Below are 72,089 nucleotides of genomic sequence, written 5' to 3'. Positions count from 1 at the left end.
TATTCCATTCAAAATTATTTTGTTGTCTAAGGATGTTGTAAAATGGTCGTAGATATAATTGCATTTTATAAACATATTTACTTAAAAAGTTTAACATTCCAAGGAATTCTTGGATTTTCTTTTTATTTGTTGGTGGTTGAAGTTTTTGAATAGCGTCAATGCGTGACTTCAATGGAGTGATTGTTTTTCTTTCTATATTATGTCCTAAGAATTTAACTCTTGTTAAAAAGAAGTGTGATTTATCAGGGGCGGCCTTCAGATTTTCATTCTGAAGTATTTGGTGATATTTTTCTAAAACATTGAACATTTCGTCTTTTGTTTGTGATTGCATAAAAACATCGTCTAGATAGGTGATTGCGTTTTTCTTGAGTATTAGTGGTCTGAAAATTTTGCTCATAAAAGCTGAAAATGCTGCTGGTCCTATGGATATTCATATTGTTGGTTTCCGATAACAAATTGTGTTAAACGTCGTGATTGTTCATCTAGTGGCATTTGATTGTATGCACTATTCATATCGGCGGTTGTAAAGTATTTGCCGTTTATTTTTGTTAAAATTACTTGTATTGGTTCGATGGGCCAATTACATTTTGATTCATCTATGAGTGAATTGAGGTATCTAGCATCGAGAACGATTTTTAATGATTCTCCTTTAGCTAGAATAATAACGGGGTTGATAAATGTGTTGCCTTTTGGTTGTTCTTCTTTATTAACTGGTGATATAATGTTGTATTGTTCTAAAATATCGAGTAATCTGTTTACTTTATCATGTAAGTGAATTGGTACTTTACTTGCTCTCTGTTTTTTGAAAAGTGCATCTGGTTTTAATGGGAGATGTAGTGATGAACTGATTTTGCCAACATCGAATTTTGATGTTGCATAGACTGATGAATATTTAATTAGCTGTTTGGCTAACTTTTCGAATTCGTCTTGTGTTATTTGTGAATGTTGGAAATTAAACATTGTTAAAAATTTCTGTTTGTCTTCTGTGTAGTTACTGATGTTGAATGTAGGTTTGAAATATGGAGTTTTTGTGAAATAATCCGTATTTCTGTTTTCGTGACTTATTATATTATTTATCGATAATTCTTCATTAAGAATTGTAGATTGGCAAATATCTAATAATTGGAGTATATTATTTACGCGATAGGCTTTTTCGTGTATTGGTGATATTGTAGCGTTGGTTTCACAATATCCTAAAAGTCCTAAAGGTAATGTTACTTGGTAAGGTGTGTTGTTATAGACATGTAAGGAGATAATATCTGAATTCGAATTTTTCAAATATTTTATTGAAGAGATTGTGATTTTGAAAAATTTATGAATAGGTTTGAATTCAAAATCTGACATATAAAATTTTTGTTTGTTTTGTTCCTTATCATATTGGTGAACTTGTTTAATTGAAAAATTATAGATGTTTCCTGATAGTGGTTTCAAGTGTTTTCTTTGTTGGTTAAATATCGGGTAGAATTTTAAAAGAATGGTGGTTGTTTATTCAATCTTTGAAAAAATGTTAAGGATGTTTCTTTTATTTTTGTATACTTATCTTTGATTAATATTTTACTATTTAGGATGTTAATTGTTGGTATATACTTTGAAATAAATGGTATTCCAATGATATTATATTTAATATCAGTGATATGGAATATTTGTTTAAATGGCTTATTTAGAATTTTGCTTTGCTCCATTGTTCTGGTGGGGAGGAGAAATAATTGGATTTTTCCGTAGTTTATCAATGTTGATCCTTGTGCTGTTGCTAGTTTACTGGAGGTTTCAAGAGGCGTTAGCTTTGGGTGTAAAGTTTTTATTTCATTCCATGTGGGAATGTTTATTATGTTTGATTCTGCTCCTGAATCAATTAAAAAATCAATTTCAAGGTCTGGTGGTTGAAATTCTTTGTTTCTTGGGCTTTCTAAAAGGAATGGTATTGTCCAAATTTTTTCTTTGGGTTGTTCTTTTTGTATATTTTGATAGATGTGGTTTGTATTCAAGCATTTTGTTTTGACATTTTTATTGGGTTGATTTGTAGTGTTAATTGCATTCGTTTCTTGCGTCGTTGGTGTGGAATTTATGGGTGTAGTGTAATAATTTTGAAGAAATTCTGATTGATTTTCATATATGTGTGATGAGAAAGGTTGTTCATATACGACAGTTTCATAGTCATTTTCGACTTTTATCATATTGATAGAAAGGGTGTTTTCTGTGTCGCTTTCTGAATCTGATGATGTACAGTTTATTTGATTGAGTTGTAACGTATCAGTTACTGTGTCATCAATACCTGGAGGGTCTGATGTTGTTTCTGGGTTAGACTGTACTTGATTGATTTGTCTTTGATGTTTAGGTGTACTGCTTCTGTGACGATTATTAGAGTTATTATAGTGATTATTATTCCGGTGTGGTGATTGGGAATAATTTCTATAACGATTATTATAACTTGAATGTCGGTTTTGTGAATTATTTCGCGATCTATTTTGATAATTGTTGTTTGGTCTGTTATATGAGTTATTTCTTGATCGGTTATTTGGATAATATTGACTTCGATTGTTTGAATAACTTCTATTTCGATTATTGGAATAGTTTCTATTTCTATTGTATGATGAGTTTCGTGATTGATTGTTTTGATAGTATCTATTTCGTGATTGGGAATTAGATCTAGAAGCAAATTGTGTTGTGTTTGAATTAGATCTGGAGTAGTTATTTCTACTATTTGATCTATTGTAGTGATTTTGTGGTGAATTTTGTGTGTTTCTTCGTTCTGGCGATCTTCCTCTATAACTTGAGTTATATGGGATTGATTTCTTGTATAGCTTGTATTGTTCGGAAGTGGTTTTCCGGAACTATTGTTGCTATATACATTTTTATTTGGTAGATTTTGATTTTTCTTCATATATTGATAAAATGACTTATTTGGTTCTTTGTATTTTTGAGGTTTATTTTGACTATCTTGCTGTTTTTGTCTACATTCGGAAATACTATGTCCGTATCGTCGGCAATAATTACACCATTTTTTGAAAGATGGTTTGCCTTTAAAGTTTGGGTTCTTTTCATAAATATTGAGTATTTCAGTGATTTTTTCAACGAGATCTGTGTCTGATTCTTGTATATTATTAATATTAGTGGAAGTTGTTTCAATTCTGTTAACGTATTGTAATTTCAGATTTTCCGTTTCTTCTAGTTTCATTGTGATTTCTGCTTGTTCTAATTTGTCTACTAGTTTTCGAAAATCTAAATCGGGTTCTCGAATTGAGTAAGGATGGGATGCTCTCTTTTTTATTGCTATTTTCCTTAATTGTGGTGTTAAGGTCATCATTAAGATTTCTGTCATCTTTGTATTTTTATAGTCGTGTGTATTTAGTGAATATGCTTTTCGAACTAGTGTTTCGATTCTTACTGCTAATTGCTTGATAGTTTCGTTTGGTAATCTGCGAATTTCATTACATAAAACTCTTTGTTGTTGTTTGTTTCTTTCGGAGTCAAACATTTTTGAAAATTCTTGTGTAAACCTTTTCCAGTTTGATTTTATTTCTAGAGGTAGTACTGAAAACCATTTTTGGGCTGCGCCATCTAAGGTTGTTTGTATCAACGCTGTGCGTCGATGTATCCAGTTTTGATGTAGTGGCGTATTAATTGGTTCAGGTCCAATGTTTAAAATCAAGTTTGCTGTTACTGCATTTAAATAATCTTCTACAGAGTATTCAGGGTCTGTTCCTGTGAAAACCATTAAAGGTTTGTTTGATGTTATTGATGATCCTCCCATAAGGTATGGATTCATTGTCATTTGTAATGATTCTGCTGCGTTTGGTATTTGAGAAAAATTTGAAAGTTGGTTTCTTGTTATTTCATGTTGTTGGAGATAATATGGGAGTGGTATTTCATTTTGCATTTGTGTTGGTTGATACGAGTGTGTCATCATTGGATTTTGTTGTTGAATTGGTTGAAAAGATTGTGTATTATTAGGATTTTGTTGTTGAATTGGTTGTTGATGTTGTGCATCTATTGGTTGTGGAGAAAAATTCCTATGATTTGTACGTGTTTTCTGTATTCCTTGTCCACGATATTCTTGAGTATATGGTGCAAATATGTCTGGTTGTAAAAAATCATCATCTGAGGATAAGTAATCCATTTGATAAGATGTTTGTTTTTTATTTTTATTTTGTTGAAAAAATGGGTAATCTTCACAGTGATCCTGTGGAGGATTTGTTTGGAAATTTATTGAATTATATTGGGCCGTTGGGTTATCCCAGTTTCGAGATCTTGTATATTGGTTAAAATTTCTTCGTGGTTGGTAATTTGTTTTTGATGGATGTGTATAATTATAATTGTGGTCTGCAAAGTTATTTTTATTGAATGTTTTGCGTGATTTTGATGGTATTGTCATGGGTCTATATGTTTGGTAATCCATATGTGAATATTTTGGAGCAACCGAAGGTTTAACGGTTGATTGCAAGGTTACTTGTGTTTGTGATGGATTTGTATTTCTTGGTGTTGTCAAATTTGGGCGTATTGGTGAAATACTTTGTTGTGTAGTTGTTGTGTGTACAATTTCTTCATTTATGAAGTGTGATGGTGTCTGGATATCTTGTTGAGTAAGATTCCTAGTTCCATTGAGGTTTTCGTTGTGTATGACTGTAGAGTTTAAACTATTATTTTGTGTATCGGGTAAAAATGTATTATAGTTTAATGGTGTTGCATCAATGGTTAAGGGTATTACTCTTACATAATCTCTTATGTAAGATATTGTACTTATTGCTTGACTTGAGACTGATTGTGGAAAGCTTATAAATGCGGGATGAGACCATTCGGGGGTCCCAAACATAATCTGATTGTTCTGTGATAGCGGTATCATCATTCGAATTTTGGGGTCTAAAATTTTTTCTTGCTTGTGCAATTAAATCAATATTGTGTGTGAAATAATCTATTATGAACCATGCCAAAATTTTTTGTAGATCGTGTTTGGTATGTTGTGAAACGTCGTCTTTCGTGAAATTTTCTTTAATAATGTTTAAATAACTAGAGAGTAGTGTGATTTCATGTCGTACTCTTAAATGTTTAGATGTTTCTGTCGGTGAAACATTTGTTAATGGGATTTCGTTTTCTAATATCGAAATATAACTATATATTATTGCGAAAACTTCATTAGTGAAAATGGAGTTTGCTCTTTGTGAGTTATGGTATTGGATGCTTTTTATATATTCTGAAAAAACTTTTGAAAATTCTAAATCAAGATCGTCTGTTTGAATTGTATATTTCCTGTGATTATGGTTTGGTGAGGTGAATTCTATGGAGTAGATTCCATACTGTTGTGTTATGTTGCATATATCTTTTAGGTAGTGGTCTATGGTTTGTCTTTTGATCTTTATATCTGGGAATTCTGTTTTACATGGACTGATTCCGGGTTCAAATAAATTTAAGAGTAAATTTTTACAAAATATATGTTGTCCTCTATCAGTAGTTGCGTCTACTATAAAAGGAAAGATTTCATCATCATCTGGAGTTTCGTCACCTGGGGTGTGCGTTGAACTCATTTTTTTGTTCGATGACTGTTAATATGTAATTATTAATGTGTCGAATTGGTTGATTCCAATTGTATAAATGTACTGGTTTGTGTTTATACTGCTTTTTTATTCTTCTTTTTCCTCTTTGTGATGAATTTGAAGTTGTTTCTGAGTCAGAGAAATATAATTGATCGTGAATTGGGCAATTTTTATCTATTGATTCTTTTAGTTTATAAAGTTCGTCTAAACTGTTGGTTTCTGATTCTGAAAATGCGTTTCGATTTTTTGAAAATCTTTTTCTTGTTATTTGTCTTTGTTTCGTTATTATTTTTCTCTTTAGTGTTTGTCGTTTTGTGCGAATATATCCAACTGTTTGTGTATGAGGTGTGATTACAAGGTCGTATTTTTTGTTATCTATTTCACAATTGTGTAAAACGATTGTTTGTTTATTTCCTAGGTTTTTAAATGACATAAGGTTTAGGATGACGGATGCAAAAGGGTATTAGGTGAATTCTAATTGCTTAAACTGTTAGTCCTTACGATTTTTTGGTTAGCTTAACCTGGGTCTATTTGTTCAGGGTTGGAGAGAAAAGTATATCTATTCCGAAGAATGATTTTTACTTTCTCGTGACTAGTATAAGTTAAGGTGTTAACTTACTTAATCTTACTTAGGGGTAGTGATTGTGTTCAAAGGTTGGAGAATAGTAAATCGATCCACAAGGTTCAGGTATAATTAGAACGCGAGTAGTTCGTTAGATACTATTTTAAACTTACTAAGTCTAAAATTTATCCTGGGTCTGGTAAGAGGGGGGGTCAAGTGAAGGATGAATAACCGAAGTTCTTCACTGTTTATCCTAATTTGAATGATTAGTTTTGTTTAAAAATTTCTATTAGTCTTAGGTCTTTAGAAAGGGTTGGACAGTGAATCGACGTTTGAGGTCGTTAGACACTAATTAAGTGGGTGGGGGAGAACAAGGTTGTTCTATTTGATCCAAGGATAGGCCTTGATGATCAAGTTTGAAATTTAATTAAATAGAAAATGATTTAAGATCCAAGGATAAGCCTTGATGATCTGATTTTAAAATTAAGTGAATTTAAGTTTTAATAAAATTTTAGATTTGTGTAAAGGAAAGATTTAGTGTTTTATGATATTAGTGGGTTTATGATTGCTGTTATGTTTTAGGTGATGAAGCTGGAACAACAGGATGATTTATGATTACTAACCATTTATTGTCATGCTACTAATTTTTATTTTTATTTTCCAATAAATATTTTTCAAACATGTTTTATATATTACTGCAGAGTTTTAGGGAAACAATCTGAGATCTTTTTATCAATCGTTATTGTATATTATTAATTTTGTTTAGCGCCGGAAATGATTTTGAAGATTAACTTCAAGGTTTTATGTTTGCAAATGGAAATCTAAATTCATTGCGAGTAGTATTCGAAATATAAATGTTTGTTCTGGCTTTTGCCGAACTATCATATAACTATATGGCAAGTTTCTACTTTGTCGTATGTCGTCTCTGGTTCGAGGTCTTCTTCCAATTCCGGGTAGTTCTGTTATGGTTCGGAATATTGGCTCTGATCTATTGAGTCGTAGAGACATTTCGATTAAATTATTGTCGTATAACATTTTGGAAATGTTTTTGTCTAATTTCTAATCTATTTTGGTTAATTCTAATCTATTAAGGTCTTGTTCGAGACTTATGGTCGCACCAGATGAGTTATGACTGGAGTGTATAACTCATAGAGTAATTTCGGATAGGGTACACCGTCTGCTCGTCACGCTATCTTATTTTCGGCCGGATAGATTCGTGCAACTTCTTAGTCTAATACCGATCCTAATCTTACTCTTATACTATCTAGTCTCAGGTTGTTTAACTAGTCTCTGCTAGGCTCAATAGATCTAGGGTATACTGGTTTATTGCGGCTGCTGAAGTACTCGGGAGAGTGCAACTAATTTCTAAGTTAAATTCAAATCTCTCTGGTGCTGAAATTACAAGTAATTTCAGCACTTACAAATAAGTGGGTTGTTAGTTAGATGGATCATGATTGGTTAATATTAAATACTTTACATTGGTAAAATATCTAATTTATCCAATCATAAAATGTAGTTTAGATCAGGTTCCACCATGGAACTCCGGTGCGGGTAGCGTATTTGTTGCGGAATCCGCTTACACTTCAAAAAAACTCAATTTGGCCTCTGAATAATAAGGCGCTGATTTAAAATAAACAGAGCTGATAAAAACATAACGGTTACCTTAAAAACTTACGTCAACTAAAAAAATGCATTAAGTGTTAGAAGCGAAAAGTTATTCAGATGGAAAAATTGGAGTTGGATTCATTTTAGATCAATTGAAATTGATCACATTGTCATTGATTGAAATCGCTAAACAGTTGATTTCCAAGTTGAAGTTAAAAATTGAACAAATAAGAATGTTTCCAATTAGGAATCAAAGCAAGCTGTATTGTCTGCTTTCTTTTTACTTTTTCTGAAAGATTTGTAATAACCAAATCATATGATAGAAAAAAGCAAAGGTACCTTTGGGGGACTTCCTCATAATAGTTTTTAGAACAGATACAGCCATTATAAAAATTGACTTTACTTTGAAAATAAAACATAAAGTCCTTCAAATATTTTGCTGTGCTTTGAAACCGTAAATTTGAGTCTGAAAATTGATCACACCATCCGCTTATGATGTCATTATTTCATTTTTCCTTTAAAAATAAAAAAGTTCTTTGTTTTTATAGGACAAATAGAAGTACTAGAAATTGACTGTGTTGCTGATTGCTATCACATACAGTGATCTTTATAAAATGATTGAGGACGACTAAGCTATTTTAAGTAACACACTCATTGGAGTAATACCTCCAACAATTACACGCACTGCTTTTCTGAATAGAGAATTGAACCCACTTTTCTGTTATAAATTTTGCAAAATATACAAAAAAAATTTTCAGCCATTTTTTGCATAGCAAGTCTGCTCACATATCAGGGCAAACGCGTGAATGTTCCGAGTGTCTTTTAACTGGTCTCAAATTAAAAAAATGTTAAAAAAATTTTGATAAAATTTTGACAAAAGTTTGATAAATTTGTATTGTCGATATCAAACATTAAGTAATGTTAAATTTTGGGCAGTATAGTCAAATAAAATACCAATAAGATGACTTTATTTGAGTTTTTGTGTGGAATTTGTCACGGAGTGAACGAAACTAAAATAATTACGGCACATGAACTTTTTGCCACAATTTAGCCGCCTAAAAAACTCGATGTGATATGAGCTAAAAAGCTTTTCTGGTGATTATTAAGATCTGCAGAAAAAATTGAAAAATTGTCGGATTGTTCTGCAGTTTCCAGACTAAGATACACAACAAATTTTAACGGATTTTGAAGGATCAAAAACTGCGGGATACCATGATATTCTCAACCCCAGAATATCCACACCCTCCATTAAAAACATCTTTTTTTTTTGGAAAAAATGGATTTTGTGCTTATGCCAATTATAGAGGAAAATTGTGACAAACATCAACAAAAACGAAAATACGCTCCAAATGAAAATCAAAATTTTGAGTTAAGTGGGAAAAAAGCGAACAGAAGCATCGCAGAACAAAAAAATGTAAAAAAAATTAAATTTTCATTGAGCTCCTCTAAATTCAAATAAGTTCTATTGTTTGCCAGAAGTTTCAATTAGAAACCAAATAAAAAAGAAACAGATGATATCTTTTCCATCAATACAAAAACTAATTTTTTTCTAAGATTTTTTTCTAAGTCCAGTTTAAGGTAGACTTTGAGAAAGCTTTGAAAAACATTTTTCAGAGGGTCTTCAATTTAGTCAGTGTAGAAAAAAGTTTCTTCCATTTTGCTCAAACCATTAGGCGTTAAACTCAAGAGATTGAATCGGCACCAGTTTAACGAGATTGGCACTAATGATGCTCCTAAAATAATTTATGTGCACTAATACCTGAGTTCGATTACAAAATTAGTGCAGCGGCTTTATGCAGTGAAATTTTCAATAGAAGCGATGAGTCATCTCTATCGGATTTTACAAATCAGTGTCGGTTATTACAAATCAGTTTGAGCTGGAACCAACATTCGAGGACGCAGGCGTCTTGGTCATTTCCCCATTTCAATGTGGAATGAGAACAAAAAAGCAAAAATAAAAAAAGAAGTCCAACAGTTCGATTAAAAGACGACACAAGGCGTTCAAGGTGGCAATGGGTGCGCTCACGCGATCCTTCATAATTTCCTTTAAATGCTTAGAAAAAGCAAAGCATGTCGGAGAACAAACTAATCGGAGAACAAACCACAAAAATTGGTGAAAAAATGCTACCAAAACAGCAATGTGAGAAAACCTTTTATCTTTATAAATTGAATTCCTAAAACATTAAGCAACAAGTAGCATCTGAAGCAACCTGAAGATGTATCGCTCAATTTCAGTTCTGTTCTTTAACTAAACCCTTTCATCTATTTTTTTTTGAAATCTGATCAAATGTTTTAGATTTACTAATTGTTGCCTTCTACAAGTTGTCTTGTGTTTTGATTAGTGGCTTTTTACAAATGCTACGAAATGTCGCTCGCGATGAATTGCCGGCTGAGTTGGACCAGACCGGTTCTTAGTTCTTAAGCCGGCGAAAACAACTCAAAGAATACTAGTTTGTAAAAAGTTCTGCTTGGTTTAATCAGAGAATTCACCTTCATGGGTTGTGTCTTGAGCATAGTTATGAGAGAAAAGCAGTGGAAAAAGTGTTTTTTGTCTCGTTTGAATTTTTTTGTTTCGAAAACTCTCAAAAGTTACAAAATCTTATCTCAAAAACCTGGGTTGAGGTGTTCGATTTCTGCTTCGATCGAATTTGGTCGAACACCCAGATGTTGTTGGACCCTTAATCGGTTGTTGAAAACAGCCCTTTATCTGTCGGACACAATTTCTAAACATAGTCGAAAAATGTTCAAGCACTATTGCAATTCAGGGTTGAACACAAATTCTAAATCAAAGTGTGGCCGAACAATAGTCGAGAACAAAGTGGAACACAAGGTGTGGTTGTATCATACATAGTCGAACAAAAAGTCGAACACAAAGTGCGGTCGAAACTTGGTCGAATACAGTCTCGAAAATTAGTCGAAATCAAAAAATGTGCTGCCCATGATTGATATTTGTCATCCGAGAGGCAATGTTTTGCCAAAAAAGCAACTAAAATGTTTGAAAGTTTGAAATTGAACTAAAAAGATGAACTAAATTTTTTTCTGATTTTTGACACATTCAAAATAAAAAACGTGATAAAATAGTCAAAAAATAAGTTAAGGCCAGGTCAGAAAATTTTTCACCTTCTTATTATAATACTATTTGGTGGTGAAAAACATCATCATATCACATTTTGAAATTATTCCGAATCTGAAAAATATATAGCCGAAACATAGCCAGTTTAAGTCGAGTCCGTCGAAACATAACTCTTTCTGGTCGAATCGGTCAAAACAAGTGGAACATCTCAACCCCATTACGTCGCCAATCCGTGTTATTTGGTTTTTGCGGAATCGGTGCCAAAAGGCTAGAAATTGTGTGTCCCGGATTCCGGAACACACGCATTTTCTTTGATAATTTTTGATTCCGTGGATTCCTAATTCAAACCAGTTTGTATGTGACCAGCTTTTGTCATGGATTCCGGGACAGCTAAAACCACCGATTTTGTGGCCAATCCCGGAATCCATGACAAAAACCATGGAATCCGATACCATATTAAAACGCATTGAAATAACACGGATTGGCGACGTAATGCCGGGAAATCAAGGAAGTTCTCATCTCAGTAGACAATTCTTGCAACTTGATGTCCTTTTTGTTCAGTCTCATTTTGCGTTTCGCATCGCAGAAGTATTTTGCAGTTGTTATAGATAAAATTGTGGGAAACCAAAAAAAAACATGAAGAAGACAGAAAATTAAAAACGGGGTGGGGGCAATTGTCAGGTAGATTAAATGTCGAAATTTCTACCAATCAAATTGTTGCCAAAAAGCAAATTTTTAATGCAACGCTCTAGTACTAATTCAATTATAGCAGCGGCAATTAGAAAGGAAGGGAGATTAGTAAGAGAAGATACGAAAGGGAGGGCGAAAAATTTTAGGCTCGGCCGAAGATGAATAGTACCAAAGGGGAAACCCTTTGGGTGGCCAGGTACATCAAAATACCCCCTTCCACCCTTCCTTCGCCCCTCGCTCCCAAATCCGCCACTGAGCCTTCGCCTAAATAGACTTTGAGGTCTTCCGCATTAAACATTAATTGGGATTAAAATTGGTTCAAATGTACTCTCAAAACCTGCTTTCAATTTCGAACTTGTTTTGGTTCGGGTTCAATCGATCAAACTGAAGTCTTTCCGCTCATTCCTTCCTTTTGCTTAAGCGATTCTGTCAATATAGTTACAATAGTCATTTGCAGCTGTTATTGACAAAATTTGACTGATTGATTTCATTCGCTTAAAACATAATGATCTGGATGCACAAGTTCAAATTAGAACTATTTTTTTTTGCAAATTATGGTCATTATGAGCTAGGACACTAGCAAAACATTCGATCTGCGCTTTCCGTTTGGGGGAAACCAAGTGGTTGGGGCAAAATTTTTGAGTTCAAAACTAAAGGAGCCCGTGCGCAAATTCTGTCTCCAGTGTGTCGTCTCAGTTCAAACCAACTTGGATTCTGAGTTATCAATGCTTACATATATCATTAGACTGTGAGTCTTTCGCAAATGCGGAAGTTTAAAATTATCATCTACTTACAGAAAATTTTAAAATAACTTTCGCAAGATAAGTTGAAAGTTAAATCAGTTTTTGTGTTATCAAAAGTTATAAGTTATAATTATCAGTCACTGCTAATGGACTTTTAAAAGTATGTATGACTCCAAAAAACACAAAATGGAGACAAATTTCCACATTTCGAGTTCTATCTACTTGTTAAAAATTTAAATGTTCAACCTCTCGCCAAAAAAGAGATGGTTTCTTTTGAACTTCATTGTGTGATGAAGATAGGACGAAACTACTGCTTGCTGCCGATAGTGGGAAAGATTAGTTCACCCAACCGAACTCAACAATTGACAGTCAGAAACTCATTTTTAAGCGGAATTTTTTTTCAATTATAAACAAAGTAGCCGATAAATTCAGGCAATTTGTAAAAAGGTTGGGCTAATAGTAAAATTTTGCGCAATCTATAAAATTATAATTTAGTTTTTCTTAACTCGTTTTTTTCTTTTTATACATTTTGTTCGGATACAAGGTAAAGGTAAGCAAAGCTCAAATTCTTTTCCGAAAAATTAAATTCTTATTTTATTTTTTCAAAGATATTACTTAACTGCTAATGTAAAAAAATTGATATGTATTTGGAAATGATGAGTTAAAAGGCGGTCTTAACCAGAGGACGATGTAGGATTTTTTCGAGGGTGGGAGGGGAATGATTTTCAAAAAAATTTAAAGTTTTGTCGAGTTTTTCCCTAGGTCGATCAAAATTTTTTTCCAATTTCTCCCAGAGCACTAAGAAGAACATGCGTTAGCCAAAACGTTTGCGCCGCAGGTAAAATTTTGAAAAAAGGCCAAACAATCTGTTTTTTCCAGAAAAAAGGCCAAAAATTGCGTTTCTTCGGCGCACTCTACCCCTTAAAATTAGTAAAAATTGGCGCCAACGACGCCTTTAGAAAATTTGTTTTTGGGTCCGTCGTCAGTCAAAAATGGATATCACAAAATAGTACAAAAGGAGCCTTTGTGTTGGCAGGGGATCAAAACAAAAATCTGAAATCTGTTGATATTGAAACCTGGTGGTTTCTATTGCCCTTTAAAGTTCAGTAATAAGATAATTCTTAAGAATTTTTTAATTTAACAAAAATCGGAAAAAACAAAAAAAAATTCAAACTAAATTTTTTGTCCGAAAAACCGCTATGAAAACTAAAAACTGATGTATAAAACGTCAAGCAACGTAATAATAGTTCCAATTAGCTTTCCTCAAATCAGCTGGAAAAATTTTTGCGCCAAACTAAATCGCCGCTCACGCGTGAATAAAACGAAATCGCACATTAGTTGTCTCAATTAATTGAAGTGGCAATAATTAAACAGCCATTTTATTAAGAACAAGAACAAAAGAATGGTGGTGAGAAATTAAATTAGGCATATTAGACAGTCATAGGAAAAAGGCAAATTGAACAAAAAGTTTTTTTTTGAAGAAAAATTACCAAAAAAACAAACAAATATATATTTTTTACAAAATTTTTGCAGTTGCTTTTGGTTAGAAAAATGAAGCTAACAAACTCCAAAAATTAGTTTAATTGCTCAAAATTAAGTTTTAAGGTCTTAAATTAGGCGTATTTCAGCTTTTGTAAGCCTGCTCGCTGGCTTTATTTGCTCGAATTAAGACAAGAAATCAAAAATTTCCAACCGGTTTTTCTTGAAACTGGGGAAAAATTTTGAAAATTTTAAAAAATGGTTCAAATCACGAATGAAAGGGCTTCAATTTGATATATTACTCAATCCTATCCAGCAATTATTTGTGGTACTTGAATTTAAGCGAAAAAAAACTAAAACACACCTTCAGATATTCCGACGACTGCTTTTCTTTTTCTTTGGAGTAATTTGAAGTAAAAAAAAGTCGATGAAATTTTAAAAAAAAACGGAAAACTTTCAAAATTTATTTTTGGTGTTTTTCTGGAACTTATCCCCCCACAAGCTATGTTAAACTAAATATATATATATATATATATATATATATATATATATATATATATATATATATATATATGTATTTCGCAAATAGTAAAGTATTAAATAGATCAAAGAGCATGCCTCAATCTAATTTGGAACGGCTTCTAAGACGGATTAAATCTCCGCTACAGCGTTAATAGCAAGAAATATGGCACGCATTAATTGTCCCAAGTTGGGCAAATTGGCAATCTCTGAATGCCCATAATTTTACAAAAAAAGTCACAAGTGAAAAGTTTTTTTTTTTAAAAACTTAAACTCACGCCAACAATACCTTTTGAATGATACAAAAACTCCGTAAAAATTGGCTGATTAAAAAATTGTTTTTCGTCAGAAGAAAAACAGCCTGCCCGAGCTATGTTTTAGTGCATTAGATCAAGCAGTTTTTCGTGATTTTAAAAAAAAACTTATGTGGACATCGAAAACTTTTTTTTTTCGTCAAGGAGCTTGTTAAGAAGTTGAGGGAGTTTTGTGAAAGAGTAAAATGTATGAGAATTATACAATCTCTGACAAAACTGAAATGCCCAGAGAAATTCACTTGTTTTTGAAAAGCCTCCTAATTCTCTAAGGAACAATTGTAAAATCACATCGAAATCTTTTCATACAAGCTTAAGATTCAAAAGATAAAAACATAAATGAGTCCCAGGAAAAAGTGATATAACCATTTTCAACTGCTTTCAGCCGCTTTCACAACATGCCATCGTATGATTTCAGCTGTGAATTTACTTCGACCGATTAATCCATCTCTTCAAGATTTTCATCATCTTTTGACTTTATTCATTCCATTTATTGCCATAATCGAGAAAATATTTCGAATATTAAAAGGCTAAATTATGCACTGAGTACGCGCATTTTTTGCTGTTTGTAGGTACGAAAGTTGGAACAATAACAAAATAGTTTACGCAAAAAAAATTGTTGTTTGCAGACTTCAAACGTCACTCCAAATTATTGATCCATTGTTACATGGATTGAAACTCTTTAAAAATGGCTACTTAAAATGCCAAAACTTGTCTGGAGAAACAAAAAACACTCCGAGCACAAATATTTCGTATTGTTTTCTTCACAAATCGGAATGAGACCAATCAGCTTGCCTCAATTCTTTTTGGAACGATTCTGTAGTGCAGAACAGTTTGCTACGGGTAAATAATAAAGCAAACTCAAGCCGAGCAATTTACCGGCACTGGAGTTTTTTTGGATAATAATTGATTTTATTGTATTTTTTGTCAGTCTTAATAACTTTCAACTATATGATTATAATCTATTAAAAAGTTGTTATAATCCCAAAATAATTTGTTTTAACATAATCAAATCTAAATGATTTGAGCCAGTTATAATGGATTTTTTTTCAGAGGTTGTCCAGTGAAATTGCTTAAACTCCTAAAGTTATTCATTTCCTGCTAAGTGCAGTTGTTGCCACGTACTTTTCTTAAACTTTTTTTTTCATATCAAATTAAAAATAATGGCAGTTTTTTCGGCAGTTTAACAATATTTATATTAATTGTTTTATACCATCGCTACCATCGCTATGGTAAGAAATCACCCTTCCACCATTTTTACCATCGCCATTCGCCCACTACCCCCTACCTTATTGAAGTAAGAGGAGTTCAATGAATGAACTGGCGGCTATTCTATAGTTGAAGGATAGGGAATGGTTGAACGATGGGGGGTGAAGCAATCTAAACTCTGCCACTTCTTCTAAACCCCCATCCTCAGTTTAGCCCCCCTTCCACCCAGTTCCATCTCACCAGTCCCCCCCCCCCTCATGCTAGTATCCCCGAACATGAACATAAGTTCGTCATTATTTGCAGAACAAGTGCAACAAGCTGAGTAAACAAACTTTTGTGAAAAACAATTGATTATAATGAGTTAAGTCCGATTGCTTAGCTCATTGAGTAATTTCGGATAGGGTACACCGTCTGCTCGTCACGCTATCTTATTTTCGGCCGGATAGATTCGTGCAACTTCTTAGTCTAATACCGATCCTAATCTTACTCTTATATCTACTAGTCTCAGGGTGTTTATTTAGTCTCTGCTAGGCTCAATAGATCTAAAGTATACTGGCTTATTGCGATTGCTAAAGTTCTCTTGGAGAGGTAACTAATTTCTAAGTTAAATTCAAATCTCTCTGGTGCTGAAACTACAAGTAATTTCAGCACTTACAAATAAGTGGTTTGTTAGTTAGATGGATCATGATTGGTTAATATTAAATATTTTATAGTGATAAAATATCCAATTTATAACCAATAATAAAATATAGTTTAGATCAGGTTCCACCCATACGGGGTTTACAGAACTTTTTAGTTTTATCTTTCTTTCTGTAATTGAAGAATGGATGATGATCGTTGGTATTTGGCGAACATCATTTTCTTATTCTTGTTCATTGGAGAAGAGAGCTCCAGGAAGCTGGAGTCGTCGACATAGTTCCTCTTGGAGAAGAACGGCCCATGATGCTGGATTCATGGATATGAAGTTGTTATCTTGTCATTCGACAACGACTGTGATCCCCAATGAAATCAATCCGATTTCCAAAAGGTTTGCTATGTCAGGTTGTTCTGTCTTAGTAGAGAACTGTCTGTGTTTACTCTCGTCTGGGAATGGCGGAAAGATCGTATTTGGAGGGAATGCCTTGTACTTTGGATCCGTACGTATCCAGTTTTAAGCTGGTGTAATCCGGTTTGGGTACCGTAGGTTTTCTTTTCTTAGTCATGGTGTTAGTTTATGGTGCGTTGGTCAGTTTAGGTTAATATATAATTCCTTTCCAACCGGGTTAAAGAAAAGTTGGAAACTTGTTATCGCTTGTGTGAGTTATTGTTAGTGAAAACTCAAAAATTAAAAACATTATTTTAAACAATTCTTCTTGGGCGAGCAGTGAGCGATTGTGCATAGAATTCCTTGTGCGAGTAAATGAAAAGATAGAAAAGGTTAGTACTGCTTACTTATTTTATAATTTTTACTGCTTAGAATTTGTATTTTACTACTTTGGAGTATTAATTTATAGAGTAATTTACTGCTTTTGTATGAATTTTACTGCTTCTTTCAGTGCATAAGTTTTAATGATTATTATAAATACAACAGTTTGTGTTTTTATTTGTTTTGTTTTCTTTCATCTTGCAGGTGATTATGGTGTGAAGACTAAAAGAATAAACTAAACATCTACATAAAATGTCTTGAATAAGATCTGATGTTGTTAGCAATTTAGCTAGTATGCGTATGACATTTTTAGTTTGCAGCAGTGGCCAAAGCAATTGAATTGCTTTTATGGTGTTTAGATCTTTGGTGCCAACTGCAAATTCATGAGGTGTGTTTTGTATTAGATTGTATAGTTTATGATTGTATTTAGTATTATGATTTAGTAATATCTAATATGGGAATTTCGATAGGTTGGATGAATTCATGAGGGATGGTGAAGGGTCGGGATTCTTCGTCATTGAAGGTTTTGGTGAGGGGAGAGAATGTATACACCTGGGTAACTGGGTCATAGTTGCAGAGGATGCCTTGAAGGTTAGTTTTTTTTATGCAATATGTGAAGTTAAGAAAAAATGGTGAGGTGTATTTAGAATTAAAAACTGAAATCGGTGGTGAGGTTGTCGTGATGGTGTATGTAAATCAAAATGATTTTGAATCAAAAGAAAATATGTGTAAGTATGCGTTTGTTTATTTCGCAACATATTATCGTGGGAACAGTGAAAATCACGTTCTTTTGTTGAAAGAAAATGAAAGGTTAGTGAAAAGAGTTGAAGTTTATCTTAAAATGTTTCATATGCCTGGATATCTGCTAGTGCTTCAGAATTATTATGATCATGCTTTTCATCAAAAATATTGAGAGTGAATATATAAGATGTTTTGATGAAAATTTTTTCTGTTAGTTGTGGGTTAGCAAAACGGTCTTCATCTAGAAATTGGTCTTGATTTGGTCTAATGATATTTTGATCGTAGTATTCTATTGAGTAATCGTTAGCTCGGGGTGCTGTGAATGTTTTTAGTAGCTTCTTATATCCTACATATGTAAGTTTTCGAGGTGTGAGTGACGTGGTTAGTCTATATAAATCGTTTTTGGTTCTTTCAATATCGTGTGTGGTGTTATGAAGTGGTAAAGAAAGAGGATTAGTGAAATTATAATAAGCGGTCCAATGAAGTGTAGGTATTAAAACTTTTCATCTACAAAATTATGTGGTTCTGTGTTAGTGTCAGAATGATTGAGGGTGTATTGTGGAAATAAAGGTAGAGTTACGTGGAGATAATTTGCGGTGTTGGTGTGGTCTGGATGATTGATATATTCTCTGGCGGTTCCGGGTTTTGATGGGAAATGGATGATTAGGTTTTAAAGGTTTAAAGGTTTAAAGGTTCTTTTAAAGGTTCTATGAGCTCGGTTAGTGCAAGTGGATGTTTCTGTTGACGTGGATGATTGAGCTAGTGATGGTGTATAATCTGATAGTGGTGTAGGTGTTGGTGGATTTGATGGTGTTATTGTTGATGATAATCGGTGAACAGTGAGAGTGTGGGGGTTTTGTAAATGTTGTTGTAGGGTTATAAAATTATCAAGTTCTTCAGAAAGTTCAATGTTATCTGGGTAGTTATTGTTGGAACGTTCGGAATTAAATGGGGATTAGGTTGTGATATTTGAGAAGAAGTGGAGGGGGGGATGGAAATTGGTTATGGGATTGAATGGGTTGAAAGAGGGGTTTCGAAAAATTTGAAGATGTGGTTTGGGCATAGGTGGAAGGGGATCGTTTGGAGTCGGCGAATTCGTCGGGAGTTTCTACATCTGAATTATTGAATTTTGATACTGTGTGAAAAACTGAGATGTCTGAGTTAGTATCAGAATTCATGCCGGATGATGTATTAATTTGTTGTGAATCGGGTGGCGGAAAAGCGAAAAGAGGGATAATGGGGATTTGAGTTTGGAGGTTGGCTGGATGGGAATTTGAGCGATGGAGGGATCCAATTTGTCTGCTCATCGTGGGCTAAAAAAATGATTGTTTTGAGATTGAAAACTGGTGGTATGGGGTTGTTCAATAATTTGTTCATATGTATTATCATTTTGTTGGTGTTGTGTTACTATATGCTGGATGGGGCTTTGTACTGTATTTGGTCTAAAATTTGGAGGGTTTGTAATTGCTAAATTTCATAAATTTCGCGGAATTAGTGATAGTGGATGGTTTTGAGGTAGGTTTGGTAGTTGTGGTGCTGTAGGTGTTGATTTTGTATTACTATGTTCTTCGTCTTATGTATTTGGTCTTGTGGATAATTTTGTATTGTATAGTTTGATTTGTGCTTCTAAGAGTATTTTAGTTTTTGATGTTGAAAATATTCCAAAGAAACCTGCAAATAGTATGCGTGCTACGCTTGCTTGTCTATTTACTTGTGTGTGTATTGCACATGTATTATAGATTCCTTTTAGTAATGAGAAAATAAATCCAATAAAATTAAACATAGCGTATAAGATAGTCAATCTTTCTAAGATGTAAAATGGCCATCCTAGAAAGGCAAGCATTTCGTTTTTTAGAGTTACAAAATTGAAAATATTATTGGGTGAAGTATCTTGTAGTCTATATTTTTCACCATTTAATAATATGTAGTCTTTGATATCTTTAAAATATCCACTGTAGTCTTGTGTATAATTGTCTGAGAATACTGCGGTTTCTGCAAGTTTTCTTAAAAATTGATCTATTGATTGTCGTTGTATAGTGTCCATTTGTGTTAGTAGTTCTTGAAACTGTTGTGTTCTAATGTGATGTTGTTTATACGATTTAGAATATTTTCCTATCGATTGTAAATTGATGTTGGGATTGCGAAGAATGGTGGCTCGATTACTTTCAGGTGAAAACTTTTTCAATGGTTGCATTAATGTAGGGTATGGTGTTAGTAAATAGCATTTCTCTTCGTCAGGATTTAATTGTACTCCGTTTGGCTCTTTTCTGAACCACATGGGACTGCGGTATCCCAAAAATATGTTCGTCTTGAAAAGGTATCAACAAAATGTACTTTGTTTTTATAAAATATGGGAATTCTTTTATTACATCTTTTATCTTCAAAAACATATAGTGGTGATACTTTTTTGGTACAAGTATAAAACCATAAAATGTTTTCTTCGTAATCAACAAAATTTGATCTATTTCCTGATAATAATTATCCTGCGTAGGGTATTTTTAAGACTACTAATGCGAGTGATTGTAAAGTTTGTGTTCTTTCTAATTCGCATAATTGGTGAAGTTTTTCGAGTTCAGAAAGTGACATTTCTTGAAAAATTCAACTAATCGTGTAGTCTATTTTCATGTTTAAATGAATTTCATAGTGTGTTGCGCCAAAATAGGTACTATTCATTAAAGATAGTTTTTGTAAACGTTTGTTTTACTGTCGTATGGTTTTAGTTTTCCACCAGGGTTACCTGCGTTTTCAATGAGGTTCACTGGGACGTATGATGTGCCTTCGTTAATAGGGTGACTTGTTGCGTAAGGGTCAAATTTTATTTTTCCAGTGGTCATGTGGAAACCTTTTTCGTATTCGACAAGTATTTCCGAGTATTGTGTTTTATAAAGTGGATTGCGGTATTTACTTGCAAATTCTGTTTCGTGATAGATTTGAAAACGTGTCAATTTATTTTCTATATCGTGAATGTTTCTGAAATCAGTGCTTTGTTTGTGAGATGGGTTCACTTGTTCATATGGGATGGATTCAATAAAATATTTTTCATGAAATTTTATCAATCGAGCGCGTATTTTTGCTACTTGAAATGTTGTACAAGTATCTTCGGGAAACCAAACAATTGTTGCCTGTGTCCTTTTGGTGGGATCACAAAATCCTTGGTCATTTTTACATGGTAATCGTATTCTTTGATAAATAATGGTGTTATCTTTTAAATCTCGTGTAAGTTGTATTTTTTCAAGTTGTATTTTCCAATCGAAAAACATTATTTTTTGGTATCCTTTATTTTTTTATATCTGCTTTGCAACTTGAAGGATTATTAATTCCAATGTGTGGTATCCAGTGTTTCTCATGAATGTCGTATGTTAATCGTCCGTGTGCGCCATTAAATGGGTGTCGTTCGTCTAATTGGATATGTCCTTGATATCTTTCAAAATCTGCTTGATGTACTGAATTGGCAAAAACTTGAAAGTTTACAATTTTTCTATCTGACTTTTTATTTTTCGTTAAGTTTAACGTAAGTAATTCGTTTTTACAATCATCGGGTTTTAAATGTAGAAGTCCTTCTATATTACTCTGGTAGAAGGATTCGTGATCGAGTCGATTTTTATTTCCGTTAGAATATGGATTATAAAATGTGATATATCCAATTGTGTTTTTGGTGTATCTGTCGTATTTATAAATTACTTCAGTTGTTTTTAATGAGGGAGGTAGTGATTGAGCTGTTATATTCAGCGGACTTAAGGAAAAAGGGTGTTGAATAATATTATTTAGTTTGACTGTGATTTCAAATTTTAGTTGGAGACTATTTTGTTGAAGTATTAGAATATTATGTTGTCGAATATCTTCGTGGATATCATGTCTATATTGTAATCTATTAAGTGCCCAACTATGGAGTCGGCTACTTTCTTTGTGTTGCCCAAATAGTGGGGGAGGTGCTACGAAAGTGTTCCAATCTAATCGTAAAGGGATGTTTGACGATGATTGTTCTCTGTATCGAGCGTCAAGATTATTTGGAAAATTTAAGGGGAAAAGTGATGGTGAGTTTGACTTAAAGATGGTGTCGATTGAAGTGAAATTGCTTCTGGTAGGGATGATAGTGCTTTAGCAGAGGAAAAATCTTTTGTTTCGTTTACTAAATTTGGTTCACCTTGAGTATAAGAATGTAAAGTCCAATATGGTAAGCGTTCAGTAGATTCTGGGGGGTTAAAAGGTTTTTCACGAAATTGTTCTGATGTTGGGGTTGAATCTAGATAGTCTGATGGAATATTTGAAGTACTACGTTGTGAAGTAAGTGTAGGGGTATCTGGCAATGTACTGCTAAAAAGTTCTGAGGTAGTCGGTGTTGGAGATTGAGGTATGTTAAATTGAACTCTGGGAGTTTGAAAAATACTGTTCCGTCTTGGATGTATAATTTGTCTATTTATTTCAAATCTATTTTGATTTAGACTAATATATCTTATTCGATTTAAATCTTGTTGTAAGGTGGGATATAAATCATATGTTGGTTCACTTAAAGGTGCTTGTCGATGGACTGGTTCTAATGGTTCTGATAAGCATGCGTGTCGTTCTTCAAAAGTGTATGGGTTATCTTGAAAAGAAATGCGTGTTGATGTTCAGGGATTTGGGGTAGTTGTAGGTGTTACCGGAATTTCTTGGGAAGATGGTGGTGGGGGCTGTTTTGGTGGTGGTTCATTAGCAATTTTGAAAATGTGTTTCAGTGATTATTTTTTAGATTTTATGTTTGTTATAGTATTCTTCAATAAAAAGAATTAAGAGAATAGTTGCTAGGGCAAATGTGATTACTGCCTTTTTTATACATTTGCACATTGTCATGATTAGGGATGTCAAGAATGTAAGGAAAATTATGAATAAAGAAAAATATCTTTTCGACTGAAAATAGTTCGTATCAATTAAATAGAGTTTGAGTTATCGTACCTGCGAATGCGGTCAAGGATTTGGAAAAATTGGAGATATATTTCAAATAGGGAACAGAAAATTAGAAAAAAATTGCAAAAAATTATCAAAAGGATTATTAGGGCTTCGAAAGTTTCAATAAAAAATATTAGCAAAAGTTCAAATAGAATAGAAAATTTTATGGAAAGATTTATGATGATTTGTTTGAGAGTATGGACTGTTAAAGTAAGAAGCATTCAAGAAATGATTCGTTCCGACGAAAATTTTTTAAATTTTTGAGGCGATTTTCAAGTGTGGTCGGATTATTTATTAATTGTTTGACAAGTGGGTTGAGTTTTGTCAAAAGTTGTTGGGGGCTTATTTTATGGTGTTTGGGAAGTCTTCTTAATCGTGTTTTTATTGGTCGAATAGTTTTGAGTTTTTTTGAGATATTTGTTCTTTAGGCCAAATGATCATGGTCTTTTTTTTACTTTAGGCTAATTTGCCATTTTTGGTTGGAGGGTTTTTGAGGTCTAAGTTGGGAAAATATTGTTGATCTTTGCATTATTTGATAGGGGAGGGCTGTAATATTGAAGTGGTGTTTATTTTAGTTGTCAAGTTATAGCAAGGTGCTTATTTTTGACCTGGAGGTTATAAAGTTATAGTTAAAGATATGCCTGGAAATTGATATCTGTCAGCTAATGAGTTTGTGTTAGAGATATTGAAGGTGACGAATTTGAGTGAATCCTATTGGCGGATTTTGAACTAGAATTTATCAAGTGTGTTTCAGCATGTTATTACGAAAATATGAAAGTTCAAAATGATTAAAAAGGATATAATTTCTGAATTTGAGATTAAAGTTGTTGGTGGAATTCAACTTTTTAAAATTTTTTTGTAGATTGCGTGATGAATGTTTAATAATTTTTACGTGGTTGACTTCTAAGTCGTGATGATTCTCTACGTTCTGATTTTTCTTTTTGATCTTGTGGCAAGATTGTTTCTGTCATTTTTCTATTTTTTTTCTCTTTTTGAGTTGTTTTTTGTTCTAGGATGTTAGCTGTTTGAGGAGTTTCATTGTGTGCAATGATTTGCTTTTTGTTGCTTTTATCATTAGCTGTTTGATTTTGTTCTATTTGTGTATTGTTTTGATCAATTTTTTAACCTGTGAAAGAATATAAATGAGTTAATTCTCGTAGTGCGTATTTTTTTGGGTAAAAAGGTAATAAATTCTTACGATGTTGAACAATTTTTTTTAGTAGTATCAGTGAGTTTGTATGTTACTTCAGTAGATTTTTCAATTATTTGGTTTGGTCCTTTTCGAAGTGGTTGTAATTTTTCAGAAATTCCTTTTTGTATGTTAAAATTTGGTATTAAAAAATGTTCCTATTTTTTAGTCTGTAGCTGGCATAAAACGTGAATTAATATGGTTGTTTATATTTTGCCTTTGTAACAATTTCTTTGTTACTTTTTGGTAGTTTTCATTATGTTTCTTATCTCTATTTAAGATGAAAGTGATCTTCATCATGTGTGTGCAATGGTAGATTATAACATATTGAATATTTTTTTGGTTGACAATGACCTTGTCTGTTTTTATGAGCATTTGCTGTGATCATAATTGGTTTTCTTGGCTTTTGATTAAAAACCATTTCAAATGGTGACATTCCTAAAGTTGTTGTGATTTGTGACTTGTACGATAAGGGGAATAATTTTACGTCGGCTGACCATTCAATGTATCGTGTATCATTTCCATTAATGATACTTCTAAGGTATTCTTGTAGTGAACGGTTCATGCCTTTGTCTCATCCATTTGTCCAAGGTGCATGAGACGTACGTGGTTTGTGTTCAATGTCATACAAGTGACATAATGTGATGATTTCATTGTTTATAAATTCTGTGTCATTATCTGTGACCTATATTTCGGGTAATTCGAATTTAGCTATCCAATGTCCGTAGAGTGTCGTGTATGCGTAATAAGCATTACAATATGGTACAATTTGGTTGAGTGCTACATAGTGTGTAAATGCGTCAACAATGACCATAATGTAGGAATTTCCTTCAGAGGATGGGGAAATTGGTCCTTTTGTGTCAAAAAAAATCGATGATTAAAATATAGACTTTGCCCTTTAAAATCTTGTTTTTGTGCTGTCTGTTTTTGATTTTGATAAGGTTTATTTAATTGACAAATTATACAATCGTTGCATAATACTTTAATCCAAATTGGGGCATTTGGAAAGAAATTTTGTGTAAAATTTGAATATGTCTTTTCTGATCCTGAGTGTCCTTTGGTATTCTGTGTATGAGATATGTTGAATGCTATCAACATCATACTTAAAGGGAGACAGGGGACTTTAGAATCAGTTAATTGGTATTCTAAAAGATCTGTGTTTTCATTTATAATTGTATTGTTAAATTTTCTGAAATATCGGAGGAGTGTTTTATTTCCTAAGATTGTAGTATCAACTTTTGCTGGTTTTGTTTTAAATTTGTGCCATGATTTGAGTTGTCTAATGACAGGGTCAAGGTTCTGTTATTTTTGTAATAGTTGTAGTGTAACTTTTTCTGTCGTGTGGTAAAAAAATATTTTCGACCTCTAATGTTGATAGTGAAAATGTATCGAGTGGGTCATGAAGATCAAAAATTTGATTCACTGTGTGTTTTGGATCATTTGTTGGCGGCCCTGATAAATTTATTTTATCAGTTAGATTTTCTTTTTCTATTAAAGCGAAAGGATCTTTTTTGTGTGGTTGTTGTTTTTTTTCTTTTGTTGAGTATTGTTCTTCATCCAATGTGAATGTGGAATTGGTTTAAATGTGGCTGTTCCTAGTAAATCAACTTCGTAGTGATTGTTTTGACAATCTAAATAAGGCGGAAAATGTTGTAGATTTTTTATTTGTGATTGATCAATGGCGGTTTTGACTGCATATTTGCATTCTAGTCGTGGTGATGTTTCGTCTTTTGTAAGATAAAATTTGATATACTGTGGTATTCCAACTGTAGTCTTTCGTGTAAGTAGTTTTGGTGGCATGTTTCTACTTAATTTATCTGGTAATGCAAGTTTTTTTCCTGCTGTCCATACTATATGTAGGTTTGGGAATTTCATTAAAATTAATTGAAATCTATAAACTCTATGGTTTGGATTTGATTTCTGTGTAAAAAGAAATATAATTGGTTTGCGATCTGTAAATAAAACTGTTGGATGTCTCGATCCAAGTATCAGAAATTCGTATTCTGTAAGTGTATATATTATAGCTGTACATTCTCTCATGAGGGTAGAGAGTCGTAGTTTGGCTTGTGTAAATAAGCGGGATTTTGCTGATATGACATTCATCTTATTTGATCCATTATGAGATTGTAATATTGCTGCGCCGATGCCAAAACTTGAAGCATCGCACATTGCAAAGAATGGTTGATTCGGATCTGAATTTGTTCTGTTAAAAGCTTTTAAATTTCTTCAAATCGTGTTTGATGCTCGGTTGTCCATTTAAAATTGTTTTGTTCTCGTAGGATGTTGTAGAAAGGTCTTAAGTATAGTTGCATTTTGTATACATATTTGCTTAAGAAATTCAACATTCCGATGAATTCTTGGATTTTTTTTTATTTGTAGGTGGTTGAAGTTTTTGAATTGCGTCGATGCGTGATTTTAATGGAGTTACAATGTTTCTTTCAATAATGTTTCCAAGAAACTTTACGCGTGTTAGAAAAAATTGCGATTTATCCGGTGCTGCTTTCATGTTTTCGTTTTGGAGTATGTGATGATTTTGTTCTAAGACTAAGAACATTTCATCTTCAGTTTGTGACTGCATGAAAACATCGTCTAAATATGTGATTGCATTTTTCTTAAGTATGAGTGGTCTAAAAATTTTACTCTGCTGAAAAAGCTGAAAAAGCTGCTGTTCCTATGGATATTCCATAGAATAGTCTATTGAATTCATATTGTTGAATTCCAATAACGAATTGTGTTAGTCGTAGTGACTGTTCATCTAGTGGCATTTGATTGTATGCACTATTCATATCTGCGGTTGTAAAATATTTTCCGTTAATTTTTGTTAAAATTACTTTGATGGGTTCAATAGGCCAATTACATTTTGATTCGTCAATTAGTGAATTGAGTCATCTAGCGTCTAGAACTATTTTGAGTGACTCTCCTTTAGCTAGGATGATAACTGGATTGATAAAGGTGTTACCTTTTGGATGTTCTTCTTTGTTTACGGGAGATATAATTTCGTTTTGTTCTAAAATATCAAGTAATCGGTTTACTTTTTCATGTAAGTGTATTGGTAATTTGCTTGCTCTTTGTTTTTTGAAAACTGCATCAGGTTTTAAAGGTAAATTTAATGGTGAATTTACTCTTCCAACATCAAAGTTGGATGTTGCGCAAACTGTTGGATATTTCAGCAATAATTTGGCTAGTTTGTCAAATTCGTTTTGTGTTATTTGAAAGTGTTGAAAATTAAACATCGTTAGGAATTTTTGCTGTTCTTCTGTATAATGTGATATATATATATATTGAATGTTGGTTTGAAATAAGGTGTTTTTATGAAATAGTCTGACTTTCTTTTTTCGTTTCTGATTATATTATTTATTGATAATTCTTCATCAAGAATTGTTGATTGGCAAATATCTAGTAGTTGTAATAAGTTATTGACTTGATATGCTACTTCGTTTGTGGGTGAAGTTGTAGCGTTTGTTTCACAAAATCCTAAGAGTCCCAGAGGTAATGTAATTTGATATGAGGAGTTATTATAAACGTGTAATGAGATAATGTCAGAGTTTGAGTTTTTCATATATTTAATGGATGATATTGTTATCCGAAAAAATTTATGGATAGATTTGAATTCAAGGTCTGACATAAAAAGTTGTTTTTTGTTTTGATTTTTAACATATTGATGGACTTATTTGATTGAAAAGTTATATACATTTCCTGAAAATGGTTTCAGGTATTTTTGTTCCTGATTTTAGATAGGGTAAAAATTTGAGAAAAATGGTGGTTGTTTGTTTAATCTCTGAAAGAACGTTAAAGCTGTGTTTTTCATTCTTGAATATTTATCTTTTATATGGATTTTAGTATTTAAGATGTTTTTTGTTGGTATATTTTTAGTTAAAAACGGTATGCCAATGATATTGTGTTTTATATCTGCTAAGTGGAATGTTTGTTTAAACGGTTTGGTCAAAATTTTGTGTTGTTCCATTGTTCTAGTGGGGACAAGGAAAAGTTGGATTTTCCCATGATTGATTAGCGTTGATCCTTGTGCTGTTGCTAATTTACTGGCTGTTTTCATAAGAATTAGGTTTGGATGTAATGTTTTTATCTCATTCCAGGTGGGAATATTAATAGTATTTGATTCTGCTCCTGAGTCGATTAAAAAATCTATTTCAAGGTCTGGTGGTTGAAGTTCTTTATTTTTTGGGCTTTCTAAGAGAAATGGGATTGTCCAAATTTTTTCTCTTGGTTGTTTTTTCTGTATGTTTTGATAAATATGATTTGTACTTGAGCATTGTACTTTGTCTTTTTCATCGGGTTTGGTTACCGTGTTGATTTCTTTTACTTCTTGTGTGTTTGGTATATTATTAAGAGGTCGAGTATAACAATCATGAAGAAATTCCAAGTGATTTTCATAAATGTGTGAACTGAAGGGCTGTTCATATATGATGGGCTCATAGTCATTTTCGACTGTTATCATATTTACTGAGATGATGTTATTTGTATCACTTTCGCTGTCTGTTGATTCGCAACTGATGTGATTTTTTTTGTAGTTCGGTGTTTCCTGTATCAACGATACTAGTTGGGTCTGAAGTTGATTCTTCAGTTGTTTGTACTTAGTTAAATTGTCTTTGATGCTTTGGTATGTTACTTCTATATCTATGTTGTGAATCTGGATAGCGGTTATTATTCCTGTGAGGAGATTGGGAATAATTTCTTTGTCTATTGTTATAGCTTGAGTTTCGATTTTGTGAATTGTTTCTTGAACTATTTTGGTAAATATCACTAGATTTTTGATAATTTCATCAATTGTACGAAATATTTCTTGATCTGTTGTTTTGATAATATTGAATTCGGTTATTTGAATAACTTCTATTCCTATTATTGGAATAATTTCTACTTCTATTGTATGATGAATTTCGTGACCTGTCGTTGGAATAGTGTCTATTCCTGGGGTTTGAATGGGAACTGGATGCAGAAACAATTTCTCTTCTGTTTGAATTCGATCGTGAATGGTTATTTCGACTTGGATTATTTTGACTATTTGATCGACTATATCTAGTTTGTGAGAAATTTCGTGAATTTCTTTGTTCAGGAGATCTACCTCTATAACTTGAGTTATATGGTGACTGATTTCTTGAGTAGTTCGAGTTGCCTGGAAGTGGCTTTCCAGAGCTGTTATTACTGTGTGTATTTTTGTTTGGTAGATTTTGATCTTTTTTCATGTACTGATAGAATGATTTATTTGGTTCTTTGTATTTTTGTGGTTTATTTTGATTGTCTTGCCGTTTTTGTCTACATTCGGCAATACTGTGTCCGCATCGTCGGCAATAATTACACCATTTCTTAAAAGATGGTTTACCTTTGAACTTTGGGTTTCTCTCATATATATTCAAAATTTCAGTGATTTTTTCAGATAGGTCTACATCTGAGTCTGGAATATTGTTTATATGGGTAGTATTTGTTTCGATTCTGTTAACATATTGTAGCTTGAGATTTTCTGTTTCTTCAAGTTTCATTTTAATTTCTGCCTGTTCTAGTTTATCGACTAGTTTTCTAAAGTCTAAATCAGGTTCTCGAATTGAGGAAGGATGTGATGCTCTCTTTTTAATAGCTGTTTTTCTAAGCTGGGGTGTCAGAGTCATCATTAAAATTTCCGTCATTTTCCTGTTTTTATAATCATGTGTATTGAGTGAATATGCTTTTCGAACTAGTGTTTCGATTCTTACTGCCAATTGTTTAATTGTTTCATTTGGTAATCTGCGAATTTCATTACATAAAACTCCTTGATGTTGTTTGTTTCTTTCAGAATCAAACATTTTTGAAAATTCTTGTGTGAATCTTTTCCGATCTGATTTTATGTCTATTGGTAGAACTAAAAACCATTTTTGAGCTGCGGTATCATATGTTGTTTGTATTAACGCTGTGCGTCGATGTATCCAATTTTGGTGAAGTGGTGTGTTAATTGGTTCAGGTCCTATATTCAAAATTAAATTTGCTGTAACTGCATTTAAATAAACTTCTACAGAATATTCAGGATCTGTGCCTGTAAATACCATCAATGCTTTTTTTTGATGTGATCGAAGATCCACCTATTAGGTATGGATTCATCGTCATTTGTAATGATTCAGCGGCATTTGGTATCTGTAAAAAAGTTTGTAAGTTGATTTTTTGCGATTTCATGTTGTTGTAGGTAATATGGTAGTGGTATTTCATTTAACATTTGTGTTGGTTGGTAAGAATGCATATCAGCTGAGTTTTGTGGTTGTGCTGGTTGATAAGACTGTATGGTGATTGAATTTTGCATCTGTAACGATTGGTAGCTTTGTTTATCAGCTGGGTTTTGTGGGTAAATTTTTACATTTTGATATGTTTGAGTTTGTCGGGGTTTTTGTGTACGCTATTCTTGGGTATATGGTGCAAAAATATCATGTTGGAAATAATCATCATCATCATCGGATGATAAATTGTTTGTATAGTAGGGTGTTTGTTGTTTATCTAATTTGTTGGAAAAATGGGTAATTTTCACTACGATCTTGTGGGGGATATGGGTGATCTTGAAAGTTTACTGGGTTTTGTGATGTATTTTCAAGATACCATTTTTGTGAAAACAAATGATTTTGTGTATTTCTGCGGTGGGGTTTGTTGTTTGTGATTGATTGACATAATTATAATTGTGTTCCGCAAAATTACTTCTTGTAATTTTTTTTCTTGTTTCTGATGGTTTTGTCATTGGTCTATATGTTTGATAGTCCATATGTGAATACCTTGGAGCAACCGAGGGTTTAACCGTGGTTTGTAATGTTACTTGTGGTAATGTTGGATTTTTGGGTCTTGATGTTGTGAGATTTGGATGTATTGGTGAAATGCTTTGTTGCGTATTTGTCGCTATTGTTTCAACTATTTCTTCATTTACCACTTGTCATGCTATTTGAATATCTTGTTGTCTAAAATTTGGAGATCGATTTAGATTTTCCTGTTGTATAACAGTTGAATTTAAACTATTATTTTGTGTACCAGGTAGGAATGAATTATAGTTTAAAGGTGTTGCATCTATTGTAAGTGAAAATACCTTTACGTAATCTTTGTGGATTGATTTTGTACTAATTGCTTGACTTGAGATGTCTACTGGAAAGTTTAAAAATAGTGGGTGAGACCATTCAGGGTCCCAAACATAATCTGATTGCTCTGCAATGACCGTGTCATCATTGGTACTTTGAGGTCTAAAGCTTTTTCTTGCTTGTGCAACTAAATCAATATTATGTGTGAAATAATCAAATAAAAACCATGCTAAAATTTTTTGTAAATCATGTTTAGCATTTTGTGAGACGTCGTTATTGATAAGATTTTCACGGATTGTGTTTAAAAATGCTGAAAATGCGGCAATTTCATTTCTAACTTTTGTGTGTTTTGATGATTCAAGTGGTGATGTACTTCGTGTTTCTGTTCTTTCTAGTATAGATAAATAGGTATATTTTATTACAAAAGTGGAAATACTGAATTCGCTCTTGGTGAATATTGAATTCGCTCTTTGTGAATTTTGGTGCTGTATGTTTTTAATGTACTCTGTGAATCCTTTTGAAAATTTGATGTCAATCTCATCTGTTTAGATGACATATTTACCTTGAAATTTACTCGGTGTACTGAGTTCTATGGTGTAAATTCCATATTTTTGTATTAGGTTACATATTCTTTTTAAATAATGATCAACAATTTGTCTTTTGATTTTTATTTCGGGGAATTCTGCTTTACATGGGCTGGTTCCCCGTTCGAATAAATTTGCGATTAGAGTATTAAAAAATTGTGTTTGTCCTCTATCATCAGTGAGTGAAGTAATGTTAAATGGAAAAACGGAGTGTTCGTCTGGACTTTCATAGCTTTGAGTATATCTCATTTTTTCGTTTTATAACTGTTAGTACGTAATGTTCAATATGTCTGATTGGTTGATTACAATTGTATAAATGTACTGGTTTATTTTTGCAAATCTTTTTTATTCGTCTTTTTCCTTGTTTTAATGAGTATGATGTGGCTTCTGAGTCAGAAAAAATAATTGGTCATGGATTGGGTAATTTTTATTTACCGTTTCTTTCAGTTTATAGAGTGCGTCTAAATTACTGACTTCTGATTCGGAGACTGCGTTTCTTTTCTTTGAAAATCTTTTTCGTGTAATCTGTCTTGTTTACTTATAATTTTTCTATTTATTGTTTGTCGGTTTGTTCGAATGTATCCAATTGTTTGTGTATGTGGAGTAGTTACGAGATTGTTTTTGATTGTCTATTTCACGGTTGTGTATTACGATTGTTTGTTTATTACCTAAATTTTTTGTGACATAAGGTTTAGGATGAAAAGATGCAAGGATTTTATCCTAGTGATTTCAATATCCTAGACTGTTAGTCCTTACAACTTTTTGGTTAGCCTAACTTGGGTCATGTATATAGGGTTGGAGAGAAAAGTATATATCGATTCCTAAGAATGGTTGTTACTTTCTCGTGGCTATTCTGAGTTAAGATGTTAACTTACTTAATCTTACTTAGGGTTAATGATTGTGTTCAAGGGTTGAAGAATAGTAAATCAATCCACAAGGTTCAGATATAATTAGAACGCAAGTAGTTCGTTAGATTCTGTTTTAAACTTACTAAGTTTAAGATTTATCCTGGGTCATATAAGAGGAGAGGTCAAGTGAAGGATGAATAACCAAAGTTCTTCACTGTTTAGCCTAATTACAATGGTTAGAGTGATTGAAAAATTTCTATTAGTCCTACGTCTTTTGATAGGGTTGGATAATGAAACGACGTTTGAGGTCGTTAGACACTTGTTAAGTGGGCGGGGGAGAACAAAATTGTTCTATTTGATCCAAGGATAAGCCTTGATGATCAGTATAAGAAATTTTAATACAAAATTTATGAATTTAGAAATGTAACTGACATCCAAGGAAAGCCGTGATGATCTAATCTTAAGTTTAAAAAAAGTTAAGTTAAGTGAGGATAAAATTTAGGATAAGCCTTTTTAAATAATTTAAAGTTTATTTTGATAAAAAAAGGTTTAGTTGCTTATAATATTAGTGGGTTTATGATTGCTGTTATGTTTAGTCGATGAAGCTAGAGATGGTACGATGATTTATGTTTACTAAAAACTTATGATCATTGGTACTAATTTTTATTTTTGTATTTAATAAATATATTTTTCAGATATCTCTTTTTGAATTTACTGCAGAATTGAGGAGAACGATTTGAGATGTTTTTATTAATCGTTATTGTACAATAATAAATTTTGTTTAGAGCCTGAAATAATCATTGAAGATTTTCTTCAAGGATTTATGTTTGCAAATGAAAATCTAAATTCATTGCTTGTAAGAATCTAAATATAAAAGTTTGTACTGGCTTTTGCCGTACGACCATGAAACTAAATGGTAAGTTCCTATGTAGTCGTAGATCGTCTCTTGTCCGAGGTCTTTTTCCAATACCGGGTAATTCTAGTATTGTACGGAATAGCTGCTCTGATCTATTGAGTCGTAGAGACATTTCAATTAAATTATTATCGTGTAACATATTGAAAATGTTTTGTCTAAATCTCATCTAGTTAGTTCTAAACTAATTTTCATTTAAGGTCTAATTTGAGACTTATGGTCGCACCAGATGAGTTAAGTCCGATTGCTTAGTTCATAGAGTAATTTCGGATAGGGTACACACTCTGCTCGTCACGCTATCTTATTTTCGGCCGGATAGATTCGTGCAACTTCTTAGTCTAATACCGATCCTAATCTTACTCTTATATCTACTAGTCTCAGGGTGTTTAACTAGTCTCTGCTAGGCTCAATAGATTTTTTATGAAACGATAAAAAAAAATTATAATCCATTAAAACTTTAAATTTTTAAACTGGCATCTATAATCGATTATATTGTCCAATATTTTTGCCAATAAAACTCCATTATAATCGATTTTATTAAAGGAACTCCGAGGGAAAAAATTAATTTGAAAATCGGCCTGAAATAAAAAGAAACCCCCAGTGCATATATATTCCACGTTTTCTTCAAAAGTCGGAACAAAAAAAAACACTTGCTTCGTTTCCATTTGGAACGATTTAACCCACCGCTTACTGCGACCTTTAAGAAAGTAAGCGCGGCTATTTAAATCTTTCCAAATTCTATTGTGGCAAGTCATATGCAACTTTTTGTTCTTTCAACAGTGTGTTAAGTTAACGAACAAAACTAGAAATAGATTTGAAAAAAAATTAAGTAGGCTTTGAACAACTTTTCGAAGCATGAAATTGTTTTCATTGATGGTACACCTTTGATGTGATCAGTATTTTTAATCTAGTCGTAAAACGTATTATATAGGAGTTTTATAAAAAAAATTTTGGTACATTTTCTTTCTGGTAATTTTTGTCGCCATTACATAATGCGCTCTCTTAAACAGCAATCAACTAATGTTGTTATTTTGCTATTTCATTATTTTGAGTGCTTAGGAAAATCTAATCGAGAAGATGAGTCGATTCTTTGGAGTGGATGTTGCCGAGTTTAACGAAAACGCGACAAACACTGGATTTGGGTTTCGTCCCGATTTTTCCGGCGGATTCAGTGGGCCCCCCTTTTGGGCGGTTGTGACAAACTGGGTTGTATCTGGGACTTCACTTGTGTCCCAGGGAGTTGTCGTCCTCATAGCCCGGGGGCTAGAAGGGGACTTTTCTGCGCGGACGCTGATGTGGATGCAAGCTATCTTCGAGTGCTTCAAGCGAATCCTAAGCATCATCATGACCTGCTACTCAACCAGTGAGTTTCCTAATAATAATAACATGAAAGAAAGATAGAAAGTATAGAAATATAGAAATCATAGGCAGTAATAAAAAACACACATTTAAAATTAACACAACAAAAAGTATACAAATTAAGTAAAATGTATTTTCATTTTTGTTTGAATTTCATAAATTTATAAAAGTCAAAGTGATACATTTTTGGTTTTAAATATTCAACTGAGACAAATGCAAGTGCTGTTTTCTTAAGAACGGATTGTTTTTTATCTAAAAGCACTAAATCAACTGCAATTCAATTCAGAGGTCTATTTATTGTTCCGACATTTAAAAAATGTGGAGGAACTTTGTATTGGGATGTGTATTAGTTTTTTCTTTTTTTTTGTTTTCCACACAAATCAGGTACCAGAGAAATCATCGGATTCGATTAATATATCATTTAAAGCCTTTTTACTCGTGACTCAAACGACATTGAAAGTTTCGGAAACAACCCCAGTGTCGAGAAGAACCGGTTTGAAGTTTCCGGTTTTTCGACATAATAAAGTGATGATAACTTGTTAAACTGGTCTTTTATGCTACAAAAATTTAATTTTTTTGAATGGAAACTAATTTTGAAAGCTTTATACGATACTTCCCGTTCATAATTTTTTATAAAAAAAATTTCAAAAATCTCGAATTAGATAAAAGTAGAGAAAGTTTCGATTTTTTTGAAATATTTTTTCATTTGTTGTTTAGTATTTTTTATGAAGACAGTTGTTGTACAATATGCTTAATTTACTAAATTTATATGCGTGTGTATATTTTTATTATCACACCACGTACAAAAAAGGTCAACAATTTGAAGAACTTTCATTTGTAGTCTTTATGAAAATGGTCGGAAGATTCTGTTCTACTTGTATAGTAACCGGCGGGCGACAATTCGTAAAAAGCGACACTTCGTAACAGGCGATAATTCGAAACAAGCGACAAATCGTAACAAGGCATTGGCAAGTAGAAAACGCTTGCTCCGCTGTGCTTACAACCGGCACGAGATGAATACTGCGTGTGAATCAGTGTTCCTCGCGCAATCTACTGTTACGAATTGTCGTATTTTACGAATTGTCGCATCACGATAGCAACCGGCTATTCTTGTTAATCCGACTATTGAAAAAAGGAGAAACTTTCTATTCGGGTGTGTTTTAGTTTTTTTCTTTTTGTTTTCCACACAGAACCAAGTAACACAAATAATCTTCGAACTTGGTTCAGTGATGTATCATATCAAAGCCTTTACAGTTTCGATTTGAACCATCTTTAATACTTTCAAAAAAAATCACCGGTGCTCAGAAAAAATGGTTTGCATTTTTTTTGATTTTTTGTTTTATTTCGAGCGAATGAAGCCAGCGAGCAGGCCTACATTTTAATTGTTCCTAAATTAATGCTTAAAAGCTTAGATTTAAGCTAAAAAATTAGTTGTTGGAGTTTTTTAAATTATAGAACAAAAAGAAACATTCAAACATTTCCTGCGAAATCATTGAAAAAAATTGAATGTTTTTTTTTATTTTTGTAATTTTAGTCATTTTTCTACAAATAATTTTGTCCAATTGGCCTATATTACATTCTCAAAAACGCGCACTCATTGTCAGAAAACCCGGGTCTGCAAGCTTCGTTGCTCTCAAAACCAATTTCAGCTGATTTTTAGACTGATTTTACTTTTTCATTACCAACCTGACTCTGGAGCAGTTCTTAAAAACTTTAAATTATTTTTATTATTGAGTCAATGAACGTGGTGGAAGCTTTTATATAGGTCGCGATGATTTTTTTGTTTGTTTCTCTTAGTAAAAATTTTTAAGTTTGTTCACGCTCAAATTTTACTTTTCGCAGGTTCTTTTTTCATTGATTGGACCATTTGCAAAATGTGGAGAAACACAGTATTCGGGTGTGTTTTAGTTTCTTCTTTTCAACACAAAATCAGATACTAAAAATATGCATCACAATAGGACGAATGATACACCAAACTGAAGCCTTTTTAGTCGTGAATCGAACGACATTAAATACATTTTCAAAAATTTTTCTCACTATCGATAAAACCTGGTTTAAATTTTTGACTTGGATTTCAGTTTTGAGCGAAAAAAGCGAGCTTGCAGGCTTACAACAGCGTCAAATATGCCAAATATTTTTCTAGCAAGTTAGTTTTTTGGCGATTTCATACAAACATGGTAATGTGACAAAAACGAATGAAAATCTATATAATTCAACTTGAGCGACAATTGGATGTGAAATATAACGATTGCATAAATCAGCTCTGCAATAATTGAAGAGTTCAAAATTTCTAAATATATGCTCCTTTGAGTTTGAAAGGTCTGATATTTCTCAGATCGCTGCAAGTTTGAAGGAAATTTGCCCTCGGGTGAGTTTTTTAAAGTAGAAACCAAGAAGAGTCGAGTGATATTCAAGTTAACCTCTAAATTTACAATTTATTGATCGTTTCCTAAAAAGAGCACTCAAGAAAAATTGCGGTAAAGCCAGAAGACAAAATTCTCATTTTTCTGGCTCATTAATTATGTACAACATCCAAAGAAGCTTGAAAAATATATCGGTTTCATACGGGGAGGGGATGATAGAGCAGCATTCGACTTACCCGAAAAAAATATCTGATTTGCCGAAAAATTCTAACAGTGACACAGGAATCTGCCGCCACGCAAAACATAGGCGGTAAAATTTGTCGAAAAGTGAAGCGATCAGCCCTTCATTCCAAGCTTGTATCTTTTCCTTGTTGAGAAAGGTTAAGATGAATTTCATGAACTTCAAGCGCCAGTCGCACCTCAGCCGTGAGAGTGAAAAACACTTCATTTAAACTAAAATGTACACTATAATGTAAAAAAATGAATCAAAACAGATGATATTGTCCAGCTTCCGTAAATTTACTGGCAGAGAAGTCCACTTTTTGGACTTCAAAAAAGCAGTTAAGCAATGGTTTTCCATTAATATTTGCAGTGTGCGATGGTTAGTTTTAAATCTAGCTGTCAGTTTTCAATGGTATTGACATCACGAGTCCAAACTGTGCACTGAATAGGCGCATAATTTGGTGTCTGTCTGATCTGCTCCTGGATTCCAGAGACAAGACTTTAAACATGTGAAATTTGTGTCGGAACAATCAAAGGAAATGAAAGCACAAAAGAAGAACAAAGGGAACGTCCTTGTTGCGGAATCCGCTTAATTTTCCCAAAAAGCACAGTTTGGCCTCGTAATGGGCAAAAATTTTTCTTTAAGTGAGTTATTGATGTGAATATATCACAGTTTTCACTTCAATTTTGCTTTCAGTCTCAATTAATAACCCGGGTTGACCAAAACTTCTTATCATACAATTTCCATATATGAGAAACTTCTTGTCATACAATTTCATACAATTCCATACGTACAGAAAATTGTATGAAAACTCTATGATAAGCATTTTTCCATATATGAAAATTGTATGATAGGTGTTTTCCCATAATCGAAAAATTTTGATTTTTTCTTTCTAAATTTATTTTCTGAAAAATTTTCGGTTGTAGTTCCAACCAAACACAAGTGACAAAGACCTTGGTTACTCAAAACACCAAAGGTTGGACGGTCTTGCATTTACAATGCATAGATAACGACCTGAATTTGGCTGTCTTTCACAATTGATATAACAAAAGTAACAAACATTTATTTTTTGGCAAAATTTTTTAATGATGATTATATTAAATTTTTGAATTTTCAAATTATCAGACGTTGATCAAGGCGTACATTAACACCCCATACAAAAGAAAGAGGAATTTTCAGCGTTTTTGAAAAAAAAATTAAGTGAAAAGAAAATAAAAGCCAATTTTATCGTATCCAGGACTACGTTATGCACACAAAATATTAAATTTTGCATGCAAAAATTTTTTTTCGAAAAATGTTTGTTTGCGTACGAAAATCAATTTGCGATTGAAAAAAAAACCAAAAAAATTTTGGGCTAAATTTTCAAAATTACTTGAAAAATTTTTTGTGTCGCCATCAAAAAAATGCCAGTCGTACAATTTCCATATATGGGAATTGTATGATAAGCATTTTTTTCAAAAAAGGAAAACCTCAGTTTTTTATCACCAGATTGCTTTATTAGAATCATACAGCCACAGAAATGAGTTTATACCAGTTTTCAACCATTTTTAGTATGGATGTATGGAATTGTATGATAAGCATTTTCGGTGTATGGAGGTCAACCCGGGAACTTGCTTTCACTCTGAGCAGCAAGGTGTTACGTGTCTCAAAGATGTTCGTTCCAAAACCCAGATTACTTGCTTCTCTACAGAAAGCATTAGACATACGTTTAGTTGCTGTAAAAGTGACGCAAAATCTAAGTGTGATAAAACTAAACAGTGAAGCAAAGCTACGAAAATTATCTTGGGTATTTGTTATCCAACGGTATCTGCGGTCTTAATTCTTGAGTCATTTTATGCAGTTTTTTTTTTCACTTGAGCTTGAAAAGACAAGACAGAAACAAGAATTGGGCCGAATTATTTGCATTCAGATTTTTCAATATATACATTATTAATAAAAATTAGTTCCCAAACTTCGTTTTCAACACATTTTTGCTTGAAAATTACAAAAAAAAATTTTATTGTGGCATGTTGAAGAGAAATTAACTGCAGTAACATTGAGGTTATATTTATGCGTGTGCTTATTGATATAAACGAAAACAGGAAAGAAAACAAAAATCTTATTTATGCTATTTGTTTTCATTGAAATAAAGATATTCGTTTGCAGTTTTTCTTGCCACATTTGATCATTGTCACTACCATTGAAGACATAGGGTTGGTTTTATATGGTGTATCAAAACAAAATTGTTTCCATTTGTTTCATCGACAATTATAAAATAATTTAAAAAACAATCAGTTTGAGATTTTGCCAATGCACTGGCTCGCGTCTCATCGTTCGGACAAAAACAAATAAGAGCAGGGACAACCGGTTCCTCTGCAAGTAGCTCAGCATGTTCTGATCATACTTATAAAAAAAAAATTTTGTTTTTGCAATTTTTTTCAAATTAATGCCGTTTTTAGTGGATTACATGATTGCGTAGAGAAATAGTGAATTCAGCATAATCGACAAAATTTTTTTGCTGCTGTCAAGTTTTGTGAGCCTAAAGTTATAATGAAAATAGTTGATTTCGATATAACGAACGTTTCTTGATCGCGATTTTTGCTTGAAAATGAGCTAAAAATCAAAAAACCAGTTTTCCTCGACACCTGGATATTTTTTTGAAAGTTTTTAAATTTCATTAGAATCTCAACTGAAGTGGTTTTTATATGCTATAACACCCAAATCTTACTGATGATTATTTGTTTTAGCTGATTTTGCGTGAAAAACAAAAAAAACTAAAATACACCAGAGTGCAAAGTTCCTCTCCAATATCAATGGTAGGAACAATAATAATAATGTTCCTGCGAATCGCAGAGGAGCTATCAGTAGGCCTTAACAGTCCTGTCGAGAATAGTCCATTTGTATTATCTCCCCACATTCCAGCTGTGATGTTTTGTCTTTTTTTCGATTCCAGGCCGTTTTTTGCGTCTAGAACTTTCACATGGTACCTTTTTTTGCAGCCGAAATTGTTCAGGCTGCGATAGACCTGAAACTAGAGGCAAGAGAGAGCTCGTCCTCATTGAGTCACTATCATTACCCTGGCATGGGATCAAATACACGGTCTGACAATTTCAAACTGAACATCTCACCAGTATGCTAAGTGCCTCTATGCTAAGTGGAGCAATAATCCATAAGTTCTCGACATATTCAATTAACAGTTCAAACATAGTGCTCGCTATCCAAAAAATCCCATTTAAGGAGCAGTTCAAAAAGAGACGCTGAAACAAATTCACACAGACCTCCTGAGTAGGCTAGCTGGGCAATAGACTTGGGTATCCCCCATCGTAGAGTATTAAGTTAAAGTGCCAGTTGTAAAAAAAAAGAGCAACCGTGATTTATAGAAAGTGTTGCGTTGATCGACGTGAAAACACTAAAGGAGCTGTACATGATTAGAGACGAGGACGAGGACGAGGGTTGCAAAGTTCTTCCCAATCGTTATTATTGGGCCAAGAACGCGAGTTTGTTTTACTAGCAGATCGCCAATTTCAATCATCACAATTAATTCCGGCGCAATTCAGTCATAACCATTGAAGATCGCCCGGCCCGAGTCGAAACTTTTGCTAATAATTGCCATACAAGGGGCTGAATTCTCAGTAACATTGGTCCCATAGCTGTCACCGAAAAAAATGGACGCAATGGCGCCCAATTAGGAGCCCAATATTTGAAAAATTGAGTACATTCATTCCCATTTGTACAAAAAAAAATCTTCGAGGCACTCGTAGCAACTCGTTGAGTATACAAGACATCTGTGCTACCAATCCTTAGAATTACTAACTCATATCTCGGATGACTTACGTACACGTTTTCACCATATCAAAAGTCTCCTTTCTCTCGTTTCAATCGCTTTTAGACAGCGACCAGCGGTCTTCTCTGATTGGCTGAACAGATCGAATAACGCTGTTTTTTTTTCGTGAACAAATATACAGTGCTGATTTAAATTAACCGGACAAAACGCGCTAAGCTTGAAATTTAAAACGCGTTTTTCTCAAATTGGGTTGAGTTTAGGTGAAACATTATGATGACAAAACTTGCTTAAAATTTTAGCAGAATTAATATGGTGTAATTTGTTTTGCGAAATTCGGGCTCAAAATTTTACCACAAAAATGGGTCATTTTGGCTTTTCTTAGTTAATTAAAAATTACGCCAAAAATACCCAGTCAATCTCAGACATAATTATACCAAAGTGAGCCCCTTACGTAGCCCAACAAACTTTATGAAGGGTATTTTCTCCAAAATAATGTATAAGTTAATTTATTTTTGTTTGATAGACAAAAAAGGTCATTTTTACTATATAAAACAGCAACTTTTTATTTAAAAACAATTTTTAAACGATTTGCAATTTTTTTTGGAGAATATACCCTTCTTAAAGTTTGTTGGGCTACGTAAGGGGCTCACTTTGGTATAATTATGTCTGAGATTGACTGGGTATTTTTGGCGTAATTTTTAATTAACTAAGAAAAGCCAAAATGACCCATTTTTGTGGTAAAATTTTGAGCCCGAATTTCGCAAAACAAATTACACCATATTAATTCTGCTAAAATTTTAAGCAAGTTTTGTCATCATAATTTTTCACCTAAACTCAACCCAATTTGAGAAAAACGCGTTTTAAATTTCAAGTTTAGCGCGTTTTGTCCGGTTAATTTAAATCAGCACTGTATTTGTTCACGAAAAAAAAACAGCCATATTCGATCTTTTCAGCCAATCAGAGAAGACCGCTGGTCGGTCCTCAAAAACAGCAGCGTGTCAAAACGAAAATAATGAGCCTTTTGATATGGTAACAATGGGTAGGTAAGTCATCCGAAGTAGAGTGAGCCTAAATTTTGATTAAATCTTGAAATGTTTCAGTTTACGGACAGTCAATGCATGGGATATCGATGATGATCTGCCGATTGATGACAGCGATTACTTTCTTTGTCATGGTCTCTCCCGACTGGATAGCTGCCCTGATATCTATGGATCGCATAATTGCTGTGCACAAGACATGGATGTGCTCTTCTTAATCGTCATATAATTTAATTAATTTAATCGCGCAATTCTTGTCATTACGAGGCCAACCGTGTAAACCATCCCACATAAAAATCTCCTATCTTAGAACTCCTAAGATTTGTAGGAAATTTCAGCTGTCTTATAACTTTCTTATAAAAAAATTTCTAGGAATGATTTTCCAAAATTCAATACAACTATCAAAAACATTTAGAATGTGTTCCAATCCCTTAATGACAGATATATGAAATCAAACTGCATTTTTTTCCCAAATTTATGCATGTAAAAGTTTTTAGATAGTGGTTATAATTAATGCGTTTCGAACAAAAGTTTCCGAACCAAAAAATTTGATTTTTTTCAATGAATCTTTAGTTACTGCCAAACTTCCGAAACTTTACTGGGAAAGAGTTCCAATTATTATGCGTTCAAAAAAACTTTTTAGTGACGCAGTTGAGCAATGGTGCTCGAGCATTATTTGCTTTGTGCAATGGTTAAATCTAAAACTAGCTGTCATTTTTTAATGACCATTGCATAAGCTTTTCTTCTTTGGTGAGTGATTGATGTGAATGTAATAAACACTTTTCAGTTTAATTCTGGTTTCAATTCCAATCATTGATATGCTTCAACGCAGAGCAGTAGGGGTTTCCAGTTTTGATCTCAACTGTCCTTTGTGTACCTCGGTATCGTATACATTTTTTTGCCAAAGCTCAGTATTTCTAGGCTCTGCCGACCAGCAAGATGCCAAAAAAGCAATCCAATAGACTGTCCGCAACCGGTGCAATTTTTCCGATGTAAGTTTTGAATCTGCTGTTTGATAAAAAGCATTTAATTCTTTTGAACTTCATATGAAACTTGTTTTTTTTTTCAAAGTAAGTTGTAAGATTTTCACGAATTTCAAAAACGATTTCAATGAAAATCAGTCTTTCGAAAAATAATTTTGAAAATTCTTTTGAAGTTTTTTCTATATAATTTTTCAATCTATTTTTTGTGTAATATTCCTTGATACACGACATTTTGTTTACCGAAAGACCTTCGTTGTGACTATTTAGTTCCGAAATTAGTTTTGCTAATGACTGTTTGACTTTGAAAGAAGAACACGTGATGTCGTAGGGGGAGTGTGGTACAAGCAGAATTGCACCCAGAAGGCGGCCTTCATTCCAATTCTGGCTTCAACTGCAATCCTGCTCGCCATTGGCTGTTTCCGAGCAGTCTTCGTGTAATTACAATTAATTCCCAACTTCATTTACAGTCCCTTAATCTGGCCCAAGTTGGATAGCATAAAATTGTGCATGTTGGTTTCGGAAAACAACTTTTCACTCATTTTAGGACATAAAAAACGAAAAGTGGCAAAAATCTGACATGTCTTTTAATACTGTTTTTGAATAATCTAAGAAGCTGCTTAAGAAATTCAATTTTGCCAACAATTTGGCACTAATTTTAAAAAAGTTTCTCATCACTGAATTTTTGGTGGTTTTCGTGTTCAAGCTGTATGATAGTTTCAAGGGATAACCGATTAGTTATCCCAATTTCAGTTACGCATTCTCTGGGGCGGCCCTAGGATTTTCTCGAGGGGGCAGATTTTCAAAAATTTCAAAATTTTATCGAATGTTTTTTAGGCGGATTTTCCGAGTCGTTTGAGTCAATCTTATGAGTCATTTTTTGGCTTTCTCCTGTTGCGCTCTCGCTTTTCGAGCATAGTTTTTAGTTTAACAGAATTTTCGAACTTTTTTTTTCAATTTTCCGCACAATTTGTTATCGGTTCTTTTAGTCTCAGCAATCAATGTCGAATTAAAGAATTAAAACAGAAAGTTAGACATTCTTTCAAAAAACTCTGCTAACCAATTTCTGTACAAGATACTCAATTTTACCACAAATATGATTAATTTTTGTTTTTCAACAACATTATTCTTGAGAGGACGCAAGACGCAAATTTCGACATCTAAAGACAGGCAACCTGGCTTTCGTAAAAAAAGTGTTTCCGTTTTTAGTGGGTTGGAAGCAAAAAATGATCGTGTTTCACTGTGCGTATCAACGTCCAAAAATCTGTTCTTCGAGAATACTATTGCGGCAGTTGGATTCCCGAGCGTCCTTCTTATGGTACTACTAACTGGCATTCTGCTGGCGATGTTGCACAAAAGATCCAAAGAGGCCAGTACTCGCTCGAATTCAAAAACTCCTGCACAGAGATCAGCTTCTGCAGTGAGTATCCAGCAGTGCGCTCATTTTTTAGTTTGACCGAATTGATTTTCCCGCTCTCCTATAACAAATGGACTTTCAAATTCCAAAGAAGAAGGGGGCAACTTACTAACGTTTTGCAGTTTTCACCTCATTTGAATTCAATAAAGCAAGACAAAACGAAACGAGTTATTAACTAGACGAGTTAATATCCACTTGAAAGTGGAGACATTACACAAAAGTTTGTTTCAGCGAAAAAAAATTGGTCAGGGAATAAGTTCATTCGAGTGTATCATCTAACTGTTAGTCATTTAGCCTAAGTCTGTAAAGTACATACTTGTCAATCATTGGAGTGCTAGCGTGATCCAAGTGTTGGACTCTAAATCACTTTTTGGATAGCTGTTCTTGCACGTTAGTTGAGCAGTAATTCAAATCTTTTAAGCTATCTTTTTTGTACCCCTTGATACGCCGCTGAAGCGCAATTTCTATGCGAGCTTTGGAAACAACAATTCCACTTGGAGATGTTGGCTACGACATACCTTGGACGTCCGGAGGTAGATGTGAATGGAAAACTAAGTGAGGAAAAGTAAGATGCCCTAATTTCTAATCTGTGTTTATGCTCGGAACATTAAGACTAACGGGCGCTTAATAATTGTGCCCACCCACTTGAACTTCGAGACCATTAGACAAACAAGATTTGTGGATACTGGTGAAATCTTGTTTCCAAAAAAGAGGAACAAAACTTACAAAACGGAGACGGAGACGGACAGAACTAGTTGTTTAAGGAGGTATAAGCCCCACACGATGCATCGAGTGTAGCAATGTATTGAAAAAAGGAAAGATTAGAGATTAGAATGCCAAAGGACCATCAACACTACAGGCATCAGAAATTTCAGAGCTAACGGGCGATCTGCAGATAAAATCGGCTCCTGTGAGCAACATACGTGGACCAAGGGTAAAAGGAATCCCAGTGGGTTGATTGTGGACATTTCCATGGACGTGAAGGATTGAGACAACGTGATAGGAACCGCTATAACTGCGATTAGCCGTTTTTCACCACACACCAATAGCAAAAAAAAGCCCAGCCCTCTCAGTCCGCTGCAGTCACTGCAAGAAGACAGGTCACTATGAAATTACGTGTCGAGAAAAGCGCTAGTGCGGGGAGGCCACTCAGTTGGTATGACCGAAGTGGTGGGACGCATTTGACGCAGCAGACGATCCTGGGAAAAAAACGGATTCCCATCTCACAAACTCGCGAGCATTGTTGATCATCGGAGAGCTCAGATGGTTTCGTGGTGATGGTAACCAAACAAGCAAAAAAAAAACTTGTGAAACAAATAACCGGCTCAATTTTCATGCTGAGAGTCAACGGATATCAGAAGCCAAGCTGGGATGATAGCGGAAGTGCAGTTTTGATTTTTTCGAAGAGAGTTTTGAAGAAAACATTTGGATGGGAAAAGAAAGGAAAAGAAATCATAATATCTCCAATACATGATCACTGAGAAGTATGCTCTGTAGAAAAAACAATTGGTAGTTTGCCAAACTGTTGTATTCACATACTCGAACAAAAAAATATCTCAAAACTTTGAAAATCATTGTCGAATGAACTCACGGAGCTCTACATTTTTCGAGAAACGCCACCGAGAAACACCCAATGTGCGAAAAATGCCCACACGGGGAAACCGCATCCGAACGGAAGATCAACCGTCAAACAGCTAGGAACCTACAAAGACGTCAGCTTCATGAAATGAAAAATGGTATTCGGCTTCAGAAAACACTAAACGGTAAGAATTGATTCAAATCGAAATTAAAATCAGCAAAATTACATTCTGTAAAGCTTGACTATTGCACTGTTCTTCGAAAAGGCGTTGCTCAGACCGATGTCCGAACCACTGGTGAAGAAAATAATAAGCATAAAGAATAAGCATAAAGAATAAAACGTTTGAAACGGGTAAAAGAAGCAACCGAACCAAAATTGAAAAGGACAAAAAACCGGAAGAAACGAGAAAAATTGAGTATGACTGAATTTGATACGGAGTTGGACGATATGAGGCCTTCGGCTACCGGTCGTGATTAAAACGAGGCGATAGCAGCTGGACAAGCCACCAGTAGAAAAGAAACCGACGCCAATACAAAAAAAGAGAAAAAAAGAACGACGGCAAAAGAGTTGACATATTTTAAATGGGAGAAGAAGGGGGGCGAAAAGAGTCTTTTGCGGAAAGAAGAAACGAGAAAAACCCTAAACCAGGGATACGGATGGCATCTTGCCTAAAAACTGAATTAAAGCTCTGCAAATCTCCTCTTCACTGGGTCAACGTTGTTGTTACTTGTTAACCATTCAACATTAGAGAAAATAGCGCATTACTATTAATTTACGACCATTTAATTTTATTTTCCACAGGGGAACATCAGCGTCAAAAAAGCTCATCTGAGTTGACTATTTAGATTAATTGGTAATTTAGTCTGAAACTGTAAATGTGCGAACAAGTACATCCCTGTTAGAAATAGGAATTCTAGCGTGATCTCTTGTTGTGATTAATCAATCTTATTTCAATTATCTTATTTTCATTAACCGGTCTTAGACGACTTTGTCTATCGCAAGTGACCTCCTTTGGAGTGAGCGAGCGTCAGTAATATTTGGTTCTTACTTATTAATAACACACATTTTAATTCAAGTCTAAACTTTACCTTTTATATACTTTAAGCTAGTTTAGTTAGAGTTTCAGTGCCTTTTATTATAGCATAGTCATCTGTAAACGAATCTGGCATGAAAGGAATACCCCCGTTCTGTAAAACCCATAGTATCGATCCCCCAACCCAACGGGAAGCTTGGAGTGTTATGTTTCAATTGGCATCAATAACCAAAGAGAATATCGATATAGATAAATGATTAAATCCGCTGGAATTTCTGAAACCGAAGGTTTTATTAACACCACAAGCTACTTAAATGACATCCAGAAAGATAGAGAAAACTTGGAACAGTTCTGGGGTGCTCTAGCAGAAATGGCGACGAAATGCAATTTATCCAGCAGAGAGGAGTGAATCCGCGACATTTTTATCAACAACTTGAAAAACTATGAAATCCAGAGGAATTTATTGACCAAAACCCTTCCTACCCAAGAAGCCCTATATGTCGCCTTAGTAGATGAGAGATGAGAAAAAAGCTTTAAGCCATTTGAAGATGACAAATAAACCTTTCTACCCTGTAAATAATAATGCAGTAAAAAACCACCGAAACTCAATCAAACGGGAACCAACTTCAGCAGTAGATAAAGGAATTTCATGATTGAAACGCGGGGAAAAATTCACGAAGGGACATCTACCTGTCTGTCCGGCGAAGGACGAGATTTGTACATCTTGTAATTTGAAAGGCCGTTTCACAAAAAATTGAAAATCTTGAAGAAAAAACGTAAATATTGTAAATAATCAGAAGTTTGTAGATACTGAATTTGTAAATCGGTCGGATCAACCTGCTGTAAAAGATCATGTACATAAGGAATGTTGCTGCGACGTAATTAATGTTTGGTCAGAAACAAGACAAAGCAATAACTACAATTGTTCGGTATTAAACGTGACTACGATATTTGATAAAGATGAAAAAAATTGAAGAAACTACTTAAGATTTGGTTGTGAAAGTAAAACTTCGTACAACTAAACGTACAAGTGGACTCAGTAACCCCAGTAAATTTTGTGAAAAGAAACGTAATGCACGAAGTTAAACTGCGCGATCCACAATTGAAAATTAATGCAGTCAACCAAGGTACGAAAGATCTTTACTGTGGCTTCATGGATGACCCAATAAAGATCGTGGGACAAGTCATCGTATCAATAAGATCCAATGAATGTACATACGACAAAACATCTTTCTTTATAACCGATGGGCACTAACAAAAAATCTAGGAAAAGACAATCTATCAGACTTCGGAAGAGAAGTTGCGCAAAAACACTTTCCATACTACAAGATCAGTTTTGAACAAAAGTCATTCAAAAATTTCGTCGTATTATACAAGAATGAAACGGAAATCACTTTCAAGAAATTCAATCAATTATTTAGCAGAGTCGTTAGAATAAATAACCAACTTAAGTTTACACATTTTCACGACCCATTGAAACCAATACGATTAAAAGAGCGCAGGGTTCCACATCATTTACTTCTGGCAGTAAACAAAAAGCTTGACAGACTAATCTCAGAAGGACATAATAAAAAGCTAGAATCATGCGACGAAGACAGTTTCATCAGCCCAATTTTAATTACCTGCAAGAAACACAAATCAAAAAAGCTCCGATTAGACTGAAACTTTATTAACCAACAAATTTTCAGAAATAAATGTCAGATGCCGATTATACATAAACTAGTAGGTAAAGTGGCATCATAACTGTTAGAAAAACCGACGAAAACTTTGGCTTACAAACTTACACCTTAAAAAAGCTTTTAGTCAACTAGACTTAGACGACTTCACTAGTAACCAGTGTAGCTTCAGCATCATTCAGGAAATATAACCGGTATAAAGAAATTTTTCACAAGGTGTTACGGCGGACTTGGCCATATGCCAAATGAGTTCCAAAGAGTAATGGACTCAACCATTGAAAACCATTTTTTCACTAACCTAAACCTCGATGATATTTTAATCTCTTCTAAAAGAAATTTTACAGAACTTGAAGCAATCGTCGAAAAATTTTGACTAAATCGACAAAAATAATTTCGCAGTCAAATGGCCCAAATGCAATGTCTTTAAAAATAAAATTGGTTGGCTAGGTTTCAAAATTATTGAAATCAAGAAAAATCCCACAGGAAGATAAAACCTTGGCTTCAAAATCTACCCTTAGCTATAAAATCTATGAAATCTATTACAATCCCTCGGAATTTGAAGGAGTTGCTCTCATTTTTTGGATCAACCAACCAATTTATAAAATTCCTACCGAATCTCGCATCATTTGGAAGTCCATTGAGACCGCTATTCAACAAGAAATCGATATTCACTTGGTCAGATGACCATACCATAGCTTTCGAGAAAATTAAATCAGAAAGTGTTAAAATAACCAAAAAAACCGATGTGAAACTGAATACAAGAGTAAAATCTGACGCATCACACAACGGCCTCGGCGCAATGCTCGATTAACTCCTCGGGAAAGATTGGAGATCGGTTTTCTTCGCTAGTCACTTCTTAAACCCACACAAAACTAAAAACTCAACAAACAAACTCGAACTCCTCGGCATTGTTTGGGCTGTAGAACACTACATAAATTATCTATTCGCTTCGGAAATTGAAATTATAACCAAATATACATCCTTTTATCAGCATTATCTTCTAACCATGGAAACAGAACTCATCTTAGCCGTTTAAAAAGATGGGTTGACATTTTTTTCGTTAAATTTTTCAGTAAAACATCTATCGGGCAAAGATATTGGCTTCAAGGATTCAATCTCATTTATAAAAGCATTTGCTCCTTCAATTAATGAAAAAAATTTGTCCAAGCAGCAATTAGTAAAATTAATTCAATTATAAATCCGTCGGATATTTAGATGTTAGACGACCTAAAGTCACACTCAAGTTTGATTGAACAAATTCCGGAAAAATCAAATGACGTCAGATATTATAAATCCGTCGGATATTATAAATCCGTCCAACCTTCAGGTGTTAGACAATTTAAAGTCACATTCAAATTTGATTGAACAAATTCCGGAAAAAACCAATTCTAAACATAGGTAGCTCCAGAGAAAATTTTTGCGATTTTGATCGTTTCGGTTCCAAACTTTGTATTTCTGAATGTCTTCCCTTGGGTTATTTTAAAATTATTTGTTCTAAAATTACCATCTCGAATTTTTCTTTTTTTTCTTATCTGTACATTCGAGTCATTTAAAACTCCTATGGAATCTAATATTGTAAGTAAGGTAAATCTAAATAGTGGAACTGTAATTATTCCCTCATCATCCGGTTTTGTTATGAATTTTATTTTAAAAATGTGTCTTTTGACCAACCATCACTAGTGACAAAATACTGTGAATCATTAAAATTGCCAGAAAAACCATTGGAAATAGAAAAACGTCTTTAAAACTAAATTGTTTGCTTGGCTCACCGAAGAAGGTTGCATTATTTAATCCATGGTTAGAGCTCTAGAAGAAAAAAAGGGAGATTCAGACCACTAAATTGGGCAGTTATTTAAATCCTTTTTACAAAGACTTACATACTGCCAAAAGTTTTCTTTATATGGACAACTAGTTAATGTTCACCCTTTGTCCTGAGAACAGCTGCCATGAAACTTCTCCATGAAACCTATCCTGGACAATTCGGAATGAAATTACTTTCGGAATACGTACGGTGGCCTCATATTAACAGAATAATTTAGTTTCACGGAAAAACTGCTGGGAATGTATAAAAACTTAAACTTCTAATTCCTGAAAACATTATTATCTTGCCGATCTCAAATTTGTAAATGAAGAAAAAGATTTAGATTTCGCAGGTCCATTAGATCCTTCGTGGGGCTATTTTAAGTACATCCTACTTTGTTTAGACAATTTTTCTATATTTTCTCCGGCGGAATATGCTTCAATCACTTTAGCCAAAATATTAATCAATTTTATCACTGATTATACCCAGCTTCATGGAATTTCAATCTCAATTCGGGTAGAACATGCTTCGTGCTATACCGGGGCAGACTTTAAACCATTTTGTGATTTATATTAAATAATTATTATATTTTGTACAGTAGCCGACCACCGTTTCAACGGATTAGTGGAAAAACTTTTACTTACGGACTCAGTTTCTAAAATCATTTGGAAATCATAGAGCAAAAAACACTCGAGAATAAATTGCACTGCATTTGAAAACTTTTCAACAGAACACCAAATTCTCTGTGGAAAACTTTGATCAATCAAAATAGTGGTGACTTTTTAGACAACGGAAAATCAATTATGTCAAAAAACAGGACAAACAATTGGGCTTCAGATGATAGAAGAAAAAGGATACCTGGACGCTGGATAACAAAAATTGAAACCCCGATGACAAAGGATGCGGTTCAGAACCAAGCACTTCACCAATCAAGAATCTCACAGCGATTAGTTCAAAGAGGTTCCAACTCTATAAACACCGTATGGAAAAGTAACATCTTCCAAAAAGCTTTTTAAAAAAATGGGGAGCCCTATTATCGACCTTTGGGAGAAAAAAAAGTTACATTCTACTCATTCAACGGTGAAACTTGCAAGCGGGAAGATTATAATTAAACCCGATATAGCCGTTAGAGAGAATTGTTCGAAACAAACTAAAGTTTTCAAAGAAAGTGTCACAGTCCCTGACTCTAATCGTTTATATGAAGTAGGAACAAAGAAGAGAAAAGCGTGAGCAAAATCAAGACTAGAAGTGGCCATCACTCCGTCGGACATTTTAACCAGGACAAAATGATCATCAAAGAAAACGAGACAATCCAGAAACCCTTCTCAAAATAAAACAAGATTCCAACAGCAACGCAACTCACGGAAGAACTTTTGACCAGGTTACTTAACCAAAGATGAATCTTTCTATTATCCCTTTGACAACTCAGACTTAAGGGACTGGGAATGGACCGTAGGCGAATTTCCATGTAGAAATGTAGACATGGAAAGGCTCGTTAATGACCTAGATAATCTTGAACCACATCTTAGATACAAACAAACTCCATCGGATAATCACATGAAGTCTGAATATGTAGGTTCAGGTTGGAATTCACAAGGAACATTAGCTGGTTGCCCGATAAGCATAACAATGGCCCCCTCTTCTCTTCAAACTGCGTTAGAATCTTCCGAACTGACGGAACCGCTTTCAGCGTTTGATTTCTATGACAATACGCCGGATGCGATTCAAGCAACCAGAAATCAACTTGCCGAGCCGGTAAAACTGGAGTTGGAAGAAGATTTTGCAGATGAAATCCCGGTGTACGAAGTGGGAGAGTCTCCTGAACGTAGTAACTTAGTTCCTTCTAGACCAAGACGGAATGTGGGACCACTAAAACGCTATGGTGAAAGCTTACATACAGATGTTATAGGCGAGGAGAGATTGGGGACAGCAGACAAACCTTTTACACTTAGTGAGGACATGGCCAGCGATAACATCTCGGAAATTTAGAGGGAGGGCAGAGAAACTTTGGTCGCCCAACCAGTCGAGCAGTCAAGCCCCATCATCTCACAAACTCCGACAGAATTAGTGCCTGAAACGAGAACGTTTCCCGACGAAGAATTACAGGAGCTACTTACCTCCTTCCGGCCCTCAAGGGTAGAAAGTCAGACGATTGGAACATCGATTCTGATTTAATCAGGCAATGCATGAAAGTCCTATATAAATTTGAACCCGTCATAAAAAAAACTTCAAAAAAACGTCATTTTTCTTCGGTTTCGGTAAACTGTTCATGCTTTGCTGAGGTGCCATCCATACTCGAAACTTCAACAAACCTGAAAAAACCAGCCTATTCCATTAATCATTGGTGCAATTAGTTATTTCTAAATAAATTTAGACGTTTTTAAGAAAATTAGATAATCTGTCGGATTATTTCGTTTAAAACATTTTCATGTCTTCTACTTTAAATCTTCGTATGTAAGCAACTGACGTTTGGAACCTTATACTGATTGAAACTCTTTAGTTCAGGCACCTCACAATGAATTTCAGATGTATTCTATTAAATCCACCGGATAAACCAAACTGCATTACTCGTAATTTTTTAAAATATTTTGTTCTCTCAATATGAAAAATTTCAAAGCGTAACCTTTGCGATTACATTTCATAAACTATCTTCGTGTTATCTAGTTGGTTGTGATTTTTTTTTGTCTTTCATCGAGAGGGAGAAAAGGGTCACCTATTTTGTATGCACTTAGTTTAATTTTTTCGACGTAAGGGGAAGTATTGTGATTGTTCTTATTACAATTATCCTATTTTAAGTAACCGTTCTTATATGACCTTGTCTATCGCATTCGACCTTCTTTGGAGTGAGCGAGTGTCAGTGTTATGTTATTGCGTCTTAGTTATAAATAACACAATTTTTAATTCAACTCTAAATCTAGACTTTTTATTTATTTTAAGCTGGTCTAGTTAGCGTCTTAGTACTTTTTGATAACTCTAAATTAATGTTTTGGATTGATATCATTGAAAAAACAATCATTCTTTTTTGGGCGGTTATTCAACTCTTTTTAACTATTTTTTCTTAACTCTGGTTGAAAAAATCAAAGATTAAATCAAAACAAAAAGCAAAAGAATTTTTCTGGAAAACAAAACAAATTGCAAATAGTCATTTAAAATTATTGCTAATAATGCAAACTTTTTTTTTCAATTTCTCATCTTTGTTGCGGACCTTGGATTTTTTAATTTAAGGATTTGTGGAATCTTACTACTATAATTTTTTATAATGTCCAATTTCTATAAAAATTGGTTGACTGGTTGAATAAACTAATCGAAACGTATAGGTTATTTGGTTTTATATTTTCTTTAAAAAAACTACTCTTTACTACTCAAAATCAATTAACTTAATGCTAATGTGAGGAGGGAGGGGGGGTGTTGAAGAAGGAAAAAACTGAATTTTGTGATTGTATGAGGAGACTTTTCAAAAAAATCAATTTTTAAAATGTACTACATTAATAAAAACAAAAACTGCCGGAGGCGAAGTAAAACATCAGGCCAAAACTAAATTTTTTGATAGTTTTTTGAGGTCTTGAAAAAAAAATTGTTCTTCTTTGGCTACTGTTCTCCCTTTAAAAAACTATGAGTCCATTGAACAATTACATTAAACAATCAAAACAGTAAAGAAATAAATTAGCCTTCTATGTTTCTTATTCTTCAAACTCATCATGAAACATTTCGACTTGAACTTTTTGGAATGAGTAATTAGTTTTTCATACGCAGTTTCAATTTTTTTTAAAACTTCGAAAGCTGTCCGGACTCAGTTTTTCACAAATTATCTTTTCAGATCGTTTAAAGACTTTTCAGCTCCGTTTGAGGAAACTTTACTTGATACCAACGAATGTTTTTATCAAAAATTTTTGAGTCAGTAGATTTTGCTCTAAAAAAAAACAAACAATGATCGGAGAAGTGGACGAAAAGATGATCAATCAAGCGCTGCAACCGTAATTTTTCTCTTTCAGGTGACTATAGCACTGACAGTGAACAGCGTGTTGTACACTATGTTTGCAGCGCTGCAACTCTTCCTGTTCATTGTCGGAAATGTGAGTGAATTTAAAGAAAGTCCAAAAAATGAAAAAATGAAAACTTATCAGATGGTTCGAAAATGTTTATTTGCGCTTGCTGGCATAGATCTAACTTCATATCAGAAAAAAAGAAAACTTTAGTTCGTACTTTCGGTAAAACTGACGGAATTAGAGTCCGTTGTTGTTTTGTTTTCTCTAGACACATTTGGCGGGCGGAGAATGCGTAGAAAATAGATTCACTCTTTCATAAAAATTAACTGCAACTGCAAAACATTATTATTTAAGATAAATGATTCAGAAATGTTCAAATCAGTCTGATAAGAAAATGCTCAAATGCAAGAAAATGTCACGAGTAGAACTTCTCTAATGGCCCAACAATTTTTGTTTCAGAAAACTGGAAACAATTTGTTGTATTATTATTATTAGGCTATTGTGGTCTTTGTGATTTAGAAACTGATGGGACAGAAGTGGGTCATACCTGTGGCCCATACTTCGTCCTCGATTGGGGCGGCAATCAGGGCTTTGAGCTACTTGGTCATACCTACCATGAGAAATGCACTCAAAAAAGCTACGGAGAATTTTTGGGGCAAGTAACCGTTTACCACGGAGCCTAGAGTGAAGAATCTGCAACTGAAACAAACGTGGAAAAAAGCTTTCGTCAACATTCAATAGTAATCCAAAAAAATGTGACGCGAACTTCAAGACGGAATTAATTTTTGATAAAGATATGCAAATGCTGTTGTGCTATAGTCACGGGACAAAAAAGTTCAACTTCTAGCTTTCAGCCGATGAAGGGACCGAAAACTTTCTGAACATTTTTGACGGTATTTCTTGTTACTACTTGAGATTGATGATGATAAACAAATTTTTTTAAAAACCTAGCCTCATCGAAAACAGAAAAATACTGTTTTCAAGGTGTTGTTTTGATCACTCAATCAAAGCTTGTCGGGTGGGGGATCTACGTGCCAAAAGAAACCTCTTAAACACCAGGAGTTTGACGCTTTAAACTCTTTTTTGGAAAGCTATGAATTTTGGAAGGTCTTCGTATATATTTTTAATGGTGTTTTTCGACAATCAGTAATTTCTCCGTCGAGCTTGATTTAATAATCAATCAACACTCTGAAAACAACATTGTTATTTTTCATCGGTTGTATGCCAAAATGCTTGCCATAAATTAGTTGGCAAGAAAACGATAAACTTATTCGTTGATTCAATCAGTTGAAAACTAAGAGCTGCAACTTTTTTGTCGTATTTGGCAAAAAAACTTTTCATTCCTTATTTATGTTTCAATAATTTATTTATAACTTCATAGTCCAACTTAGTTATATTGTAGCTTCTATTCAAATGACTATTGTCATTTTTAAATCATCGGCTTTCTTGGTTTAAATCCTGATTCTGATCCTCAAACTGCTCCTGATCGTCGAGCAATGAGAAAAAAAAACTGCGGAAAGAAATCTCAATAACAAAGTTGCTCTTCTGTTATTGGAGTAAAGTTATACGTTAGAAACGACGATTATTGTCGATCGGTTTTTTAACTAAAAAATTTAAAACAAAAAGTTCCTTCCGGGTAAATTATTTATATTCAATCTTTTGGGATGAAAAATGAAATTTTTTAACTGATAGATTTATTCCAATAAACACTACATTTCAATTCGATAAAATTTTTAACCAATTTAGCGCGACAATTTTTTTTGCCAAGCTAAAATCCAATTTAATCCCTGTGCTGACAATCATTTTCCTCTAGAGTTAATTGAATATGCAGCTTATATGAAACTACCCTCCACCATATCGTATCTTATCAACCTAAACTCACTGAATTTCATAACTTTACCGAAATAGCATTTTTTCAAGAGATAGTCAGTTAGTCACTATTACGAGCTTGCAATCATCGGTCGTAATGATTTGTTTACCGGTAGTTTTTGTGAGATTAGGCGTAGATCAAGTTGTACAAGTGGTTCTGGGTTTCAAGTGGTCCTGCATTGATTTGGTTCTGAAAGTTGGCACTCACTAGTACAAGAACTGGAATTAAGTGCTAAAAAAGGTGAAACCAGTTTTAAACTAGTATTTATAACCAAATATATGGTTGATAAAACTATCCCTATAAAATATTACTAACTAACCAATCATATTTCATAATTAACACTGACAATTTTTTGTAGTGCCGAAACTACTTGTAGTTTCAGCACCAGAACAATTTGAATAAACCTTAGAAGGCAGTTGTTCTCCTTTGGACAAGTTCCATAAACATAACCCGCAAATAGCAGTATACACTAGAGCTATTGAGACTAGGAGATATAAGAGTAAGATTAAGATCGTTATTAGACTAAGAAGTTGCACGAACCTATCCGGCCGAAAATAAGATAGCGTGACGAACAGAAGATGTACCTCATCTGAAAATACTCGATGAGAAAACTACTTCGCGCCTAAACTATTCTGGTGCAACCAAAAAACTCGAACAAGACCTAACTAACCTAGATTTAGCAAATTAGAATTAGAAAAAAGACCAAAACTGCAAAATTGCAAAATGATAGATGGAATAGACTATTTATTAGATATATCTCTGTGTCTCAATGAATCTACTCCAATATTTCAAACCATACAACCAACACCAGTTCAAAAGCTGACCGATACACAAAGCTACTCTATCCTGACAAGGTGCAAACCGCAAAGTGTATTTGTCTTCAGAAAGCTCTATGCAGTAGCTTTTGATTCTCTGACATGAAAATAAATATGCTCGGAAAATAAACCTAATTTCCAAGCAATAAATTTCTTGTTGCTTTATAGCCATTTTATATAACAATAAAATCGACTGATAAAAAGAACACAAGTCGATTCTTTTATCGAAAACTGCAGTAATTTAATTTTGAAAAATTTTGGTAAAAATAAATTATATTGAATAAAAACATAAAAATTAATTAGAAAATAAATTTAATTCAGTTTTAATAAATTTATAAAGAGTTTCTCGCTTTTCAAGAACTCGTTTCTTCTTCATCCTGGCTTCCTCACCTAAATTCAACAGTTTAAGAAACAGAAATTCTAACCCCTGGATTTCGTATCTCTCATCCTAAACCTTGTCAAGAGATAAGTTAGGTAGTAAACAAACAATAGTACTTCACGATTGTTTAATTCAAAACTAAAGATTGGATCTTGTAGTTACACCAAATAAACAAACAATAGGATATATTAGATCGAAAAGACAAATATGAAAAAAGACAAAAATAGCAAAATTAAAAGAAATTATAAAAAGACGATTTTCAAAAACACGTAATGCAGTTTCGGAATCACGTACAACCGAAAAACAACAACTTTAGGACCTAAAAGACTCAATAGGTAAAAACAACCCAAAAAACGAACTAAAATAATTTTCAGACTTAGAATCCACAACACCATCATCGATAAAAGGCAAACGTAGAATAAAAAATTTATAAAATCGTAAGCCCGTACGACTATATAAATGGAATCAACCAATAAGACAAATTGAAAGTCACACTTTAACAGTACAACAATACAAAAAGTGATTCAATAGGACAAAAATTTCGACGATGATTCTTCGTTTAGTTATACTTCTTTTTGTATTCCCCATCAATCCCCAAAGTGATCCCGCTAGAGGACAGGTACACTTTTGTCATAAATTAATTGCAAACTTATTCGAAAAAGGAAATAGCCCATGTGAACGGCAATTTCTCGAAGAAAGAATTAGAAAACAAATACTCGAGCACTATTTAATAGGCATCGGTAACACAACTTCATATTACGGAATATTCCTTATTCATATCTTCCCATCACAAACAAACCAAACACCACTTTAAATACAAACAGATAACATAGATATGGACTTCTCGAAAGTTTTTACAGAATATTTAACAAATATACAACATCAAATTTCAGAAAAAGCAAATTCATTCTTTACGAATGACATTTTCTCTATCATTTATACTTAACTATCTAAATTAGAACGAAAAGAAACACTAACTGAATCACCACCTCAATCATCTCGACAGGCAACTATAAGACAGTAGATTAACTTTTTATCACAATTTCTAGATACAATTCGTGAAACACTCACTGACAAAGAAATATCACAAAATGTAAAACAGGATCTCCAACGAATCCTAACATGTTTCATAATAGACTACGTTGTTCACAGTTTAAACTTCAATTCAATATCAAGAAAGAATTTTCGATCACAATTCTCAGACCATGAAACTATACTAGCAGATCAAAAAAAGTATGTTTGGGACCCTAATTTGTCTTATATATATTTCTTATCAACATCATCGCTGATGTTTCAAGTGCAGCAATTGCCACTGTTTCTGTACACAAAATCTTTTTAAGAGTTGTTCCACTCACTATTGATGCAACACCCCTAAATAATAACACAATGTTTAATGATAGAACAGGAAATAATAGTTTAAACTCAACATTTGTAATTAAACAAGAAACCTCTGTTGGAACTACAAATCTTACACAAAAAGATATTCAAACTCCATCGCATTTTAATTGAGGAAATAGTTGAAACAAAACCTACAACAACACAATAGAGTTTTTCTCCTACTCATCCAACACTTACGACACCATACAATAAGAATTTTCCATTTCCACAAACAATTCTTCAATCGACAGTGGAACCCTCTGTTGTTCCAAAGTATTCACAAATTGATATCAAACATAAAAACCAACAACCAAGTCACGACAATCAAACAAGGAAAAGTATGAAACTCGTTAAAGTTATGATTTTTTTCTCAAACAAAAAATAAAAAGACCAAAGTTGAAGACCTCTTACAGAACACGTCATCAAAATCAATTACAAGAACAAAATTACATTAAAAAACACTACATTGAGCTCGCCAGTCCGTTTTCTCTAATGAAAAAAAAACTACGGCTGACCGCAGTAAAAATTATCCATTTTTTCAGCAAAACAGAAATCCAACAAACAAACAATTCACAAGAAATCAGCCACACTATTCTTCGGAACATCAACAATCAGCCACACTTAATCAATCAAAATCAAGAACAGTATTATAATAACATTTGAAATAACAACTAGACTAAAAATAATCAACCTAATATTTTTTAACCAGATATTTTTGAACCTTACATGTACTCTGAGCAAACACGACAAACAAAACGATCTCTCCCCAAAGACAAAATTTGTCATCATATATTAATAATATACAATCTCAAAATTCTACAAATACCCAAAGTTATCAGCCTAATCAAATTCTAAATGAAATTCCTCTACTATACCTTCTGCTACAACATGAGGTTACAAAAACCCAACTTACAAGTTTCTCACAAATACCAAATGCAGCAGAATCACTAAAAATGACCATGAATCCATATCTTATGGGTGAATCATCCATATCTTCTAATAAAATACTTCTAATAAAACAGACCCTGAATACTCAGTAGAGCTCTACTTAAAGGCAGTTTCAACAAATTTAATCTTAACAATAGGCCCGGGACCAGTAAGTATATCACGCCATCAAAATTGGATACATAGATGTACAGCTATATTCCAAACCACACTTGATGGTGCAGCTCAAAAATGGTTTTCAGCTCTACCTATAGACATTAAATCAGAATGAAAACGATTCACACAAAAGTTTTCTGAAATGTTTAACCCCGAAAGAAATAAACAACACCAAAAGTCCTATGCAACGAAATCCGTAGACTCCGCATCGAAACAGGGAAACAACTCGCAGTATGAATTGAAATTTTAGTAAGAAAAGCATATTCCCTCAACACGCATGACTACAAAAATAGAAAAATGACTAAAAATTTAATGATGACTCTAACACCACAATTACGCAAAAATGCAATAAAAAAGAGAGCATCACATCCATCATCAATTTAAGAACCCGATATAGATTTTTGAAAACTAGTAGACAAACTAAAACAAGCTGAAGTCACTATGAAATTAGAAGAGAAGTTAAAACTACAATAAGTAAACAACATTCAAACAACAACTTCACAAACTATTAAATCCAAGACTTTGATATAGAATTGGCCAAAAAAATCGCCCAGATAATAAACATCTATGAAAAAACTCAATTTTGAGGTAAACTATTGTTCAAAAATTGTGCAAAAATTGTCGTATATATGGGCATTGCATTGCTAAATGCAGACAAAAAGTACAGGATAACCCAAGCAAACCACCAAAGCACAGAGAATAAAATGAATCTTTTTACAAGAACATGAAAAAAGATCAAAAACCACCAAACAAGATTGTTCAAAGTAAAAACAGCTCAGAAAAACTACTTGCAGATATTTACAGCAATTACAGATCTCAATCTCCTTATTGAATTAATTTTCGCGGAAGATATCTGGACAGCAAAAATTCACAAAATTATTCACAAAACAGATATAGTAGATCAAATAGTCAAAAAAACCAATATGGAAATAATTACTTAAGATCAAATTCAAATAGATGTAATTACTAGAAATATAGAAATCGTTCTTATTCAAACTCTCGGAACAGATACTATTCTAAGGACCGTTTAAGAAATTCACCATACAATCGAAATCAAAATTATAAAAACAATTCAACCCGAAACTATTCGAACAATAGATCACGGAATCACCATCTACAAAAAACCATATTACAACATTATTAATAATCGATCCCGAGATATCTAGGAATCGAAACAACAACTATCCAAATAGACAGAGAAATTTCTCAGTCACTACATAGAAACAATACTCAGTATTCAAATCCATACAGTCAAAACTACAGAAGTAGTACACCAAAACTTCAAATACCAATAAATCAAGTACAAAAAACAGAAGAAACTCATCCAGACCTTCCCGGTATTGGCAAAACGGAAACCTCGAAAATACAGTTAAATCACATTCATTGTCAATCTACAGATGGTGAAAGAGAAATAGAAAAGACGCTTTTAAAAAACATGCTTCACATTAAAAGTGAATACAAATCACCAATCGATTCGAACTTTTACCAAAAAAATTCAAAACAATTCAGATTTCGAAGAAACAATTAATAGCCAAAATTCAGTAAGTTATACACCACACGTTATTGATACTAATTCAAATATAAATATTTTATATCAAAACACCACAATTAAGATACAACATCCAAAAACAAATTTGGACAATTCCACTTCTATTGGAGATCCCAAAAAATATAAACTTTCAATCACCAAATCTTGAAAATCATTTTAAAATAAAAGCAGGAGCAGAATCAAATATTATAAACATTCCTATTCGGAATGAAATTCAAATCACATATCCAAAAAATTTTCTCCTTCAAAAACCTCAATTAAACTAGTCACACCATGTATTCTTACAAACTATGGAAATTTTCAAATATATCTTTTCCAATAAACTTACAAAACGCAACTTAAGACCGTTTTATAAAATACTTCGACAAGAAAAAAAATTTGAATGGTCCTTGGAACATCAAAAACGTTTTAATGAAATTAAAGTTCTTCTCACAGAAAAAATCTCCTAGCACAATTCCAGATCCAGATCGACCATTCTACGCCAAGTGTGACGACTCAAACTTTGGAATTGGAGCAGCACTCTTACAATGAAGCAAAGTTACATGCAAAATAAACCTTATATAAGACTTTTGACACAAGCTTTCACAAGCGGAACTTAGACTCTCTACACTTATGAGAGAGTGTACAGCCATAATATATACACAAGCACAGATTAAGAATTTTAAATTCTTTGATCAAAACACCCAACAGTTCCAATCACAAACCGTAAACCAACAATTTTTCTAGTTACACAAAAATCAAATTCAAACCGTAAAGTTTATAGCTTTCGATTTATCCTGATGAAATTTCCAAACCTTTAGATAGTTTGGGCAGCAGGAAAAAACCTTGCTTTACCAGATACACTTAGTTGAATTGCACCACTTGAATTAAAAACATGAAAAAAAGTTCGTAGAAATACCACAAAATTTAAATTTCTTCCATGCAAAAGACGAAACATCACCACGACTAGAATTCAAGTACGCAGTAAAAACTGATCCTGACATTTCACAAAGAAATAGATTAGAACAATTCCTACTATATCTCGATTGTCAAAATAACCACTACGAAATAGATATATTAGGAAAAAACACATCTAAGATAAATACCATTTTCGTCATGGATGAAAAACAATACGCAACAAAAAATATCAAAACAAAACATACATAGGAAAAATCTTCTTTCTTCAAAAGAAAAGGAAAATTTAACAGATAATATAAACTTACAAGGACCTTACAAGTTGAAAAAAAAATTTTCAACTTACAAGACCCCCTAGATAATATACCCCATCAAAAAAACGAAATTCAAAATATCTTTCTTCCAACCACAGAAAAAATGACACTAGAACCAATACAAAAGTGTCAAAACTTTGACCCCGTGATTAGACAACTTTAAGGTCGGCACGAATATATAACAGAAACACTGAAAGCCGATATGACAACATTAGGAAACAAAACACTACTTAAATATTTCCAAAAAATCAACAATACAGCAATCAACGAAAACACTGATCTATCGGAAAATCATACTTCGGAAACAAAAGTACCCTGTCTACCAATAAGCATGATATCACATTTCAAAATCTGTACATACAAAAGGACATGCAGTTTCAGTAAAAAGCTGTTCAATTTTTACTCACCGATTTGGATAAAGGTACTAGGCAATGATTGCATAAAAAGTAAATTAAATGAGCCATTTCCTCACCAAGGACAATTAGCAGAAAAACAAGACTTCAAAAGACAAAGTCTGTGTATTTAAACCATAGAATAACAACTGACACAAAAGGCCCTATATCTTGTTCTTCAGAAGAAAACTCGTACATAATGGTAATAGTTGATGTATTTACTCATGATGTAGCTTTCAACACTGTACCTCAATTTAATGCTTGATGGTACACATACAGAATGGATTTTAAACCGAGATAGAAAACATAACGAAACTTACAAAAAATTGCCAAAAAACTAGTACAACGACAAATTGTTGAATCTCAATTAATTTCTCGTTTCACAAAAGCAACTAATCTAAAATAAGCAAAATATGACTTAATACCAACTTTTATAAATCACAAAGAACCCAACATAAAAGAAATAATTCAACATAGAAACAACCTTTTACCATATTATCCAAAAAAGTACGCTCTTTGCGAATTAACACAATTATACTACTGCACAGGACTAAATATTGTTGAAAAACTCTCAGAAACTAACAAACAACAAAACCCGCAAATTTTCGATCATATATCATTTTCACCCAATTCACATCAAAAGGCAACCATTAAAAAAAGTCAAAAAGAAAGCACAAAAAACCTGCTAGAGCAAATACCTCAGAGAAAAAAGATTAATCGTTAAGTAGAAGAAAAAATCTTAATACACGAAACAAAAGAAAAATCACAACAACGTCAGTCATCGCGTCTTAGAAATCAGCCAAGAAACGATTACAAAATCTTTATCCCACAATCTAAGTTATTAAAAAAATTTGAAGTTCAGAAACCCCCTGATTAGTAACATATATTCATCATGCTGGGACATTTATTTCCACAGACCTTTTCACTCTCAATTTTGAACTAACTGATTCAAACTCAACCAATCAAAATCGTTTCAAACATCAACCCGTTCCCACACCACTATCATTAGCCGAAAATCTTCTAACTTCAAATAGATCTACATTTTTAACTTGAAGAACTCCAAGTCAAAAAAAGCATTACCTTTGTATTTTACAGCTTAAATAATTTTAGACAAAAGTTACAAACCTTTCCTATCACTCAGTACAAAAATCAACAATATTGTCCCAATTTATACCCAATATTTCCCCAAAAGAGAATTATCAAACCACCTTAAAGACTGATTTAGACATCATTATTTAGCCTAAAGGCGTGATATCTCTCAAATAACCACCAACCATTCAATAAATAAAAACAAAACTGAGAAGTAAATTCCAAAATCACCAGACTTTACCTCATCAAAAACTCTCTTCATCCAACCCACTTGTCAAAAATCAACAAACAATCCGACACACTTTGCTTCCAACCCAAAAAATTACGAAAATATTTCGAGGAAACAAATCACTTTTCAAATGATCCTCTCGAACAAAGTTAACTATCTTAAAATAATCATTTTAGTTCTATTTTCAATTACTGTAACAATTTTCAAACTTTGTGTTTTTTCATCATCACACACACACTAGAACTAGCACTCCTTTTATTTCAAAATTTCTTGCATTATGTTCGTAACTTGCTCTCCCTCATCAAAACCCACCACAACTTGTCAAAAGTCCTTGACACCTCAGGTACGAAATTTCAACAACCTTTTAAATGCTACGACATTTCATCAATAAGAAAGACATCTTTCTACCTCTTGTAATTTTTATCACCTTTCTAGTTCCCCTAATTCTAACAATTTGCCAATGCATAAAAAAGGTAATAAATACTTTAGCCTTAGCAACCTATTTACCGATCGTTTTTATTGAAGAATACTATAAACAACATAGGTTTAACATAGAAAAAAATTTATATCAAAAAATATCCAAAATTGTAAGCAACAACCCACTAAACAATCCCCACCAACCACTACATCCCATGACCCCCCAACAACGCCAACATCTAGTCAAACAAGTCAACCCCAATCCTCTACACGAATTTCATTTCAAGAAATTACCTAAACATTTCAAGAAAGACACGCATCATTATCCTAACCTAAAAAACCAGCTATTCGCCAAGCACCCCTCAGTGAAAAACAATACAAACCAACATCTAACATCTATCCCTCACTTCAAAAAGATCTCAGCAGATTTAGACAACGAAGCCAAACCTATAATTTAACATCTACAATCGATAGACAAATTATTCACCCTCGAAAAAATCGAAACCTTGCAACATCAATAGTTCATTTTTTATACATTTTTTACCCTTTTTGACCCCTTTGGATCTTTCTGGTAAAACACATCAAAATACCCCCTACCAGAAAAGATAAATTCTTTAAAAAAACTCCAAATATCCCATCACACTATTTAGGTTCAACCCTAACCTCTAAACAAATTCGTGAAAATCCTTTTAATCCTCCCACGTCAACACAACGTCTTCCACATTGGTTGACACAGGCATTCTCCCAAGTGAACCAAACTTAGTAAACGACCCATAGATATTTCATCCGACACCTCTTCTTCACTACCAGAAACCATATCACTCCCATCAACACCATCAAAAACAGGTCAAACACCATCCACTAAATTGCCTATAAAATTTCCTAATTATACAGACGATCGAAATCGAGAACTTCTAAGCACTAATATACGTTTACAATTTAATTGGAAAAATTTTTAGCAACCCCTCTCCTATTTGACCAACATCTTGATAGTAATTGGGCACTAAACCGAGATAACCTTACTCAAGATAACTTAACAATTAAGTTCGAAATAACAGTAAAACTAAATAATTTAGTTCATCACCCACTACCATTAGGTCTACCACAACTAACAGCTCAACCCTTACTCCCTCCATTTATTACAACAGAACTTATCTATAAATACGATAGATATACAAAAAAAGACTATAGGTTATATAACATTCTACAACCCATATTCAGGATTATCATACACATGTATATTTTAGTAGTTTTCTTCCTCAAAATTCTTTCCCCTCTTTTTAGAAACCACATCTCATCAAAATCCTTTTCAAACAGGACCACAAGAAATCCTGCTTACAGATTATGATTGTGAAGAAAACAAACAAAAAACACCACATACATACGCAATTATTATAGAGTCAACAGATATAGTAGCAACACTTGACTCGAAAGCACGAGCTAAAACTCTAACAGTATATAAATTTACAGCAAAATCCTTAGAAAAGAAAGTACATTGGTCACAAGTCTCAAAAACAAAGAAATTATAGGCTCAATCACGAACCCTTCTAACAGAGAAAATAGAAGGTATTTTGCATCTTAACACTGAAGGTTGCAAAAAAATAACAACGATTAAAAATAACCACAAAGTTAGTCACAAATTGTAATTTAGTAAATTTTGAAGTTTTATCAGACTCTGCGCATCAGGCAGAACTTGAAAGACACCAAGGTCAAAATATATTAGACGATACATACCCGTAATACGGTGCACACGGACGTTTACTCTATGATTTACATGATATAATATGGATACCACACATTGGAATAGACAATCCCTCGAATTGTAAAGCTGACACAAAGAACAAACAAAAACTACCAAAAAATATTTTTTTTTGGATTTGAAAATTCAATTCGAAAAGGTGCAACCAACAGGTGACTTAAAAGACGACACTTTATTTTATCAAAGATTACGCTTACTTTGTAAAAATGATCAAGGATGTTGCAATTCTACCACTCGCACACAGGCAACCATTGTTTGGTACCCAGAAGACACTTGTATCACATTTAAAATTGCAAAAATTTGCGCAAAAATTAGTACATTTCACCAAAAAACAATTAATTGAAAAAATTCTTTTTTAAAAAGTCAACCCTGAGAACATAAGATCGAACACACAAGACCATAATAACATCGAATATTTTGAAATCAAAAAAATTAGTTTTCAAATTTACCTGAAACAGAAGTCGCTTGTAAAAATACCACACCACTTTTCAAAACACAATACTCAAAAGTTTTTGTCGAAAACGAAAGAAGGTTGGACCTGAAAACGGGAAAACTAATTATGAACCCAGCACAACGATATCAAAACCGCAAAGATGAAACACCTTATATCCCAGTAACATTTCATAAAACACAGAAAATTCTGGCGGAAAACTTTTTTCAGAAGATAAAGATGGCACACGATTACAATAACTCTCACTTATAGTAACACATATTTTGGTGCAATACACTACGATATACATCTTGATATAAAATTAGACCATACCATAAGTCAAAATTTTCAAGAAATGTCACTCTCTGAACTAGAAATATGTCATCATCTATGTGAACTCGAAAATATTACAATCACTCGCATTAGCAGTATTGAAAAACTCCATGCAGGATTTTTATTATCAAGCAATAGATCTAATTTCATCAATTATGAAGGATACATTCTCTGGTATTACACGTGTACTAAAAAATTCTCACCACTACATAGTTTTTCAGATAAAAGATGTTACAAAAAATTCCGTACATTCTAAAAAAATTAAAGTATAATTTGCGATACACTGTCACGACGTACTTATTTTTGGGAAACAGCTGTCCCATAAGGTTTTGAAAATAGCCACAATGTAGTACAGCTGAATTCAAACGAAGATAAATGTTATCTTCTTACCCCATACTCTACATTAATGCCACTGTAACAGAAACTTTCACCCGAAGTATATGCGCCATAGCTTGCAACCCTAGCTTAGATTTACAATCAATAGGTATTTTTTCTAGATCAGATATACAACATCACATTAGAAAACATCAAATTTAAAAACTTCTTCTCACAAAAATGGATACAAAACAAAAACAATCAAATTACCAAAACTTACCAAAACTTACCAAAACACCAAAACTGAAACAGCAGGTTTCTCAGACATCAACGCACAAGACAACAGCGGTTGTTTTCAAGATATTAAAGATAACATATATCTTAATGGTCAAAAGTACCGTCCACAAGATATATCGCCAATTAATATCTTCAGTTTTGTCAACCTAAAGAATAAACTCCTAGCTTTTCTAGGATGGCTCTACTATATATAAGGAAGATTGACAACTTTGTACGCCAATCATACGCCAATAATTCAAATTATTTTTCACCATATTGACAATTTTATATTTTTTTGGTATTCTCTTCTCACTATTGAAAAGAATTTATAATACATGTGCAAAACATACACAAGTAAATAGACAAGCAAGTGTAGCACGCATTTTATTTGCAGGATTTTTTGAATATTTTCCACGTCAAATAACAAAGTTCTGCTGGACGCTCAAATAAGCAAATATAAAAAAAAACAATCAGCAACATTAAGTGCATATGACAACCCACAAGACAATATAAATCCAACGCCTACAGCACCACCACATTTACATAGCTTAGAACATAATTATCCTTCAACCTTAGTCCAACATAATTATCCTTCAACCTTAGTCCCACGAAATTATAGAAACACGCTAGCAATCATGGAGCTTACCTCTCAAGGAAATAGCTTTCCACGAAGTCCAGTATCTCATATAAGACTCCAGCAGTCCAAAACCGACGACTATTTGAGCAAAGTATAGAACAACCACACCCAATCATTTTTCGTTCTCAAAACGACCATCTTTTTAGCACACGATGAGCCGACACTTTGGATTCCTCAACGGCTCCCTTTCCTACCCATCCAACCTCCATCGACAGTTCTCCCGCTTTTTTCTTTCAGACCTCACATTTTCACCCAACCCAGTTTTTTTTCTAACTCACCGCGAAGGTATTCAGACTACTCAACACAAATCATTTTTAACACTATCTCTAACTTAAATAACTCCAATGTAGAAACTTCGGACGGTATATTCGATTCAGAATCCAGCCCTTCTACTTTTTCACAACCACCGTTCCAGCCCCTTACTCCCCAGCTTCCCAAGAAAACCTCTCCCTCCCCCTCTTCATACATGATGCTACCCCTATCCTTTCCAAGATGTCAAGCGAAAAACACGATGCACCTTGCCTTATCACAGATAATCAATTAGAGCATGAGTTAGATAGTTTTATCACACAACAAAAAACATCTTCATTACACAAATAATGCTTTAACATTTTACCAACTAAAACTTTAACACTTAACCCACAACATCGATTTATGTTTATTAATTCAAATTAATTTTCACCATATTTTTAAAATTTCACTTCCACCATAAAATCGACAAATCTGCACGGCTTCCTCCGTAATTATGATCCCGTTCGCCAGAAGTATACATACTGCCCACTAAACAAATCCTTCGCCATTGATGAATCCCGCCCATTAATAGTCCCCCAAGACTATATACCGCCGATTGAAGTCACCATACTAGAATACATTCACAACACTAAATTCAACCACAAATTATATAACTTAATTCAGAACACAAGTCATGAATTCTCACTACAAACCGAAGAACTGAAGAACATCAGAGCGCTGGAGCTTCTCTGGCTTCTGCTCAAAACGAGCTCATAATCAGAATGCTTGCAAAACTAATCGTAAAATTACACAGTCCGAACTAACTTTTCCAATGGATTTTTTCAGGATGGAGGTATTATTATGAATATTAGTTTTAAGTATGAATACAAACACCTAAACTAACATTTAAAACAAAACACTCACCATTCTTTATGAATTTCTCACTTTTCTTTTTTTTAAATTTCATAATTCCTTCGCCTAAAAGAAATAAAAACAATTAAAAAAGCCCAAACTCTTTTTCTAAGCTTTTCAAATTTCAATTTAACAAGCGATTTTAGTGATAGACGCAGTAAACTTCTATACTAAAGCAGTAAATTGATAACTTTTAAAAAAAATCAAACAGTAAATTAATATTTGAAAACAAATTATCGAAAACAAACCTTTTTATATGAGTATATTTTGTAAATTTCAAATAGTCTCTTTACTCAACCACATTTCACACACTCTTTCCACCAAACTCGCACAACTCGCCCGCGAAGAAAAGTTAAATATATAAATTTCAAATTTCAAATCTCACTGATAACAGCTCTAACTTGTATTCACGCGTTTCAAACTCTCCTTTAACCCGGTTGGAAGGAATTATAAGAGTTAGCTTAAACTAGCCAACGCAGCTTACTAACGCCACAAAAACAACCTCTCTAATAAGAAAGTCCCACGGTACCGAAAGCCGTTAAAATCCAGATTAAAACTGAATAAAATATTTTTTTGAAACTCACTTTCAATTTTTATTGAAGGCAAAGGAAACACAAAAAATGTCAAATTAAAAACAAAAACACATTAGTCTACTTTTGAGAAAGGAAACAACCAAAAGAAAAAAGAGAAAAACATCCGATAAAACAGAACAAAAGTAAAACAAAAACGGGAAGCTGGCCAAAGAGACGGCAAAATTATTATCCCTCACTGGCCTCACCGCCCAGTAGGACATCCTGAGCATGCCCGATAGCCGGACTAACCCACCGCGCTACAACCACGCTAAAGACACACACTCTAATTTTGACGAGAGTTGCACTAGGGTGAGCGAATTTTTGAAATAACCGAACCAAAAACACTTTTTGCGAAAAGAAGTAAAAGCACAATATAACTAAAACTGATTTCTTTAACAAGACATAGATACAAAAATCCAATGTAGAAGAGCAAAGGGAACGAGCAGCAAAGGAGATGAAAACTCGATGACATTCCAACTCTGGAATGGCGAAAACATCGCTTTGTTGCCGTAGTCACAACCCTCGAAGGATTTAAAGTTTCGACTCAACATCGCAGCAAAGGAAACCATCGAAAAAGACCAATGGCCAACTCAATGGTGGTCTCACATACCGATCCTAGTCACTTGGAACTTCACACAAAAATATCAAACTTCATCTTGCACGTAGTTTCGCTCAAAGCTCAGCGAAATCGACAGATCATTGCATGGATTCAGAATCTTGACCTGATCACTCAAGACGACCCACTGTCCTTCTTTTCTCTACAAAAACAACTACATCTCTTCTTTCTTCACGAAGTCACTGCTCCAACCACTCAAAAGGAAACTACTCAGAAGAATAAGAAATCTCTCCATCCGTCCTTCACTTCATTAAACAATTCAAAAACTAAAAAATCTCTAAAGCCCTGATGAGTGAAACAAGTTCTAAACTAGTATTTATAACCATTTCTATGATTGGTAAAGCTATCCCTATAAAATATTACTAATTATTCAATCGTATTCCATAACTAACACTGAAAAATATTTGTAGTGCTGAAACTACTTGTAGTTTCAGCACCAGAACAATTTGAATAAATCTTAGAAGACAGTTGTTCTCCTTTGGAACAAGTTGCGGATATCTAACCCGCAAATACCAGTATACACTAGATCTATTGAGACTAGGAGATATAAGAGTAAAATTTAGATTGGTATTAGACTAAGAAGTTGCACGAATCTATCCAGCCAAAAATAAGATAGCGTGACGAACAGACGGTGCACCTCATCTGAAATTACTCTATGAGAAAGCTACCTCTGGCTTAAACTCAATTGTGAGGGGGCTGAACAGTTTTTCTCGTATATTTTTGAACGAACTCACAGTGTTTCTACAGATCCCAACTTTTCAGGTAGAATACTGTTGAAATAATTACAAAAATAGATCTCTTTGTCTAGTTGATAAGCCAGCAAAATGTTTTCAGTAGCGAAAACAAACTCGGATCGGAAATGCTGAGTTAGGTGAAATTGAGCTCAAACGAGGATTTGAAAGCAAAACCGAAGGTATGGAAGCGTGTGTTTTCTAAGTCTGTCAACAGCGAGTGAACACAAAAGGAATTCTCCGCCAATAGAGGCTGAATATTCCAGAGCTGA

General features: G+C 33.5%; 1 protein-coding gene and 1 long non-coding RNA gene across 2 annotated transcripts; both read left to right on the top strand.

Moving 5' to 3' along the window:
- The first annotated feature begins 12,551 nt into the window (after window positions 1-12,551).
- LOC134848533 (uncharacterized) lies at window positions 12,552-42,325 on the top strand. Its single transcript, XR_010162953.1, has 3 exons — window positions 12,552-12,751; window positions 34,422-34,725; window positions 42,171-42,325. It is a non-coding gene; the product is annotated as an uncharacterized LOC134848533 (long non-coding RNA).
- Window positions 42,326-43,338: 1,013 nt separating this feature from the next.
- On the top strand, window positions 43,339-55,465 carry LOC134848563 (uncharacterized). Its single transcript, XM_063866077.1, has 4 exons — window positions 43,339-43,524; window positions 44,297-44,507; window positions 54,586-54,666; window positions 55,099-55,465. The coding sequence occupies exons 2-4, from the start codon at window positions 44,403-44,405 to the stop codon at window positions 55,240-55,242; spliced, it is 330 nt and encodes a 109-aa protein (XP_063722147.1). The 5' UTR covers window positions 43,339-43,524; window positions 44,297-44,402; the 3' UTR covers window positions 55,243-55,465.
- Window positions 55,466-72,089: the final 16,624 nt, after the last annotated feature.

This window comes from Symsagittifera roscoffensis, chromosome 6, assembly GCF_963678635.1.
Source record: "Symsagittifera roscoffensis chromosome 6, txSymRosc1.1, whole genome shotgun sequence".
NCBI lineage: Eukaryota > Metazoa > Xenacoelomorpha > Acoela > Convolutidae > Symsagittifera > Symsagittifera roscoffensis.
Note: the sequence above shows the minus strand (reverse complement) of the source record. Positions and strands in the feature narration are given on the sequence as shown.

Excerpts from the sequence above, each read along its gene's own strand:
- LOC134848563 (XM_063866077.1), top strand. The coding sequence starts at position 44,403 with ATGGTACTACTAACTGGCATTCTGCTGGCGATGTTGCACAAAAGATCC. Across the intron at positions 44,508-54,585 it reads CACAGAGATCAGCTTCTGCA|GTGACTATAGCACTGACAGT; the intron begins GTGAGTATCCAG and ends TTTCTCTTTCAG. Across the intron at positions 54,667-55,098 it reads TCCTGTTCATTGTCGGAAAT|AAACTGATGGGACAGAAGTG; the intron begins GTGAGTGAATTT and ends TTTGTGATTTAG.